The sequence below is a fragment of the Alosa pseudoharengus genome, unplaced genomic scaffold (assembly GCF_046254945.1).
Source record: "Alosa pseudoharengus isolate Yale_2024_CS ecotype anadromous, Long Island Sound unplaced genomic scaffold, YU_APseudo_1.1 YU_APseudo_1.1_scf_8, whole genome shotgun sequence".
In the NCBI taxonomy this organism is placed as follows: domain Eukaryota; kingdom Metazoa; phylum Chordata; class Actinopteri; order Clupeiformes; family Clupeidae; genus Alosa; species Alosa pseudoharengus.
The window spans coordinates 18,362,651-18,428,139 of record NW_027468870.1 but is presented as its reverse complement, the minus strand read 5'-3'; the positions used below and the strand labels follow the sequence as shown (position 1 = coordinate 18,428,139).

At 41.1% G+C, this 65,489-nt stretch overlaps 2 protein-coding genes across 2 annotated transcripts; both read left to right on the top strand.

The window, feature by feature from the left end:
• The first annotated feature begins 9,998 nt into the window (after positions 1–9,998).
• On the top strand, positions 9,999–21,933 carry grk1b (G protein-coupled receptor kinase 1 b). Its single transcript, XM_076273825.1, has 7 exons — positions 9,999–10,697; positions 12,270–12,397; positions 18,430–18,587; positions 19,733–19,816; positions 20,562–20,686; positions 20,857–21,058; positions 21,644–21,933. The coding sequence occupies exons 1-7, from the start codon at positions 9,999–10,001 to the stop codon at positions 21,931–21,933; spliced, it is 1,686 nt and encodes a 561-aa protein (XP_076129940.1).
• A 2,538-nt stretch (positions 21,934–24,471) lies between these two features.
• On the top strand, positions 24,472–35,691 carry arhgef15a (Rho guanine nucleotide exchange factor (GEF) 15). The gene is made up of 16 exons (XM_076274058.1): positions 24,472–24,559; positions 24,704–25,149; positions 30,568–31,296; positions 31,563–31,611; positions 31,757–31,829; positions 31,974–32,207; positions 32,543–32,703; positions 32,860–33,012; positions 33,203–33,332; positions 33,514–33,588; positions 33,813–33,905; positions 34,087–34,241; positions 34,381–34,545; positions 34,686–34,771; positions 35,081–35,185; positions 35,473–35,691. The coding sequence occupies exons 2-16, from the start codon at positions 24,789–24,791 to the stop codon at positions 35,622–35,624; spliced, it is 2,721 nt and encodes a 906-aa protein (XP_076130173.1). The 5' UTR covers positions 24,472–24,559; positions 24,704–24,788; the 3' UTR covers positions 35,625–35,691.
• Positions 35,692–65,489: the final 29,798 nt, after the last annotated feature.

The window sequence follows — 65,489 nt, the reverse complement described above, 5'->3', positions numbered from 1 at the left end:
CTCACGGTTATGGATAGAAATGTAGTGGAGTAAAGAGTACAATATTTGCCTCTCAAATGTACTTGAGTAAAGTCATGAGTACTCCCCAAAAATGATACTCGAGTAAAGTACAGATCCCTCAAAATTTTACTCAAGTACTGTACTCAAGTAAATGTACTCCGTTACTGTCCGGCTCTGTCTATATGTGCTCTCTTTCTTTATACCTTGCTGTCCTTGATTACTGCAGCTGCAGCATAACCATGTTGGATGACGAATTTGAAGAGGACAGGTGCCTGTGCAAAAGGTGAGGCATCTTACCCATGGGTGTATGTTTGTGTGTGTGTTTGTAGAGATTACTGTATATCCAATAGTTATATTACATAGCCTATTAATCTTTTATGAAAACTGGGTGCTTATCCTGAGGAAATAACCCCAACTTATAGAAGACACATTCTCCACCTGAATCAAGACCAGGCCTGTAAACAGGGTGTGTTTGTCAATGATAATCTCATACTGCACAGGAAGAAGTCTCAGAGTTGGGATGAAATAAGTATCTTGGAGACCCAGCATCCCAGCACGCAAGATACCTCCTCCACACAGCCCTGCCACTGGGACATAGGGAACAGGACTTGGTATCCATCCAACCCTTTCAATATACTTTATTCTATATTTAAATGAAGATTAGTATTGTTATTTTTATGCACAGCACAGGTGATTATATTGTGCAGTTGCAAAATTAATGTAAATATTCTTTAGCCTACTTGTTCTCTGCATTTTTTAGTGTTGCTGATGGTGTTAAAAAGGACTGCAGGAATAATGAGCGCTCTCCTGAACCGCAGCCTATGAGCCCTCAACCAGAGCCTCAGGCCGAGTAAGGAAGTGTTCATGCACATGCCACACACTGACTGAACAAGAAGTTTCTTGGTGTTTTAAGCCCCCAATGTTGTCTTCAATGCAGCGCTGCCTGGTAGGCGCTAGGGTTAGGCATGGATTAAGGTTAGATTTAAGGAGTTAGGGTTACGTTTAGGATTAGGTGCCTTTAAGTCGACAGTGGCAGCGCTGCCTGGAAGACGACGTCGGGGGCTTAAAACACCATCGACCGAACAAGAAGCCTACATATTGAAACACTACAGAGATACACACACTGACACACACACACACACACACACACACACACACACACACACACAGACACACAGGACATACTGGCTTTACACCTAAAACTGTCCTTCCTTCAGAGAGTCACTTGAGCACCCCCAGCCACTGGACCAGGTGCAAGTCATGGACACCTCACCTGCAGGCATGCATCTCTCACTGGAGGCTGTCTCAAAGGCAGAGGTGCTGGAGGAGGACAGCCCAGACAAAGTGATAGGTCATGACGGTAAGGACATGCTATGGCAGAATAGTTTAACCTCAAGATACCTTAGCTGTATGCTCCTAGACTAGACTGAAGCTAATGTTTAAAAGACATGATCGAATAGTTGGGTAATGAAAGAAGGCATCATATGCACAGGTACTGTGTTTTGGATGGAGTTTTGTTTGCTTTTTTTTTTTTTTTAATGTTTTTTTTGGTACTTAAATGCTCATGTTTTTATGTAAAAACCTGTATTTGCATGTACATGCACACACACACACACACACACATAAAAACACACATAGAGAGCACACGCTTTGAGGAGCTGAGGAAAGCATACATCAGGGAGAGCCGTCAGGTTCTGTTGGATAAGGCCTTTCAGGCGAGATGCAGCGATGAGGATGAAAATGACGAAGAGGCGGAAAATGGAACATTTCCTGACCTCAGTCTGGCCTCAGCTGCCGACTCTGCTGATGCTGCACACACTGATGGCAGTGAATGGAGTGGCCAGACAAGCGAACAAATCCAGACAGAAACAGGTAGACTACACATTCAAAATATCTATGAAACAGTGAAAAGGATGTGACATTTGGCCCATATATTGTACAGTGCCAAAGCTGTATACTCTGCCAAGATGAATTTGTCCTCATTGTCTGGTTTACTCCACACAGGGACTGAAAAGCAATGATCTCTCCAGATAACAGTTCATTCTATGATGCCTCAAAAGATATGTAAACTAAAAATGGAGGATTATTCTGTGACAACTTTTCAACTTTCTCCACTTTCAACTTCATCAGAAAAGCAACCTCTCAATAGACTTTGAGTAGATATAAACAATGATCACAATATCTCATTAGTGCAGTGTCATTATTTTTCATAGTAATTTAAATTTAAGTTTGAAGATCATTATTATGGTTTTTATCTTTTTTATCTATCAAGAAACATACAAAATAAGACCTTTAAAGGTTGTATCAGCGATAGCGGGGATACGTCACTTCTGTTGATGTTCAAACAAAACAAAGAGCTAGCTCGCTACTCCCTTCACCTCCCCTCTGTGCAAAAACTCTCCTAAACGCGCATCTCGTCAGTTATTGGTTGAAACACTTTATTTTACTTTTGAGGGGTTGCCAACCCTTGTTGGTAGCAATTGTTTTTGTGTACAGATCTCGGAGCCTAGGCTGCCTACAGAGATGCAATTTTTTGACAGCCTGCTAGTGGATCGTTAGGAAAGATTAGAGGAATGTGATCATTTGGGCCTTTTTGGGCCTGAAATCGCTGATACAACCTTTAATACTGAAGTAGTGTGAACTTGTAGAAACAAATTAGTATCACCTCTAGAGGGCCTCACAGATGCACCGTTAGCAGAGGGACCATTAGCAGAGGCGTAAATAATTCTCAGCTCTGAGCAGTAGCCATGCCAGCTGCATGGGTGAAAGCTTTGTGTGATAGTGTTAAAGAAATAAGTTAATTTGCAAAAACAGATAAGTAACAGATTTGAATGAATTTTCACAAATCTTTTTATTCGTTTTAATCTTTATATTTATTTATTTATTTATTTATTTATTTATTTATTTATTTATTTATTTATTCATCATATGCACAGGTACTGTGTTTTGGAGGGAGTTTTGTTTGTTTTATTTTTTATTGAATTTTTTGGGACTTAAATGCCCATGTTTTTATGTACAAAACTATATTTGCATGTGTATTTGCAACTGTATTTGCACACACACACATAGAGAGCACACGCTTTGAGGAGCTGAGGAAAGCATACATCAGGGAGACCCGTCAGGTTCTGTTGGATAAGGCCTTTCAGGCGAGATGCAGCGATGAGGATGAAAATGACGAAGAGGCGGAAAATGGAACATTTCCTGACCTCAGTCTGGCCTCAGCTGCCGACTCTGCTGATGCTGCACACACTGATGGCAGTGAATGGAGTGGTCATGGTTTATACCTTCTGAGGAAAACCATGGTAATGTTAAGTATATATACATAAGTATATATATTAAGTAAGATGTTCATATTTTTGTTACTCAGCCAATGTTCCCAGGTCTGGTGGAGCCACCACATTATTAGGCTTTTAAATCAATACAGCCATAACAATTTATGTTAGAATACTCAAGATGTTTACTTTAGCTCAATTTCCAATGATAATTACATCATTTATGGTTCATATTTGCCATCTACCCCTGTGAGATCACATGATCATATGATCATTTTTGTTTTTTGTGAGAAAACGAGAAATAAGGGCAGCCTACTGGTTAGCGCTTCAGACTTGTAACCGGAGGGTTGCCGGTTTGAACCCCGACCAGTAGGCATGGCTGAAGTGCCTTTGAGCAAGGCACCTAACCCCTCACTGCTCCCCGAGCGCCGCTGTTGTTGCAGGCAGCTCACTGCGCCGGGATTAGTGTGTGCTTCACCTCACTGTGTGTTCACTGTGTGCTGAGTGTGTTTCACTAATTCACGGATTGGGACAAATGCAGAGACCAAATTTCCCTCACGGGATCAAAAGAGTATATATACTTATACTTACTTAAATTCAATTATGAAAAGGTAGCTATAAAAATAGAAACAAGATTTTTGATCATTATAAGTGCCTATTTTCTCGGACTTAATCAGAACATGTGAAAGTGCTTGAAATGAAACAATTTTGTAACTTTGTGTGGATACAGCAGGTGCAGAAAGACAACATTCCCGAATACAGACACCTACAATCAGACACGCACACATACAGTACAGACACAGCCTCATTAGCGCAGTAGGTAACACATCAGTCGCGTAATTTGATCCTCACACGGAGCATCAGGGGGGAATTAGGACGATTCTAAGGGTCCAGCACTGACAGGGGGCCCAGAATTATTGTCTGTCATAGGGCCCAAATTTTCTAGCAGCACCCCTGTGGGGCATAGTGCTTAATTATCAACTATAGTGATAAACCATGGTTATCATGGTTACCCATGAAAGCAAAAAAACATGGTCAAACTATAGTCATGGTTACCCAAAAAAACACAAAACCAAAAAACCAAGGTTATTAAGCCATGGTTAATTTGTGTAAGGGCCAGTAAGTCACAGAATTGATTTTAAAGCACTACTGCTTGTTTATAAATCAGTAAATGGAGCAGGACCTAAATAACTACATGCTTCAGCAGTACACACCTTCTTGACCTCAGGTCTCAGGAAAACCTGTTAGTAAAACCTGCTGTTAAACTAAACATGGTGAAGGAGCTTTTAGCTGCTATATGCGGTTAATCTCTGGAACCAACTTTCGGATGACATCAAAAAGGCCCCAACTGTAGCCAGTTTAAATCTAGACTTAAGACCAAACTGTTCTCAGATGCCTTCTGCTAACTGCACTGAGTTACAAATTCTGAATCTGCCTTTAAATTATTCTACCTTGTGTCTTTTATTTTGTCTTTTTAATTATTCTTTATTTTTAAATTATTTCACCTTGTGCGTTTTATGTTTTCTTTTTTATTATTATATGATCTTTACCTTTTATACTATTCTTTGACTGTTGCCGTTCTATGCTTTTATTTGCTTTTGTTTATGTAAAGCACACTGAATGACCTCTGTGTATGAAATATGCTATATAAATAAACTTTACTTGTCTTGACTTGATTGTGATTTAATATCAATCAAACTGACACTGGATTGATTTTTTTTTATTTTTTTTTTTTATAAAAAACAATCAACCTCAGTTTGATTGGTATTACCTGGTATATAAAAGGCATGATTTCAAAATATTTGTATAAATGGAGTGATGAACTCTTCATCATGTCTATGAATACACCTCACACATTTTACATATTTTTACCAACTTCTGCTCCCTAAGAAATGAACTCAGGACTTTTTTACCAGTCGGTCTGTTTTACCAGTGGCATCCCATGCTATCTCTTTTGGACATTTGTGCAAAACAAGGGTAAAATGTTGTATTGTGCATGAAGAATGGCAGCTTTGACTGTTGTCCAGATGTGATGTATAAACTCTTTGTAAACCATCTAAATTGAACCAAATAAGGGCCTCTCTGTTTGGAGTACATTTGCTGTCCAAACATCTTAGCTGGAGATTGCGGTCACTGGAAAAAATTGCTGTGTGCCTGCAAAGTGCCTCGCACTACCAGCATGAGTGAGGGCATGGTGTGAGTGTGTGTGTGTTTGTTTGTTTGTTAGTGTCTGTTTGTGTACACACACATACAGAGAAAGAAACACTAAACACACACACAGAGACTCTGTGTGTGTTTGTTTAGTGTTTCTATCTCTCTCTCTCTCTCCGTATGTGTGTGTGTGAGAGAGAGAAAGAGTAAAAGAAATGTGAATCAATTTGGATTCAATTGACTTTTGTTGAAATCACTTTATAACATAAATTATGTGGTTCTTTAAATAAGCTGTGGGTCCACTTTAGGTCTGAATAATCAAGCTTGTGTGTCATCAATTTTAAATGACATCATGAAAGACAGGACATCACATTCCAGTCCAGTTAAAAAAAAACTCCACAAACTGATATCCAGGTCACTGTGTCCAGGGTGAAAGGGAACTTACTGGCATCATTATCAGCTTTATGTACAAAGACAAGCACTCACACATACACACTGACAAATACACACAAGCACACTTGTAGACACAAAAGGTTCTGGCCCCTTGCCAAGGGAGTTTCACATCACACTTATCTTGTTATAGTCTTAAGGAGCGAGCTGTGGTGAAGTCAATTACTGCAACTGTTAAACTTAGCCAAGGGTGCATGAAAGACACATTATCATGATCTATTGTTGCTCTTCTGAAATAGCGGCAAACATTAATACATGAATAAATGCAGTTTTGCATACTTTGTGCATTATTTTAACCACATAACTCACCCTATATGCTATTACTGATTGGCCAGCTGACATTATTGTAGCCTATATTATACTGAGGAAAAGACCACAAACCCACTTTGAAACATGGCAAAACTGTAATGGAAACTTCAGGTGATTATTAATGTTCATCTGATCATTAACAGTTTGTTTGTGCTGCCTTTAATTTAAATTCAGTTATGTTATAGAGAACAATTTTCTGGGACAGGCTTATCTTTTTGCACGGCAGAGACATATTGTGAGAAGAAAAAGGACCATCCACTGACCCTGAAGCCCAGAAACAAGAATTAAAACCAACGCAGGTTCACAGAATTAGACATGAGCACAAGTACTGCTTGTCTTCATTATATGGACGGAAAGCTACTTAGCGGTCATCACTGGATAACCACAAATACACAGGAAGTATGTGAAGTACAACTAAAGCAAACATGCAGAAGGCCTACTGGTATCATCAGCCATTACGAACAACGTGCAATTTTCTTCATTGTACATACATGTTATTAGTGTGTGGTGTACATTTACTCTGTATACACAACACTGTGGACCAATGTGTGCAGTTAAAGTACAAGAGATATGATTGGGCACAGTGTGCATCCCTGTGGAGGTGAAGAAGAAGCTCTAATGACAGCAGCTTTGATGCTACAGTGCTTAATACCTGCTTAATACCTAAGGCCTTTCAGTGCTTTCCTTCGGCTGCTCTCTCTCTCTCTCTCTCTCTGTGTGTGTGTGTGTGTGTGTAATGGCTACTGTAAAATCATTGCCCTCATTTTTGGTAGTTTAGGCCATGTGCACAAGATGGGTGTACTAGGCCTGCAGATCTGTGGACCGAACAAGGCCAAAACATGGACAAAACATTGTTCTGTATCAGCAGTAAATGGTAGCTTCTTCAGGCGTAAGTGTCACCTTTACCCTTAATGTGCATATGGACTGGGATATTGGCTGCTGTTGTACACTTTTTTGTTGAATTTGGATTATGCTATGATATACGCTTATCTTCTAATCAAAATAAAGAATTTAAACGTGTCTGTATGTGTGTCAGTTAACTGCGTTGTGCTCAGTTAACTTCTGCATAAAATGCACAGCCATTTATTTTTTCAACAACACACCAATGAAAACCATAAAAATGGTCTTTTGTTTTGTTTACTCTGAGTCTGGCCAAGGGAACAATCCCAGAAACAGATCCACAGTTGTCAGTCCTGCACCTGGCCTGTTCCCCACCCATGTTCCTCATTTCCTCTATTGCTACCTGCCACTTGTGATTAACTGAACACGCCCGAGGTCGCTAGTAAGGGCTATCATAATTACCAGGGTTACCAACTTGCATGCTTTTGATGTGAGAGACATGCTTTTATGACCTGCCTCATGCATTTAAAAAGATATTCCATTAATTTCAGTACATTTCAGTGCACCTAAATCTACCTGTTTGGATCAATCTGTGTCCATCTTGATTCTTGTAGCAGCTGTGTAATGACAGGGCTCAATCATGTGTCAATCAAGAAGTTTTCGCCATACAGATGGACCCCAGTAACAAAACCACGAGATGTACTTCATAACTGAAGTAAATGAAAGATGACAAAACATCTCCATGTGTTCCCCATGGCCGGATGTAGGTCAGATGGTGAGCTAGCGCATGTTTGGGTCATTATCTCAATCCCATCCGACTCTTCCTCTCTCTGATCTCATTAGCACCATGAAACTAATCCTGTTAGCGCAGTCATGGCTACCACACGTCCAGCGTCTCGGAAATACCAATACATATTCCATTTAATCCCCATCTGATCTCAATCTCTCATCCCTAGTCCCTGTAGGAGGAGTGTTCTAATTTCCGTCTTTGGCCTTCTTATCCTGCTATGTCTTGTACGTCGTGTCTGTTTGAGTGACATACAGACTTCATGCCATATATGTTCAAACTATAGTGTTGATTGATGCTTCTTAATGAGAAAAAGGGACTGAAAGGAAGAGAGTATGAGAGTTTGTGTGTGTATGATGGTGGTGGCAGGGGGGTCGATGCTGTGTAGATTTGGGGTATTTTGAGGTTTCCTATACTGTCTTATAGGCCCACTAATGAATGACTGAGACCTCAGCATACCACAGTTAATAGTTTCTGACAAGTTGGCTTCCTTGGTGATGTACAGACATAATCCCCACTAGCTAATGAACTATCAAGTGGGATTAGAGCAGCACCATAATCCATGGCTCGTCTTCCCACTTCGTCACCACCTTGCCGGACAGACTGGGAAAGAAGGGAAGATAGTGGCAGAGAGATGGAGAGAATAGGGGAGTGATGGACTGATGAAAAGGGTTTTCTTTTGAACTCAATAAAGCACAGGATCGTTTTGGATGGGATATTGAATACTTCTGGACTGTGGAGTGGATTAATTCAGTTGGGATTTGTGTTTTTGTGTTCGTCACATCTGTCTGAAGGTCCTCTTGAAGTCACTAAAAGGTATGGTATGGATGTGCTGTCATAACTTCAACTAACAATGCATGGTACATGCATCCATACAGTAACATTTCTTTAGCATTGCTTTGAGAAATGTGCAATGTTTATGTTGTTCAGTTGACAATTACTGTTCAGAAGTTTAGACAGCACCTTTAGAGATTCAGTTTTTTTAAAAGGGCTGTTATAAAAATGACATTCTCCTCTGAAATGAAGCCAGGAGACAGAAAAACCTTTAAGTGTATCAAAAGTACTAAAATTTGGTTGTCCTTCCTTTTCTTTTTGTCTTCTAGTATGGATAACATTCTCCTTTGCTTGGAGAAATTAATGCATTCTTTTTTTTCAAGCAAAGCAGGCTAATAATGATATCTATTCCACAGCAAAATGCTGTTTTGAATGGACTCATAATCCTGTCTCATGTCAATCCTACCTTGTGTTAATCAATAATGAACTTCAGACATTACAATGGTGTGTTCCTCTAGCATCTGGAAAGTTTTAATAATTGTTTGTTTATTGTGCATGTTTGTTTTCAAAAATGTATACATTCAGGTAAATGTGTTCTATCACATTGTTGAGGCAATAGAGTGAGACAAAACATGCTATTTTTGGTAAATATACTGAGTAGACATTTCTAAGCAGAAATTAACATACTAAGGACTGTACAGTATCTGTGAAACTTCGGTTTGCACTTTGCAGGCAGTCAGGGGATTATAGTTGAGCAGTTGGCATCGTTACCAGTGAGGATTAATTGGATCATGAGAAATCTAGATAACATCACTCAAGTGAAACCCAGCCAACTCAAGTGCTATTACTTGCACTCACTTGGAACCAGAGTCCAAGATTAGATCTTTATTTACACATAACAGTGGATTTAGTGGAGGCTACTGTTTCTGATCTGTTTTTACTGTAAATTACATTTACAGTACATGCCACACATTTCATTATTTGGTATTTAGTAGATGGTGCTATCCAGAGCTATTTATAGTGAGGTAACTACAGGGACAGTCCGTCATTTATAGGGAGGTAACTACAGGGACAGTCTGTCTGGAGCAACTCAGACTTAAGTCAGGCTCAGGAGCACAAAGCTGGCGGCCCCTGGGATCAAGTTCACAACCCACTGGTGTTTTATTTGGGTGCACAGATCTGTTTCTACCACACCACCTCCTCCACCATACTGTCCTACTGGGCAGTCACTGTAAAGCATCACCTGCACGAGTGACATTTTGGTGCAGTGCACAAAGTAGCCAATTACTGATACTTCCATCAATGCATAAGGACTATACAACTTGTATGTTCATCAGCCATGGCTTTATGGCTAAGCATGAGTGTCTTTTTTTTATTCTCCCTGTTGTCCTCTTTGTGATAGGTGAAACTCGGTCATGGATATCGGTGGTCTGGAGACGGTGGTGGCCAACTCGGCCTACGTATCAGCACGAGGCAGCGTGGATGGCGCGGCCGCTGCCACCATGCGCGACAAGAAGTACCGGGCCAAGCTCGAGCTGCCGCACATCAAGAAGTTTGAGCACATGAAGGCCACCGTCGACTCGACTTTCAACAGCATGTGTGTGACGCAGCCCATTGGCAAGCGCCTCTTCCAGCAGTACCTGGAGAGCGACCCCACGCACAAGAACGCCGCCGACCTCTGGAAGGACATCGAGGACTACAATGTGGCCCAGGAGAAGGACAGGCAACAGAAGGCCCAGAAGATCGTCAACAAGTACTACGAGTCGGCCTCCAAGACGTTCTGCAGCTTCCTCGACGAGAAGGCCGTGAGCCGCGTCAAGGAGGACCACAAGAACACGCGCGGCGACTTGTTCAAGGAGAGCGAACAGATCCTGCTCAAGCACCTGGAAGCCAAGGCCCACGCCGGCTTCAAGGACAGCATGTACTTCCTGCGCTTTATTCAGTTCAAGTGGCTGGAGGGCCAGTCAGTGGCAGAGGACTGGTTCAACGACTTCCGCGTGCTGGGCAAGGGCGGCTTTGGCGAGGTGTGCGCCTGCCAGATGAAGGCCACCGGGAAGATGTACGCCAACAAGAAGCTCAACAAAAAGAGGCTGAAGAAGCGCAAAGGGTATGAGGTGAGATCCTGCCCACGGGTCAAAGCCCCATTGTGCCAATTCATATATCGCCAGTCATTTGTCGCCTCTTTTTCAAATAGCATTCCACGTTGGCAGTGGTTATTCCGCCTGTGATCGTTGATCTACATTGACATTACATTGCCTCTTATCGCTAGTCACTAGCGGTCTGAGACATTACATTGCCTCTTATCGCTAGTCACTAGCGGTCTGAATGGGGCTTTAATCTCAACCCCTGTGTGGAACTGCCAGTTTGGCAACCTGAACTAACCCAGGCCTATGTTGGGTTCATATTCCAACTGAACTGACTCTTAGGGGTGCATGAGAACTTTTTTTTAAAGACTGCTCAACACCGCAGTATTCAAGGCTTGCCGATGGCATTATTGTCATGCTCACAAAATAATAAATATCAGTGATTGATTGTCATTGTTACCATTACTGCACAAAAGCATCAGCATAACAGATTTGTGCCTAACTGGGACTACATGAAGTGTTCACCCGTAAAGTCACTCAGACTGGGCCTTGAGCATCAGCAGACATGAGGAGAGGAGGGACAGCAGGGGTTGGTGGGTGGGAAGGAGGTGAGTGATGCGATTACTTTAGCCACCTAAGTGCAGAGAATTAGATCACACTAATTCTGTATTTGCTAAATGCAAAGAGGCTTGCAGGCCCAAACCCAGCTAAGCAGCTCAGGTGACTGAGATAGTAGAACAATGAGAAAGGGACAGAGAGAGAGAGAACAAATGATTGCACTTGGTTTCATAACAAAGGCACATGCAAATATGGACTGAGTTATTTGGGAAAGAGGGGTGCCTCACATAGTTGAAATATATTTTATTGATCAGAGGAACAGGTATGCATAATTAAACCTGTACTATTACATTGCACTCCATAGTGATGTCATAAAATCTATTTCACTGATCTATAAAATATGCACCTACTTTCCAAAGGTGTGAACACATGACTGGATGCAATGCCAGTTGGACTATGCAAGATTCCATATGTGAACTTGTTGCCTAACGGCAGTGTAAATGTTTATTTGTTGGTGCCTTTTTGATGTCTGAGTAATCCTGCAGGAGTCCCTATCAGTTTAGATCCCCAGACAAGAGATACCTTTGACTCCACATGGCTCATAGATCAGCAATAGGTCATTGTGCTAGCCAATCAGCACTAAACCTCTCTTGAGCTCTTGAGGAAATGTGACTGGCAAATAGCTCTAACATAAGCTTTACCTGGTTGATGATAGAATATGATAGAAGATACAATACAAGATGCCTGAAACCACACCACCACTGTGGCTAAAAAGGCAGATAATATTGCTGCAATTTACCTCAATCAAGTGTGGATGTGATTTTTGCCTTTGGCAGAATTCAGATGCACTACTGTTTTCACTTATAGACTGTGTTTAATAATAAATGTGTCTCAAGATACTTTACAGATCGAAACCACTATGAGCAAGAAGGCTACAACAAAAAACACAAGTGGCAACTCAAATATGCATTGAGTTGAGCATGGAGGTCTATTAAGAGTTTGCATTGACTTTGTGTGTGTGTGTATGTGTGTGTTGTATTTTAGGGGGCTATCGTTGAGAAGAGGATCCTAGCCAAGGTGCACAGTCGCTTCATTGTGACGCTGGCGTATGCCTTCCAGACCAAGAATGATCTGTGTCTGGTCATGACTATCATGAATGGAGGAGACCTCAGGTACAGATGGTTCTGTTGGAAACAACATACCCACAGATATAGTGTTGATGTGTGACACAGCAGATAAAAACAGAGAGAAAGAGAGAGATAGAGATAGAGAGAGTTAACGAGACTAAGTATTGATCTCCTCCTTGTGTTTGTGTGTGTGTGTGTGTGTGTGTGTGTGTGTGTGTGTGTGCGTGTGCGTGTGGAGGGGGGGGGGGGGAGTGTACACAGTGACGGCTCTTTCTTTAATCCTCCGTAATCTGGCCAGATTAGACCGACTTCAAGGCTAATATGATGGGGTATTTGGGGATAGAGCGGAGTAACTGCGTCAGCATCTGACCTCGAGAGATTGTCTGAAAAAGTTCAGAGGTGTCACTGATAGGCATATCTGCAGTGACCCTTGGCACACTTTAAAACCCATAACAACCACAGTCTTACACTCTTACTGCCCCCTACTGGCAATAATTTGTAGAAAAAGTTAGAAATTCTGTCATTCAGAAATGTTATGTCATTAACTTCACTACTCTGTATTATGTTATGAACCAAGACATTGTAAAATGTCTTTCTCAAATATTTTCAGCGTATTCAAAATAGTATGTCAAAATTATATTTTGAAATGGTTAATGTTAAGTAATGAATAGAGTAACTGTTGAATCTCAATATCTTTATTTCTGTATACTGTTATAGTGTGCGATTTAATGATTTACTGGTGTGAAAATGTATGATTTTGAAAATATGTTTCTTATCCTTCCCCTCTGCTCAATAATCTGTCTCACACATTGGGTGGGTTGCACCAACAAGGATTACGTTTTAACCTGGATTAAATTAAATTATATCCATTAATCCAGTTGCACCAAACTTTACACATAGTTTAAAGGTAAGCAGGTTTAAATTTAAACCATCCTTTTGATCTTGGTTTAAATGTTCACATAAACCTGTATTATTTAAATCCTGAGATAGTATTTTAATTCTGTTGCTCAACTCCTTTAATCTCAGATTTAAATTTCAGTTAGGGATTCATTTTAAACCTGCTGCTGATGTTTAAATTAATTTAAATTTGATGATGATTCACCAAGGATTCTGTAATAAGACTCGATTTAAAAATTATGTACGCAATTATACACAGCCTGATTATCTTTAAACTAGGTTTAATGGATAAACCTTGATTTAATTCAGGTTAAAACTTAATCCTTGTTGGTACAACCCACCGGTCAAGGTTTTAATCACAGGTTAAAGGTTAAACCATGCTTAAAATTAGGTCGTGCAACATATAGTCCATGAGCCACAGGCCCAAAAAGGGGCGTGTCACTACCACTTGGGGGGGGGGCAAATTCTCACTATATTTTTCTGAAAGCTACATATCTCTGGAGTATAAAATGGTATGATAGCAAGTTGGATCTTGTAGCTTTGTGGCTGTACAGGCCTTCAAAGTTGACCTCTGATTTGAAAAAAGGAAATTCCGCCTATTGGCTTTTGTTTGTTAAACCACTCATAAGAGCCCAGAAAATAATCCAAACCTCATTATTACTGATGCATATGTGGTGTTTGATGTTGGCATACATATTTTGAATCATTATGTGATTTTGCCCTTCATTTTGGTTGATAAAATTCAAGATTTATGTGTAATAACGAGCAAATCTACGTTTTCAGAGACACAACGTGTTGCAGCACTAATTGAAATGCCCACTACCTCATTAATCAATGTATTTATACCTTCCTACCTCCCAGCAGAGACTTGAAATACAAATGATTACATAGGTCTGCATTGCTATGCTATTTACTATTTGTAAATGTACTATTTGGAAACATCCCAAAATTCAGTAAATTAGTATTTTATTGAAACTACCCATAAGAGATATTCCAAGAGATCAAAACATCATGATTACCAATCACATATTACCTTTACATTCAAGGAATACCATATGAAAATTGTTCACCAGCTTAACATAAATATTATAATTTTATAATGTCCAGGGCACATGAAATACATACAGTAATTTCCTGTGTATTAGCCGTATTGTGTATAAGCTACCCGACAGTGTTTTATGCAAGTTAAAAGAAACAAAACCATATATCATATTAACTGCCCCCGTGTATTAACCTCATAGCTGAAGAAATTTTGCAAAATCAATGTATAAGCTGCAGCTAATAGTTGGGAAATTATGGTAATTGCATCACAGGTGCTAAAATGATCTACATTATACATTTCAGTTGTACTTTTGACTAGTAAGAATGTGGGAATGAGATGTAGATGAACTGGTTGGTGAAAATATTCATACTTTACACATTGTTATCATTATGTACAATTATTATTATTATTATTATTATTATTATTATCATACTTAAAATTGTCTTTCATCTGATGTTAAAATCATTTCCATTGAAAAGAAATAATAACTATTTTCCAAGACTTGATCTACAAGTACATACATTTACAACAGTTTTAAAAATTCTACACAGTTAGATCTGATGAGACAGAAACTGAAATTGGATCAATCCATTTTCAGAGGAACATGAGTTCATTTGCATATCTACAGCAGGCAAAGCAACACAAGAGGTTAGGGGTGATCTGATTCAGGCTCATACTACAGGCAAAGATCATGACATAGAGGCTGGAGTCAGATACACCTAAGCACAAATTCCATGATACATTGACAAAGCAAAAATTAAAGACATTTACGAGCATGAGTCAAAAAAGAAAACACAGGCACAGACCATCATGTTAAAGACTGGACATGAGAGAAGTCTTTTGTCACCCTTTTGGACCTTAACCATGGTCATTGGCGACACCTGAGGGGACCCCAAGGAAAACCTCTAAAGCAGCACTTGCAAAGCATTTGCAGAAACTTGCATCACTATCAGATAATCTTCCAGATGAATATAATACAGCAACAATCATTGATGGAATGTCTCTGGTCCAGAAGGTCAATAACAATGTCTCAACTTATGCAGACATTGCTGCTGCTATTCATAGCATGATCCGTAAAGAGGCAAAGCAGAGGCAGATAATTTGTTAGATTAAATTAGATTAGATTTAACTTTATTGTCATTGTGCAGAGAACAAGTACAGAGACAACGAAATGCAGTTTGTGACTAACCAGAAGTGCAAAAAAGGCAGCTGGTGCATAGACAGGACAAGAAATATAGTGCAGTGTAGACAGTAGTATACAGTTGTTTTGCAGAAGGTGGTTTAGAGTAGCATAAATTAAATATAAATATGTGCAGTGTATTAGCAGTTACCTTATAAGAGCAGAATAAATATGGCTATGTACTGTAATATGAACAATGTATGAACAACATGTACAGGTATGTGCAATGTAGTGGCGGTACCATTATAGTAGTAGTAAGAACATAGATATATGCAGTGTATTAACAGAATATATTACAGAAAAAAATGAATAAATATGGATATTTAGTATGAACCATATAGACAGATATGTACAGTATGTACAACTATGTGCAGTGTGGTAACAGTACCATTGTAGTGCAGAAACAGTAACATTACAATAGTATTAATAATAAGTGTATGTGCAGGATGAAAAGCAGTAGAATATGGCTATGTACAGTATAAGTGTAACTACAGTATGTACATTTGTAAATAAATAGATGGATGGGATAGATGGGTGGGATAGGGTAGTGCAGTTGTGTGTGGGGGGGGGGGTCTAGGGGATGTCCGCCTCCTTGTTGTCCCTGTCAAGGTTGCCATGGTCGTGGACACCTCAACAGGCACAGGCAAGGAGGCATCAGGCGGGGGCGGGGCAGGGGGTGATGGGGTCTTAGTTTATTGGATGTCACCGGGATGCAGAGCTAGAGTTCAGTAGGGTGAAAGAAGCTTCCTCTGAACTTGCTGGTTCGGATGCGGAGAGACCTGTAACGCCTCCTGGAGGGGAGTGGGGTGAACAGTCTGTGGTTGGGGTGAGAACAGTCTTTGATGATGCGCGCCTTACGCAAGCATCGCTTGCCCTGGATGGCCTCGATGGAGGGGAGTGAGGAACCGGTGATGTGTTTGGCAATTTTCACCACCCTCTGCAGTGCTTTCCAGTCGTGGGCAGAGCAGTTGCCATACCAAACTGTGACACAATTGGTGAGGATGCTCTCGATGTTGCAGCGGTAGACGTTCACCAGGGTCTGAGGAGACAGATGGACCTCAGAAAGAAGAGACACTGGTGAGCCTTTTTGATCAGGGTAGAGGTGTTGAGGGTCCAAGAGAGGTCCTCAGAGATGTGGACACCCAGAAACTTGAAGCTGGTGACATGCTCCACCTCAGTACTGTTGATGAGAATGGGGGTGTGTGTGCCAGCTTTAGACTTCCTGAAGTCCACAATGAGCTCTTTGGTCTTCTTGGTGTTGAGTGCCAGGTTGTTATCAGTGCACCACAATGTTAGGTGCTGGACCTCCTCCCTGTAGGCCGTCTCATCGTTATTGCTGATGAGCCCAATCACCGTAGTGTCATCTGCAAACTTGACAATGGTGTTAGAGTCATGTACAGGTGTACAGTCGTAGGTGAAGAGGGAGTAAAGGAGAGGGCTCAGCACACATCCTTGTGGTACACTGGTGTTCGATGGTTGAGGAGGTGCGATTATCTAACCTAACAGACTGAGGTCTGTTGGTTAGGAAGTCCAGAATCCATAAGTTTGGTTTTTCTTTTATCACAGACACATATATTGGTAGATGTTTTTTCTTTACCTTGACATGTTTCGACGTATACTTCCATCTTCATCAGAAGGTCACACGGTGGAGTAGTGTGACGCGTTTTTATCAGCTGATGTTGTTACGGAGGTGTGATCCACCTGTCAGTTTTTTGACAGGTGGACCACACCTCCTGCATGCCAGAGTCATTAAGCAGGAGAACAACCGATACCACCGCTGGATAAAGGAGGCGATTGAAATAAGAAAGCGGAGCCCGAAGACGATGAACAGAGATGAGGGATGATATATGCTCTCCCATACCTGGAGTGCCTTCCTGGGGGGCGGCTGACTGACAGCAGGAGGTGTGGTCCACCTGTCAAAAAACTGACAGGTGGATCACACCTCCATAACAACATCAGCTGATAAAAACGCGTCACACTACTCCACCGTGTGACCTTCTGATGAAGATGGAAGTATACGTTGAAACATGTCAAGGTAAAGAAAAAACATCTACCAATATATGTATATGTGATAAAAGAAAAAACAAACTTATTTATCTCAAGTGTAGACACAATGAATGCAATACAAGTAGTCCAGAATCCAGTTACAGAGGGAGGTATTGATGCCCAGTTCACTGAGTTTGGAGGGGATGATGGTGTTGAACGCTGAGCTGAAGTCAATGAACAGCATTCTTACATAGGTGTTGCTATTGTCAAGGTGGGACAGGGCAGAGTGAAGTGCCATAGAGATGGCATCCTCTGTGCTCCTGTTCTGACGATGATGAATTCAATGAATAGATTAAAGATCCTTTGTACTCGTTTCAGCTACAATTTAAAAAACATTTGTACTGCAGACCTATGTATGTCATCATTTAACATCAATTTCAACTCGCAATTGAAAGTAAGAAAGGTAGAATAGTAATGATTAATAAGGTCTGCATTCAGGTATTGCCATAACATGTTGCTCTGAAAACTCAAATTAGCTTTTTTTGCACATAAATCTTGAATTTTATCAACCAAAATGAAGAGCAAAATCACATAATGAGTCAAAATATGTATGCCAACATCAAACACCACATATGCATCAGTAATAATAAGATTATTTTCTGGGCTCTTATGAGTGTTTTAACAAAAAAAGCCAATAGGCGGAATTTCCTTTTTTTTCAAATCAGAGGTCAACTTTGAAGGCCTGTACAGCCACAAAGCTACAAGATCCAACTTGCTATCATACCATTTTATACTCCAGAGATATGTAGCTTTCAGAGAAATATAGTGAGAATTTGCTCCCCCAAGTGGTAGTGACGACCCCCTCTGGCTCATGGACTAATAGCTCAAATTAAATTTAGATCTACAAATCCTTCATTAGGCCTAAACTAAGTTTAATTTAATCCTTGTTGGTGCAACCCACCCATTGTGTAGGTTTCACATGTATAACGTGGATGAGAAGAACCCAGGCTTTAATGAGCAGAGGGCATGCTTCTACACGGCTCAGATCATCTGTGGACTTGAGCATCTCCACCAGCACAGGATCGTCTACAGAGATCTCAAGCCTGAGAATGTTTTACTGGACGATGCAGGTGAGTACAAGCGTGCACAGACACACACACACACTCACTCACTCTCACACACTCACACACACACACACACACACACACACACACACACAGAGAGAGAGGGAGAGAAAGAGAAGAAGAAGAATTACAAATATTAAATTATACAAATATTAATAGTAGCATGGTACAGCTTACAGACATGAATTAGACACAGAATTCAAACTATTTTACTTTATTATCTCCTGAATCTGGCCAGGTCACTTCAGAATGTTGAAAGACAAGGAATATTTCACAGACACTGCCTTAGTGGAAAAATATTTCCTGACAGGTGATTGGAGATTGGTTCATTCATCATGTTCTTCAGTGAACCAAGGTGTATAACTATATGTTTGTAAAGCTTTTACATTGTGGAACACTTGCATGCGAAAAACACTCTATTTAAAGACTCAAACCAGTCTGAAATAAGCCTGCGAATTCACTAACTCTTTGGAAATAAAAGAGTGTTCCTCAACAATGCAAGATTCTAAAACCCCATGTTAGTTTAGATGGGATCAGACATTCTTATTACAGTTTTGTCAGTATTTGCTGAAGGATAATGCATAAAAACATCCTATGTTTTTCACCAACTGGATTTTCATGGACTTGGTGTCTATCACCAATTGAAATATAAAAAAGTGAATTCGTTTTGGGTCAGACCTTACTTTGCCTGGACTATGACTCATGTTGACTGTAAGGCCATGATGCTGAGTTGAGGTGAAGACTGGTGAAAATTTCCTTTTTGAACTTGAATCCACACAGCAGAAGTTTACTGTATATGATTATCACCAACTTGGAAATGGTTACACAGCTCTTAGGAAGAGAGAGTCCGACATTCATTTTTTGCGCTGTGAGGCTTGTTTGCATTAGACAACAACCTGGATATCAGAGCCTGTCAGGCACACACAGTACTTTATTTAGCTTGTTTTACAAAAACTCAAAGGTAAACATTTCAACGCAGATAAGGAGGAAACGAGAGGGAAAGCATTTGTATCTCACTGACCACTTTATCTCTCTACTGCACAGAATACTTGCTTCTTGCTTCTTTTTAGAAAATCTATATGAATATGTCTGATTGAATTACATCACTCAATTAAACTGTAAGATTAAAAGGCCCTTGGACCTCTTTTCAGGGCATGTGCGTCTTTCAGACCTGGGTTTGGCTGTTGAACTCCCGCCAGGACAAGACAAGACTAAGGGATATGCAGGAACCCCAGGTCAGTGTAACCATCCCAACATCATATCTCCATGTATATGTCATGTAACTTAACTTAATGTAAACAGACATTTTACAGGGTCTGTGAGCCCATGGAAGTTTGAATCCGACTTAGCTGTTGTAAAATCAGTATACTATGGACTCGAGTGGCTTATTGCTTTTCTAAAACGGTTACTACATATACCTGACAAGATTTAATAAAATAAAGGCACAGCAACGAGAAACGAGAAATGTAACGATTTATTCATAGATAATTATTCTTCAGCCAAGAAATATATTTCCTCTATCAGAATTGTTGCCAAGCAATATCGAGACGCAGCAACTCTAACTTTTGTATCAATTTGTGGTGGTGCAGTAATATAGAACAAAATGCTGTCAAGGTGTAGGGTTATGCTGGATGGTGATTTTTGCAGCGATTCAGCCAATTATGATGAAGGATACCGGAACTATCCGTTTTAGAAAAAAAAATTGTAAAAGGGCCCACGAAAACAGGCATGAAGAACTGTATACTTACAGTTGTACTCTCCAAAGCCTACTACTTGGAAGTCTTATCTATGACTTTAAACCTGCACTCTGTCAGGGGAACTGTGGTGCAAGTTCTATAGTGGCCACAGGGACCCGGGTTCAAATCCGACCTGAGGTCATTTCCCATTCCCATCCCGTCGCTTCCAGTCATTCTCCATCTGAATAAAGCCAAAAGCCCAAACAAATACGTAAAACTGTGTGTGTTCGGTTGGGTTCCCCAGGCTTCATGGCCCCTGAGCTGCTGGAGCATAAAGAGTATGACTACACCGTGGACTACTTCACCCTGGGGGTCACCCTCTACGAGATGGTCGCCGCCAAAGGGCCTTTTCGCGTTCGAGGAGAACAGGTGCTGACAACCGAACGTAATGTTAGACTTTTTCAGCACAGCTCGATTATTTCAGATAGACTTATGCTCTCTCTACACACACATACACACACACCACTTAGGTACTAACAGGTAACTCTAACTACAGTATTCAGTGACTTTCTACTGTATACTGCTACTTCACGTTTTAGGTGGAAAATGATGAGGTGAAGCGGCGCATCCTGAAGGACCCGGTGTCCTACCCGGACAAGTTCAGCAAGGAGCTGAAGGACATCTGTGAGGGCCTGATGGAGAAGGACCCGGTCAAACGGCTCGGCTTCAAGGACAACGAATGTGCCGAGCTCAAGAGCCAAGCCTACTTTAAAGAACTCAACTGGGGACGACTGGAAGCAGGTTTGTAGCTTTTTGTTAAAAGACTATAGCTCCACCACCCCAACCTGTGTGCTAGTATACACACATTAGTCACTGCAAACTATTTGTATTGGTACTAGTGCAATAGGCATATCATGTGTAACTATCTATTTATTTAACTTATTTTATGTATATTTTTAGTCTTTTTTTTTAGCTTATCTGTGGGCATCTCAGGGTTGTTCCAAACAATGTCTCGTTGTATTCTGTGTACAATGACAATAAAGTATCTAATCTAATCTAATCTAATCTAAAATCTAATCTTGTGCTATTAGGTCTGTCACGTAAAACCAACTCACCAATGGAACTTTTTTCATTCGCACGCGTGGGGTGTGCCAACATTACAATACCTGCACAGATAGTTCAGTCATAATTATCTAATCACAAAACACAAAATAATTGTACATGTTTTGTTTACGATGTGGAAATGAGTATTGATAAATTCTTTCTAATCACTATAGGGTAGCTGGAAACCCCTTTAAAAAAGAGTGCGCACTGAATGTCACAGACATTCACACATATTGTTAACTTTTCACCTTCACTTTTTCACCTTCCCAATACATCTTGCAGGCATGTTACCACCTCCATTCGTCCCGGACCCTAAACAGGTCTATGCAAAGGACATCGATGACGTGGGCGCCTTCAGCACGGTCAAGGGCGTGGTCCTCGACAACAAGGACACCGAGTTCTATGACGACTTCTCCTCGGGCAACATCCCCATCCCCTGGCAGGAGGAGATGATAGAGACGGGCGTGTTCGGCGAGCTAAACCTCTGGGCCGAGAAAGGCAAGCTGCCCAACGACCTCGACCCCAACTTCGTCCCCCAGGAGTCCAAGGGCGGGGCCTGCGTGCTGCTGTGAGCCAATAGGAAAGGACCGAGTCAAGGGTACAAGAAAAGACAGGGGAAGAATTGACCAATTAAATGACTGAAGCAAAAATGGATTGAGATAAGTTGGACATTTTAGGAAACACTAGTAGGATAAAAAATTATGAATTGACCAAAAGAATTAGAGTGAGTGGACGTATGGATATGTGTGAATGTGAGGATGAAAAGACAGACAATGTAGGAGGAGGGTAGGGTAAAGCACATGCAAAGTCTTTGCAACAAATGAACTGAGTGAAAGAGAAAGAATATACTGATATGTGTACATAATTCCTTTAAATGAGAGACCCATCCAGTTTGACCAGAATACCTGGTCATTGCAGGTGACTGTACAGCAGTCTAACTTCAGTGAGGAGGATGTTGGTGCTTTAGATCCTCCATGGGTCACAGGTAGCTTGAAACACCCAAATAGTTGAATGTTGAATATGTTTTATACTTCATCTTCATGTACAGTTTGTATTATTCTGCTCTTTTTCCCATGTCTCAGACTGTTTGCAACAGCAACAACAAAACACATACATCTCAAAAACTCATACAAATCACTTTGATTCACTTTTCAGCAAGTTTTTCAGCACAGATTATGACGTTCATACTTTCAACTTTAGTCCAGCTAGACCCAATACTGCACCTCAAAGGTTGGTAAAGCCATCAGCTTGCTTTAATCTGGAGGTTAAACTATTTTTGGTTAACATTCCTTGGCAGAATATCTCTATGGAATAAGTAGAATGCAGAAATAAAATAAAATCTATTTTTGTAATAAAACATTATTTTAATTAAAATGATAGAATAACAGAAAATCCCGACATCTTGTTGAGGTAGCTCACCAACTACTGATGTGAATAAAAGCAAGCCGAAAGAGCAATCATTAATAGTTTTATTATATCATATTATTCATTATTTTATTATTTTAAAACAGCGTTTTTGTAGATGTTTGATATAATATAAAACTATACCTGAATGACAAAATAATCTATAATTATTTTGTGTAATCAATAAAACATGCATGCATCAGAAACTTGTGTTTTCCTCATTTCCTGATATTCATGTGGTTTAGCCCACTACTGTTGGCACACTGCGTCTTTTCATTTAATCCTAATAAGTTAGTGTTGCAAAATGAATGGAAAAAGGTGCAATGTGCATGAAGTGATATTATGTGCAAATCTGGAATAACCTGTACTGGAATCACTCAGAGAAAATACCCACAAATGTAAAAATGGAAATTGTCTGATGAACTGAGAGAGTTGATTTTCAGAAGTATTATTCAGTCACTCCCACTGCTCGGGATGGAATTGTGTCTGTGGCCACAGGCCTGTCTGCTGACTTCTCTCTTTTGGAGCTGTTTAGGCCACAGTCTCTACGGCTTCCTCTTTGATTGACTTTTGCATCCACTCACCTGAGACCACAGACTTAACAGCAGTTCCACTTTCCACATTTGGCTTTTGCTTTTCTGCACGGAAACGCAGTTGATTTGCACAAGACTGACAAAACAAATTACAGATAAAATGGCGACACAACCTATGTATTAGTACAAACAGCCTAAAACATATGTGTCTTTTTTTCACTGTGGCACGGAGAGCGGAAGCCAAATGTGTCTGAATGACAATATTCCTGTGACACATTAACCCACCACCCAACATTACCAACTGGACAAACAACTGGGTTCTCTGTCAAACTAATGTTATCTATGTTAGGACTCACCTTATCATCAAATACTGATATGTTTGAGGGATGGTAAATAGTTGTAGTTGGAGAGATTTTCAAAAGGGAGAAACTTGAATGGGTTCAGCTATACTGTTTGAGAAGCTTATTATCTTGTTCAGTTGATACCCTCCACACACAGTATAAGTCCTGATATCTGTCAGGCGGTAATGTCACAAAACATTTTGTATACACTGTTAGATTATGCTTTCTCATCAATGTGACATGTTGAAATGAACATTTAAAGACCTCCCCTGATCTATGCATGCAAATAAAGAGAAGTGAAACTCTGTGTGTTTGTGGAAATCAGCCTAATTCTATAGAAAGAACTTGGGGCTATGCTTTTTATATAAATCCACTTGTTTTTTACCTGTTACAATTTCACAGAGGTTACATAATCAGTGCAAGAAACATAACAACGTGCTATCAAGTGTTCAGTGCAGTTGCAACTGAAGTTATGAAAGAGATCTCCAGCATGCTAATGTAGGTGACGCTAATATTTTAGGATACTAACATGTTTGTATGTTGTTCATACAGCCTTGACCTTGTGTTCTAAGACACAAGTGTGCTTTGTTTGCAAATTTACCCACACACAAAAATATACACCCGAATTCAAATTCACTCCAAAATCACACACTCACTCTTGAATAAGTCTCTCTCTCTCTCTCTCTCTCTCTCTCTCTCACACACACACACACACACACACACACAAAACTGAAATTCACGACTTCCCTCTTTGCCAATGGAACATGAAGCAGCCATCACCCAAAAGGAGAAGTGCATCTAAAAGTGAGGCATGTGACGTTAGAGGACAGTACTAAGCTGACCCATTCCTCCACACACACGTATTCACCGCATTCACTGACCGATCCCTACTCACGCACATTCAGCTCAAACAACATGAGGTAAATATCTTTTATTTTCCATACACCTTATAAAATGTTATGTATCTCTTACATGTTAAAAGCTATGGAGTGTGCAAATGTTTCATGCACTTTAGAGCAACATGTATATTTCCCCCAAGTATTGTTGTGTACTATCTTATTTAGGCCAAACAGGCAAGTCGTATGAGAAACGTCCAGGACATTGGCAAAGAATTCCATACGACGACACAGAATCCCCTGCACACACGCCATGCAATCAAGGAGGCCTCCCCTGCCACGCAAGCCTGTTCTTCCCCCTAAACCGAACATCCAGCCCTCCCTGACAGGGGGCTCCCAGAGCAACAACAACACCAGGCAACTTCACCCCCATCTCACCCTGCGGAGGAATGAGGTCCAGTTGCAACCTTCAGAGAAAAGGAAGACCCCAGCGCATCCAAAGCCCCTCAGTACAGGCCTGTATGGCAGAGGCACCACAGAGGAGTTCCTCACACCACTGGCGTCTCCCAAGGAAACAGGTCTCACTGTGAAAGAGGGAGGAAGGAGAGATAAGCCGGGGTTACAATGGCCAAAGCCACTCTGTAAGTTGGCACCTCAGCATGGATGTCGATCAGGTAAAAAGCACTGTGTTTTGAGCTGTTGTCAGGGTTGTTGGAGGCTGAAGAATAGCTTTACTGTGAATCTGCAGCAGAGGAATATGTAAGGGTTGAGGATAACTTTCAAGCCACAAATGCAAATTGGAGTGATGTGTGGCAATAATGTACATTTAAACGTTCCGCATATAGTGCAGACATGAGCGCGCCGACACTTGCCATGCACATCAATTTAAATTCTTTAACTGACAAGCATCTGAGAAACTGGATTTTATTGAGCAGCACTGCCAAAAATACAACCGAATCATAATCGACACAACGGTGGTGGTGGCTGAGTTTGGTATATGGGGTTGTATTGAAAGTAATGGAATCTAATGTAATCAAACTACGCATGAGGAGACCACCACAATCATGTCAGCGCCTATGTGCGGAGGCCTTTAGTGTCACATAAACTACACCTGTGTTAGCCTACTAGGGGTGTGTTACAGACCGCCCAATCAAAACTCTTTTATGAAAACAGTAGAGGCGTGGAAAGAGAATGCATTCTATTAGGAGACTTTAACCAGAGACTTTCTAATGAGGAGACACAGCACTAACACTCCATATAAATACATGGGGTTCATTCGTACCGCCAATATGGCAGTTGTCTATATCCCGCCCCTTCTGCGCGCAAAAGTCGACATGTGAATACATCATACCAATCATGTGTTGTGTTGTGAATACATCGTGCCAATCATGTAGTATATTGTGAATACATCATGCCAATCATGTGTTGTGATCTCACTGCTGGAGTGAGGTTGGTGTCTTGAAGCCTTGCACACGCATAGTTCTGCCTGAAATAGATGCCCGATAAGTGCCCAAAGTGTGTTGCAATATGGCTGCCTAAAAGGACTTTGCTTTAACATGCCATCACAGACTTAATGGGAAGGATTTCTATAAGATTTTAGTCCGTGCAATTTTTTGCCCACTCATTCAGATGAGTATTTGTGTGTCAGGTACTGATGTTATGTTTTTTTTTTGTTTTTTTTTTTAACCCACCACCACCCCCCCTCATTGGGGGACTTAACTTTTTGTTTTGTATTGTTTTTTTTTTTTGTTTTTTTTTCTACAAGCACTATTCAATAACAATTCATAACAATTCAAAAATCAAAACAAAAGACATATTTAAAGAAGAAAAAAAAAAAAAAAAAAAAAAAGAAATTACCTTACATATTTCATTTAGTTTGCCCCCACACGCACATTTTAAATTATATATTAACCCCTACCAAATCGCCCCCCTCCCAAGGAAGAGAGTATATTTTATGAGTATACTTATATTCAAATACTCTCATATTTTCAATTTGTTTTTTTTTCCTGCCCAGTCCACCCTTCTCTTTCTTTTACTTTAACCCATCTATCTGCATATAATGTTTTACCCATCTCATGTGCCATTATACATTCTGTTTTACCCATCTCATGTGCCATTATACATTCTGTTTTACCCATCTCATGTGCCATTATACATTCTGTTTTACCCATCTCATGTGCCATTATACATTCTGTTTCACAGTAATATCTAATATAATTTTTAAATCTTCTTATGTTCAGTTTTTTTGCATCTGTCATTTTCTTGATAAACATTTTACCTAGCAGAAAAATGATATTTTGAAGTGATTGACTGCCACTTGTCAAGTCACCCAGAAGTGCTGTGGACAGATCTAGGTGTAAGTTTATATCACATTGCCGTAGCCAGCTTTGAGCTTCAAGCCAAAATAAAGCAGTTGGAGAACAATACCAAAATAAATGATCAGTTGTTTCCTCTTCTTCTAAACAAAAACGACAGTATGGATTTGTCTCTATACCCCAACTATGTAACATCTTTTTAATATTTAGATATTTATAAATTAGCTTATACTGGAAAAAACGTACTTTTATGTCTAATGAAGAGTCATACAAAATGTTAAAGATACATTTCCATGGAATTGGACAGTCTATCATTTTTTCCCAGCTATCAAAAATTTTGTATGGAATTTCCACCAGTTTATCTGTTTGTAAGTAAAATCTATATATATCTTTATTAATTTTTATTCCATCAAGCCATTTATACTGCTTTATGTTTGGTCTACATACTAAATTATTTTTACAGTTGGCCTTGATTTTTTTTCCAATCTAAAGGCACTGATGCAATTAATTGATTGTACTGTTGTATGGTACCTATATTTCCATATCTAAGTGTTATTTGTTTATATGACAGGATTTCACTCTTTTCATTAACTATATCTTTAATAAAAATAATTCCTTTTCTAAACATCCGCTTAAAAAAGATTACATTTCCTCCCATTTGAATATTTGAATTAAGCCATAAAATTTGTTGTAATATCTCTTCATTATTTTCTGGTGGGTAATACTGAAAATGTAGCCAGCTTCGTAATGCTTCCAGTAAGAAGGCAGAAATATTAATAATGCTTTCTATCTTAACAAAGTGTGTTGGGTGTATCTGTAAAAATGGGTATAGTTTTTTTCAAAATATTGGATGAATCCTTTCTAGCAGCTTACTTGAAAACCAGTCTGGATTCAGATAGAATTTTTGTATGAGAGACGCTTTTAATGATTTATTCATAGATTTCAAATTCAAGAGTTTTATACCACCTAACTCATAATCATTATAAAGGTATGCTCGCTTAATTTTATCTTTTTTGCCATTCCAAATAAACTTAAATATTTGTTGTTCATATTCTTTAAAGAAAGCTTCAGTTGGTGAAGGAAGTGCTAACATTAAATATGTAAATTGGGACACTATTAAAGAATTTATTAGTGTTACTTTACCATAAAGAGTCAGATTCTTTCCTTGCCAAGGTTGTAAAATGGCACAAATCTTATTTAGTTTAATTTTATAATTGATTGTAGATGTGTTCTGTGGTATATAGATACCAAGTACATTTATGGCTCCGTCTACCCATTCCACTGGTAGATCACAAGGAAGATTAAAGTTAGTACCCTTCAAAGGACCAAGTCTCAATATGACATTTGTCATAATTGGGCTTCAGTCCTGATAAAGTTATTTAAATCTATAATAAGGTTTTCCAAGGATATATTGTCTGGTTCAAGCATAAAGCTAGAATCATCAGCATACATAGAAACTTTAATGTTAATACCATTTAATTCCAAACCTCTTATCTTCACATTAGATCGTATTCTCATTGCCAAGATCTCAATTGCAATGATGAAAAGATAAGGGGATAGAGGGCAGCCTTGTTTGACTCCTCTTCCCAAGGGTATTGGTTTTGATAGATAACCATTATTTAAAACTTTACAAAGGGAATCTCTGTACATTGTTTTGACCCACTGTATTAAAGAGTCCCCAAAATTGAAAAACTTTAAGCATCTAATAATAAATCCCCAATCTATTTTATCAAAAGCTTTCTCGAAATCAGCAATGAATATTAAACCAGCTTTCCTTTTTTGATCATAGTTTTCAATTACCTCTAAAACTTGTCTAATGCTATTTGATATATTACGTCCTTGTATAAAACCTGTTTGGTCATTATGTATTATTAGTGGTAATACTTTTTTAAGTCTTGTAGTGATGCATTTTGCCAATATTTTTGAGTCATATCCCTGTAAAGTGATTGGTCTCCAATTTTTAAGTTGGGTAGGGTCTTTTTGTGAATCTGCAAGCATGCCTTTCTTGTAAGAGTAATTAAAACAATTAAGCAGTGATTTTCTTATATATTCATAAAAAACTTGATAGACTTCAATCAGGATCCCATCCAGACCTGGTGTTTTTCCTTTTTTAAATGATAATATTGCCTGCTGTAGTTCTTCTTCTGTGATGAGACCCTCACATGACTGTTTTCGGACATTCGTACTGATGTTATGTTAATATCCGTATTTATTCTGTGTCCTATATTATATTCTGCTAATGCACTGCATATATCTATATTATTCTTACAACTATTATAATATTACTGCTACTACATTGCACATATCTGTACATGTTTTTCATACATTGTTCATATTACATAGCCATATTTATTCTGCTCTTATAAGGTAACTGCTAATACACTGCACATATTTATATTTAATTTATATTACTTTAAACCACCCTCTGTAAATCAACTGTACATATACTACTGTCTACACTGCACTATATTTGTGCAGTGCACTTGACCTGTCTATGCATTACCTGCCTATACTTTGTATATCACATTGCACTTTTCTGCTTTTTTTGCACTTCTGGTTAGACGCAAACTGCATTTAGTTGTCTTTGTACTTGTACTCTGCACAATGACAATAAAGTTGAATCTAATCTAATCTACTGTTGGACAAGACTTAGACAGATCTCTATTCTAGTTCATCCCAAAGGTGTTTGATGGAATAAAAACCTGTTCTATGTGGGACAGTCAAGTTCTTCCATAATAATCTCACTCAACGTCTTAAAGGATAATTCTGGTATTTAGCACTTTGAGTTGCACAGTTTTGAAAACGAACGTTAAGGGTTGTTTTAAGGACATGTTTGTGCATGCCTATAGGCAGCCACTCTGAAGCAATAAAGGCGATTCAAAACGAGTCAGAAAAGTCGAAACAGGACCAATCGTCAAAATTTCGGTGTCCACCACTCTAGTTCATCCAAAACAAACCAGAAAAGGGACTCAAAGTGTTAAATACCGGAATTATCCTTTAATGAATCTGCTTTTGTGCACTTTCATACTGAAACCAAAAGGTGCTTCCCCAAACTGTTGCCAATATGTTGTAAGCTTAGAATTGTCCAAAAGTCTTAGTACCGGTATACTGAACCCTTAAATTTCCCTGAAAAAAATTCCCTTAAATTTCCCTTAAATCTTCCTGAAAACTCCCTGAAAAAACATTATTTTACCATTATCCCTCCACTTTTTCATCAATATGTACATGTTCATCTATTTATTTGTATATCATTAATATCTTACATCTTTTAAAATTCCTATCTTTTTCTTTTCTTTATGCTGTTACCACAACCCCATAGAATTTCTAACACTTCATTGCTGCTCTTGCCTTTTAACAACAGGGACAACATTGGAAATAAGTCTCTGACTTTATCATTTGACATGGCTTTTAGTTCTTTTATTATCTCAAGTATGGTGCTTATGTCTAATAAAATGACAGATGTATAGAAAAACTATATGGATGTGCCCACAGCAGCATAGTGTGAATGAGATAATGTTAATGATAACATAGCGGATGCCACAAAAACAATGAAAGTACAATCACAGACAGTACACTGATAGTAAATAGTACTCACTCATATTTTGACCTATTCATGTTTGCCCTATGTCTCTATTTCAAGCTAAAGTAACAGGTTACAAGGCTTCAGCTGTAGCACAGTCACAGACCCTTTCTCTCTCTCTCTCTCTCTCTTTCTCTTTCCCCTTTTCCATCTCTCTCTCTCTCTCTCTCTCTCTTCCATCTCTCCCTCTGTTTCAGCACCAGATGGGAGTGAAAAGGCAGACAGTGGGGGAGTGGAGAGTGAGCAGCCCCTGCCAACCCCCTGCAGGCCCACCGAGCACAAGCCCAACCAACCGTGCCACTGCATGTGCCACCAGCACCGGCCTGGCATGAAGCTGGTCTGGGTCCCGGCGCTGGATGGAGCTGGCACCCCCGGGCCTGGCATCCCCGCAGGGAAGAACACCGAACAGAACACGGAAGCCACGTGGGAAAGGGCAGATGAAAAGGAGAAGTCGGCCAGAGGGGAAGTAAAAGAGGCTTGTGCCCATACAGAGGAGCCAGACTTACGAGAGTATGAGTGTATGATCACCGCCGAGACACCAGTTCCTGTACCGGCACAGCTCTCAGTGCCGTCTCCCCCCATGAGGCGGCCCCAGCGGGCAGAGACACCTCCGCAGCCTCCCCCGCGTCCACTGCCCAACACTAGCCCCAGACTGGACACTAAATTCAAGACAAACTCTCCAACTCCCCCACGCAGGGCTGAGTCCCCTTCCCCAGGCTCCAAAGCCAATCTCTCCGTGGAGAGTCGCCCCCTGCCCCCCATCCCCGTTCCCCAGAGCTACAAAGAACGCACCCGACCCGTTCTGTCCTACATGCTGTCCCCGCGGGGTTGTCCTCCACCAATCAGAAAGCAGTCCGTCAAGAGCAAAGATGACACATATGAAACCTACAACTATCCTCTCTGTCAGACATCACCAGAGACAGCAGGTGATGGATATTTCAGCTTTGTTCATTATCTTTATTAACAATATTATGGACTGGTATGCTCAAAGTGACCATTAGTGAGCATTTGTGGAACAGCTATACCTGACTTTCTGAAATACCCTTTTTCAGGTGCTTCTACTGTATGTCAATACAAGTCTGTCACACTATCTGCTACAATCAGCCGGGTTTAATTACCATCAATGTGTTTATCACTGAGTGATATTTAGGACATTTAAGATCAAATTAACCTTTGCTGAACTCTCTTTCAGATGTGAACTTGAATAATTTCTATGAGTGGATATCTGTGGAGGAAGAAGAGTAAGTTTGTGCATTATGCTTACACACACACAGAGAGAGAGAGAGAGAGAGAGAGAGAGAGAGAGAGAGAGAGGGGAGAGAGAAAGGTATAGTTATCCAATCACAATAGACACCATTACATTTTTATATGTCTTTCTGTATATAGTATTCCTGTGTACATTGAGATTCAAGCAGATTCTACCCCTGGCCAGCAACCCTTAAAAGAAGGGCACAAACCCGTAAGTTTGACCTATTCCTCCAGATACAGTACATACAGTCATTGGCCACTCTGTGATACTGACTAAAATCACACGATGCATTGAGTTGACCACAAGTATGCCTAAAACTGACCATCACTCTCTTTTACTTAACTTCCCCCATAGAAGCACCGCAGAACTCTCATGGCTACCGCCAAGTGCATGGACCCGTCGATCAAACAGGTGAATGGCCCAGGCAATGCCCAGGTGCGCAGGGCCGTCTCACTGGGTCTCCCGGGCTCCACCATGCAGTGTCCGAGGAAGGCCGCGCTGATGGTCGCGCTGTGGCAGGAGCGGCCTGCAGTGAAGGCCAGCGGCGTGCTGGACTCGCTCAGCCACAGGGAGCGCCAGCTGCAGGAGGTGAGTGGGGGGAACTCAGTAGCAGAGGAGAAACGGAGCGTGTTTTTAAAGGGGCTGTGTGTACATATGTGGAATTTGTTTGTTTAACGCTAAGTATGTTAGCAATGGTAAGCATGGGTTGGAGCCCTCTGGTTGGTGGGCCAGCAGACAGGCAGACCAGCAGACCAATCAGAGGGCCAACAAAGGGTCAATTCTGTAGGATTCAAGTCACCTTGAACACACTAATACATTTGTGATGTCATAGGAGGCGGTGGTAGCGTAGTTGCTAGAGTTGACTTGAGCACTTGACACTGATTACAACGCTGATGTCTGTTGGCCCTTGAACATCCTGCTAGAGCATGTTTGAGGTGTTGACCTCTGAGGAGTCCTACCTGAGTTCCTTGAAGGTTTTGAGGGACCACTTCTTGGGGTCACGAGAGCTGAACGAAACCCTTGTGATCCAAGACAAGAAGAGGCTTTTCTCAAACATCCTCCAAGTATATGAAGCCAGCGAGAGGTGAGAAAACATAGAATACAGAAAAAAATCATAATTCAAAATATATATGTAAGATAGTAATGATAAATAAAAAAACAAGCCTTAGTTCATGTTTATGGAGCATTGAAGGACTCTGGTAGCATGATGTCGACCAACAAACTGTGGGCCATCTCCCAGATTCTTGACAGATTTGCAGGACAGAGTGGATGAGAGTGTGATTATCTCAGACGTGTGTGACATCATCCACCATCACGCCCAGAACTACTTCTCTGTGTACACTGACTATGTCCGTGACCAAGTCTACCAAGAGAAAACATACAGTTCCCTCATGTAAGCACAATGTCCTGGTATACAATCTAATCAAATGCTAGCAACTTAAAGTATGATCTAACTCGAACCACTGCCTTGTATGTAATAATCATAAGTATACAATAGTATGCTAAACTCCCAATAGTCACACAGCTCAGAAAAATTTAGATCTGTGTTAGCGCTCAGCTCATCTTATAATTTATTTCAACAGGCAGACGAACAAGTCCTTTGCCATGGTGATGCGGAGGCTGGAGGAGTCTCCACTGTGCAAACGACTTCCATTCACCTCCTTCCTGCTTCTGCCCTTCCAAAGGATAACTCGACTGAAAATACTCATCCAGGTAGTTAAAAGTTGTGTGCTGACTCTCTAAATATGCAACCGTAGTGTGTGTGTGAGTGTGTGTGTGTGTGTGTGTGTGTGTGTGTGTGTGTGTGTGTGTGTGTGTGTGAAAGTAGTGCCTGAATCAAACACAGACGCTGAACGTTTTGACTTTCTTGATGTCTTTTGACTCATTTCTTTAGAATATTTTGAAAAAAACAGAAGAAGGGTCAAAAGAAGAGCAAGCGTCTTCCCAAGCCCTTGCTATCGTGTCTGAAGTAAGTCAACAGCCATTTTTGATTAGTCTAACTGGTGTTTAGTGTGCTCACATCCCAAAGCAAGATGTTTGCTTGGCAAGGTGATTCCATCATCCAATATTGTGCTCCGTCAGTATTTCCCACACAAATACCATAAGACCATAGCCATTGTAGTCTAATACCCACAATTACAATAGTCTTCTGCATCTTTGTAAACATTTGATGAGCATATACCCTTCTTTCAGATCATAAAGGATACAAACAATCAGGTTGGTAAGATGAAGCAGATGGAGGAGCTAATTAGCATTGCTAACAAGCTGGAATTTCAAAAACTCAAGGTCAGTACATTATGTCTCAGGAATCAGAGCTGGAATGTTGTTAGTGTGGGGGCCCATATGTTTTCCTAAACAAATAACCATAAAGTTATTTGTTGATAGACAGCTGAAGCTGAGAGTAATTAGAGTATTTTGACTTTATACATGAACCATGTTTTCTGATCCATCTGTTGACAAACCACAGGCCGTCCCAATAGTGTCTAAGACACGGTACCTGGAGAAACAGGGCGAGCTCCTGGAACTGTCTAAAGCTGGTTCCCTTTTCAACATCCGCCTCAGATTCCTGCCTGTCTATGTCTTCCTCTTCAACGATCTTTTCATCCTCACCAGTAAAAAAAGGTCAGCTGAACACAAAATGCCATTTAATCAGTGATTATTTTACACAAAAGTATTTTAAAAAAATTCACTGAACAGTGTGTGACTTGTTTTTTTTTTTCCGTAAACACGATGATGCCGGGGCTTGCTACTGTATCCCCAGCTCGGACAGGTATGTAGTCATTGACCACGCTCACCGGTCCCTGGTCCAGGCCCAGGCGGTTGGGGAAGATGAGCTCCGGGCGAGGTTCGAGCACTGCTTCTCCTTGACCCTCCTGGAGAACCACCTGGGTCAACATTGTGAGAGGCTCCTGAGGGCCAATACAGAGTATGTCAACACATACATACAGTACACATGGTTATTCTTTTGACATCTCATCTCATCACATATGTGTAAATATATGAATATACCTTTTGGTCAAATAGACTGAAAGATCTGTCCTGTACACTCATGTCTTGTGTGTGTAGGTCTGATATGCACCGCTGGATAGCAGCACTGCCCTCTCTGACCACACCTCAGAAGAATAACAAGGAGGTGATATATGAAGACTGGGGTGAGTAGCAACCTGCAGCATCTCCAGTGGGGATACGGGGACCAGGGGACCAAAGGTGGGATTCATGTTTAGCATGCGTTCAAAGCAGACAAAATGGTGTTATTTGCACTCCTAAAAATCTGCAGTTTTATAGTTTATAGTTTTATAGTTATAATGTGCTGGTGTAGAATATTATGTGGGGCATTTATTTCTGTTTCATTGCACAACAAATGCAAAACCTGTCAGTTTATTTAATGGTTCTCTTATGTGTACCAATATGATAGTGTGTGTGTGTGTGTGTGTCTGTCTGTCTGTCTGTGTGTGTCTCAGACTGTCCACAAGTTCAGTGTGTGGAACAGTACGCAGCCCAGCAGGCAGACGAGCTCTCATTGGAGCCCACCGACATAATCAATGTGCTGCGCAAGACCAACGAAGGTGCCCATACCTCCCACCCACCTGCCTCAGCTGCATGTTGTTATTGGCATCAAATAACCATTTGACACAAAGTCATTATTGTCTGACATAATCTATTACCTACATCTGTTTTCTTCTGTTGACAACTGGAGGAGAAAGTTGTTTTGATGAGTAATCCACTAATTGGTGATAACTTGGAGCCACCTCCATACAGATGAGCACGAATCATGCTGCTACTCTAGCCTCTCTTCATCTTTATGTATCTCAACATCGGCCTCTTTCCTATTTCTGCTCCTGTTCATCATTAGGGTGGTATGAGGGGATGCGTCTCTCTGACGGACAGAAGGGCTGGTTCCCTCCCACGCATGTGCTGGAGATTACCAATGAGCACCAGAGAAGACGCAACCTCCTCGAACAGTTCCGTCTTAACAAATTAGCTGCAAATGCACCTAAGAGTTAACGAAAACAATTGATTGGACATATTCTCCTTGTCTAGATGTTTTATTAAATTACCATGTTGTTGTACAGTACATCAGAATGTGTTATTTCCAAACAAACTATGTTGTACAGTTTCTGTGTGTTGCCTTTGATAACTGAGACACAGATGAATCACAGTCTCCACAACTCAAACATACAGTTCATATCATAATCTAGTTGACATCATTAACATTATTTGTGTACATTATTTGTATTACTCAAATATGTAAATAAAGGCATTCAAAAATACATAGAATAGAATGTCAGGTTTATGATGCAAAAAAAAACCAAAATGATAAGTTGTATTTGGGCAAAGTTTTACTGCGCTCCCATGTGATCGTTGCCATGGGAGCAAGCCCTTCTTGTGGGAATGCATGGATCTGACCTCAGCGCCATGGCAGCTGTTGCAGGTAACAGGAATTTCACCTCAGACAACAGAAACTTCAAAATGCAAACAGAAGAACGGACACACGCGCACACACACACACATACACACACACACACACACAAGAACAAGCACACAAACAAACACACTTGTTAAAGGCTTGTTAAAGTAGTGGCAAAAATCAGGCATAGATTAACACAGAGAGAAAAGGGGCATCACATACCAACTGCACTGTCATCCACCACTTTCAATAATGTCCTTTTGCTTTTTTTGTCCTTTAAGAACAGAAGAAACATGAGAGTGAGTGAGTCAGTGAGTAATACAGGAAAACAAGTTTAAGTGAAGAGTATGCTCAATGTGCATATCAGTTAGTACAAATCCAGTGTGACCATATGGCTGTAGTCTCACCCATGAGGAAGGGCCATTTCCAGTGCCCAGCCATGCGGTGTGAGCGAGGCCTCCTGGAGCGGGCGGCTGCAGGAGTAGTGTTGCTCTGAGACTGGAAGATGCTCAGGGTGTGTGTGCCTTTGGCAGGATGAACACATTCAACAGGGACCCTAGTTTGGCAAAACACACCAGAATGGCCATCACCGTCAGGTGATTCACTCAGGAAACGACAATATAATCGTCCTCGATGGAAAAAGGCAGGAGGTCAAGGTAGGATATGAAGAAAACCTCATAAGGACTTAGGTGAAAGGCAACTGTTTCATTAAGAGAATCTGACTCTACTTGAACTACGCTACGTAATTATGGGACGGAGAGTGTTATTGACAAACGTCACATGATCAGTTCAGCTGCGTCTCTCACCTGAAGTTGAGGTGGTGGCTGCCAGGAGGCTTCAGATGAGGCTGATATGGCGGCGTGTATCTCACTTCATTGTAGTAGATCCGCCGGCCATCTTTCAGCTACCATTACATGTGGGATGTGGGTGTGCACAATTTGTGAATTAATTACTTGCATGACTTATTTATACAGAATTATATTAGAAATAGTGCACCACTTGCTTGGGATACCTGCCTTTTAGTTTTAGGAAGAGCCTGCTTGAAACACTTAATTAAGATCCAAACACAATAACCGTCTTGATTATATATCCATGAAACCTTTTTCTCTGCACCTCATTTAGTCTTTGACTACCTTTGCCACTTTTATCATTTATACTGTGCAAATATAATATCTATATTTCTCTGTTTCCTTATCTATACATATTCTATACAGATAATTGACCTTAAATACAAATTAAATTCAACCTGCCACATGCCATCATGGTGACTATGTACTCACAGTTTTGATGGTGCCACAGGTTTCTATGCTGAAGCTAAATAAAGCTCGGCTCTCGTTAGTCTCCAGGGGTCGGCAGGTTGGGTTCAGAAGTGAGGTCCATTTAGGGTCAATGGATGGGAACACATCTGATGTGTCAATCAAAACCACTACCCTTCCATCTGGCAAACAAACTGCAGTACAAAAGGGACATTACGGACATCAGCACCTGCTAAGTCATATCTTAATCCTTTAGTAATTCAATAAAGTACATTAAGAGTGTTTTTAATGAGAAAGTGGTCATCATATCTCACAATATATTTTAACTTGTAAACATATTTTACAGTGTAATCAATATGCCAGGACAATACGTTTTAAAAGGCACCATTCATTTATTTTTACCCAGCAACTCCTGCACAGGGAAAACACAGTGTTGTCTGTAAGTGATGTCCTCTCCTGTGTCAGGGTGCACTAGAGTCAGCTCCGCACTGACCAGCAAACCCTCCATCCCAAGACCCTGATAAGAAGAGAGACAGATAGATGATAGGAGGTAGAGAGACAGATAGATGATAGGAGGTAGAGAGATAAGATAGGAGGTAGAGAGATAGGCAGTGAGATCGAGATAGATGGAGAAATAGAGAGGAAAGAGAGAGAGAGCACAGACATGCTTTTGAAGGTGATGTCTTGCAAAGAGGTATTTCTACAGTATGTGTATGTGACTGCTGCTTCTTCAAGCGTACCTCATAGGTCATCCCTTGACTATACAGGGGCACATCCACACTGAGCTGATCTTTCTCTGCCACTAAGCTGAAGCCTGCTAGCTGCACTAGCTCCCAGTCCAGCCTCTGTCCCCCCATATACATTTCCCAGTCTGTGTCCATGTTCCCATAATGCAACAGCAACTCCACTCCCCGCTGTGTGCATTGTCCTTCTATGTTGGGCAACACTGTGGAATGTCAGTTAGTGGAACATCAGACAAGAGGATTGAGAAACCACTGAAAAAAATGTCACTGAAAAGAACAGAGTAAAGCTTTACAAAAATGAGCACATCAACAAAGACTCAAAAAGTGCACAGAGCGCAATCACTGTATCCATTACTATACACACCCACATCCTGCAGGTCAGTCTCCACTGCTGCAGGATGGTGATACAGGTCAGCCTCAGGTGACACCAGCAGGGAGAAGATCACCGAGAGCGAATACCTCCTGCCCCCATCGCCCAAATACTGACAAGAGAGCACCACCAACACAAACAAAAAGATTAGAAAGTGGGTAGCTCCATTGCGATATCTGATCACTGTGATGCTTGCAAATAGTTTTTAAACAAGAGTGATGGCCTCTGAGCTATGGAATGAACAATAGGTTGCGCTGAAGTACTTGTGCACACAGTGTTTAATGTTTAACCCTGACCTGCTGGGAGACGAGAGAGTGGGAGAAGGGGACCTGCAGTAAGTAGGCGTGAGTTCCATTCGGGAAAGGTATTTGAGAGAGCTGGAGTCCCAGGCTACCTGCTTCAGACACGGACACGGTCTGTCCCGCTACAGTGACATTGACCAGGGACACGTCGGGTGGGAATGCACCCAGAGCCACGGAGAACACACCCTCAGAGACGATGGTACCTGGGAGAGACAAGACCTGACGTGACCGGCAGCGAAAATACTAAAAACATTATCTTTGACACATGGAACATGGGTGTCAAAGAGTACCTGAGCAGTGCAAAAGTCAGAGAAGAAGTCAGGGAGAGGATGAGAACAATGAATGAGTTCTGCACATTACAGCAATTCATTGAAATGTGTTTACTTTTGCCATGAGGACAGGTCAACATAGATGGTTTCACTGGGGTCTGGGACAAGAGGATAATACAAAACTGACTGTAAATAAGCAGTCACATCAAGGTGCTCCCACATCAAGGTGTCAACATACTAATTATTAGCGGTTATATAACACTCCATAAAATAGCTTGTCTGTTGTACATCTTCCCATTGTCTGTTTACAAGATCTGAAACCTCACTGTTGATGACTCTGGGTGTCCGAGGCAGGCGTAGGATGAACACTGGCCTAAAGGTGCGCTGCTGTGTCAGGGACCCCTGGGCGTTCTTCCACTTGTGCAGGTAGAACAGGTCCAGGAAGTAGGACTGGAAGTATTCATTGTTGCTCACATGGCTCTGGTGAAGAGAAAGGAGATGGAGAGGGAGAGGGAGAGAGTTACAGTTAGGGAGTCTAGGAATAAGTGGAAGCCAGACACCCAAAACATCAAGATCACAAAAATAAACATCAACATATGGACAGCTATGGCTATACTTACACCAGCCATTTCATAAACTGTCCTGACAGAATTATTAGATTAGATCTTGGAGTTTGTCCAGTTTCCTCTTGCACTTCCCCATTTCTGTACCTTCAACAATCCTCCTTCGGCACCAAACGGGACCCTTATCTCCACTGTTCCATTCACTTCCTGGATCTGATAGCCCCACTGCTGGGCCAGGCAGCTGCTGAGGTACTGGCCCTCCACACCAACCCGCACCTCTCTGTCTGTGACTGGGAGCTGCACCAAAGGAGACAGGACCGAGGGGAAAGACCACATAACGTGTGTCCCCTCCAGTGAGGCCTTGCCTAAAACATGCAATCAAAGCATGAAGTCAGTGCAACAAAACATTTATGAAAGTGAAATATCAGAATTACATTATATTTGAATTAAATTATGTATAAATAATGATAATAGAATAACATCTGAAAGGGTCATTCAAATGAGCAGTGCATCAAAGCCAAACTTATTTGAGCTAAATTATTATGTAGGTACAGGAAGAAAGTAGCACAAACGTGTGGTGCAAGCCACTGAAGTATCCACTCTGAGTAGTGTCCATTGGTGCCTGTACAGCACAGTAGCACTAACCAGCTCCATCTCAATCCCATTCACCTGAGAAAAACAGAGAATGTATCAGTTAGATGAACACAGACACCTACGGACAAATCTGGACACCATGATGGGGAAAGTCAGGATGATTCCAAGGGCCCTTCACTAACAGAAGGCCCTCATTCAGGGGCGTCGAACTGGGGGTAAAAGTGGGACTGATTACCAGGGTCCCAAGGGGAGAGAGGGCCCTTGAAAAGTCTGGAATATATGCATGGGGGGGGGGGGGACTTGGGGGCCCATTAGGACTGTCTATGCATAGGGCCAGGATCTTGTGCTATGGCCCTGCCCTCATCTAATTATCTATAAATCTATCTATAAATTACAGGAACATCTGTCTGTCTGTATCAATGTGCATGTTAACCGCATATCTGTCAAACCATTCACCTGACCTCAAACTTGGCAGCTGTCTGGCTACCGGCATGAGTAAGTGCAGTGCCAAGTTTGACGTTGTTTGGAAAAAGAAGCACACATTGGCTTTTGCCACTCTACTGTAGCCACTCCCCCTCTCGCACAGCACTGTAGGCTACCAGAAAGGATAGAAGCTTTCGCAGAACTGAATCAGTGTAGACTACACAGGTGAAAAGTTAAGCGAGTGCAAGATGTCTGGATGATTATCATGCATGTCCTCAACAATAAAGACCCCCATTATGCGCTTTGCTTGCAAAAAACAATTCCGCAGATTTTGCAACAACACGGCAACAAACACAGGTAGGCTATGCAGTGGCTATTCAAAACAATGTAAAAAATGATGTGAAGTAAACTGACACTTCGAATAGGCCTACTTTGGGCTCTCTTTAGACTTTGAATAAACAAACGACTATTCCGACTGCAATGTCCCAAATTGAAACGAGTGATGATGGTCCTGAATTTAAGGATGTTTCAGAATGCCACACATGCAAAGTATAACCAGCTACAGACAACGAGAGGCAGATGATGATGCATCATTCCACAAAATGGTGTCTTCTCTATTCTCTATCATCAAGTTATCCAATAGGTTAAACAGTCTTAACTCAAAGCTTTAGGCTTATGCCATTTTTATCAGCTACAGACAACAAGTGACAGAGCGTGATGTCAATAGGCTAATAGAGACTGTTTTTGAGCTTTTAAAGCAGGCCTACCTGCAGGCATGTAATTGGGCTACAGTGTTTCTACAGGAATAGCATGTTTGAATGGACACTGCACTAGTAAATATAATGACATAATATTGACATATAAAGGATATTATATCCCGTGCAAGAGAGTTCAAAGATACAGCATGCACATCCAAAAACGATGAATACTGGGTGCGGGACAGAAAAGCACATGCATGGAAAAGAACGATGAGTCCGCACACCAGAATCTGCTCCTTAGCGTTTTTTTAATGGTAGATCACCACGTGTAACGTTGGGCTCAACATTTTGAGCAACAACACCCCTGAGCATCTGCACTGAGACGCAATGCAGCACACCAGCCTGTGAGCTCCTCGCCTGTATGGGGTAGGACAGTCTGGCGCCGTAGGGGCACCGCAGGAGCACGCGTGACCCCGTGCTGTTGATGTGAAGTCCCAGCAGGTGGGCCATGCCCACGGGCACAGTCTCCTCCCTCATGGCCTTGGTCTCTCCGCTCTCCTGACTGACCACGGGCACATGGAACACAACCCTCCACTCACTTAGACCCTCCTCAGCGCCCTGGAGAAAGAAACTGTGTGGGTCAGAATAAGCAACAGCTCGAACAAGGCATAAAAGTAGCTATGAATGATATTTAGCTATGAATGATATGGGAATTAATATTTGCTATAATGAATGATGATGGTAATGGATGATACTCTAGTTTTGACAAGGTAGCATTAATAGCACAAACCACTGGAGCAGGGTTCATCCATTCTGTGCCCTCTTGATCAGGGGGAATGGGTTTACGCACAGACACCTAGGACATGAATTGGAGATATGTGGTAAAGAACACCTCAATTCTTTCACACAAACTCGCGTCACAGACATACGTCACACTTGGAGGTGCAAACAATCGGAGTTTTGGTTGATTTGACCATCAGTTAACTTCGAAACAGGTATTTTACTTTGGATAGACAATAGCAATACATCATAGGAGTGATTAACTTCAAAAAATCTAGACGGGAGTAACTCAACATTTGACACCTCCACCTGTTTAGTGTTCTAAAGACGTCAAACAGTGTGCTATATTATAACCCTTGAGTCAGCTCCTTACTATGTGATCTCAATGGCGATGCAGCGGTTGTTTGCACCAAAGCATGGCATACCTGGTTATCTCACAAAAACGCCCACAAATACCTGTATGTTTGTGTGAAAGAATTACTGCCCATATAGCCAAAATGCCCAAATGAAAGCATTTCATTGCAACTGCAGTGAAAAAAGCATTCAACATAATGTCATGTCAAATACTATTACTAAGCACAGGATGCAATCACAATATATCATGTAGTTAACGGATTTCAAAAGTCGTTTTCAGTTAATTTCACAATGAGCTGGATAGTGTTGGCCAAACTCATGGGTGTGGTAGTCTGGATATGTTTAGGATCCTGGAATAGTGACTGACTAATACATCCCTAGTTATTGAAATTCATCATCTTCTATAAATAGATGGTAAAAATCAGTATGTAATCGCAACCACAATTCTGGTCATCACTGCAGAGAGAATTCTTTTAAAAATCCCGTCTGTGACCACATCCTCATTGCACCACTGTTGAGACAACCATCCTTTTGCAAACACTTGTCCCCGCCTCACCTCCATGTAGTTTTCCTCACAGACAATCTCTCTGGGGCTCCAGGGCTCTTTCAGAGGGCAGGTGAGCAAGAGTGGATAAGAGGTCTCCTCACCATTCACATCCTGATTTACAAACCACACCAGCAGGTGGAATTCAGAGTCCGCCTGCAATCGCACAACATGGCAACATGGTATCGCATGTCATTTACCTCTAAGGAAGCTCAGGATGAACATATCTGAGTAAAGCCTAATTTATCAAATCTGAAGGCATAACACAGGGTTCATCACCAAAAATGGGCAAACACACATAATTATGTTTGTGACCGATTCTGTTTAAGTCTTATGATACCTCATCGTTGATCTCAATGATGGTCCTACCTGGTTTTCAACATGGCAGGCCAGGTAAGATGCTCGTAAAACCAAGTCTCCGGACAAATCCAGCGTCATGGTATAACCACACTCAGCAGCCCATGAACCAGTTACAGCATGGGTACCATGCCCATCTAAGAGCACAAACTGGTTGAGTGAACATGTGTGTATATGTGTGTACATGCACATGGTTATGGTTATGGATTTAGCAGACGCCTTTGTCCAAAGCACATCAAAGGCTCTCTATTGCCACTGAAAAATTTTCTGGTAAATCACAAACCTTCAACATCAAACCGAAACTTGTACCCAAGAAAGCTTGATTTGACTGCCAACCAGAAGTGACGGTCCTCGCATTCTGTCCTAAACATGCCTTGCATGGATAAAGATATAAGATAAAAGAAAAATAATGTCAACCTGTTTTGGACACAATGTCTCATTTGTCATATTGAAACAGCTAAAACTCTGGGCATTTAATTGTGTCAAATTACAGATTTTCTATCAACTTACCAATGGGTATGCTCTTAGAGTCAAAAATTGGTAATATACAAAGCCAAATAACGCTAGAAGAGAAATGACATAAAGCTTAGGCGTATAAGAAAACAATATCATTTCGCACTTTAGTGACAGAGGACCTTGTAGGACACTGTACAACTGATAATGCAGGTAGAAAATATTTCGCTGGCCATGAAGCTCACCAAAGCATTTTTGTGTAATCCATATTTTTTTTTTTAAGTTTTTCAAAGTAATAACTGTTAGCGTAATTACAAACGCGAGGTTCGTTCTACGTCGCCTATCTTTACTACCTACGTCTCTTCAATCAACAGGTAAACAATGTACACCTGAAAACTGGACAGAATCAATTTTGTGCCACGTGACGTGACTACACTCGACGCGTTATCCTTAGGACAGAATGCAAATTATTTATGCCACAGTCTGGCAGATGCAAAGTTCTACGTGACAAAAATCTTAGGCGTTTTTAGGAAAAAGGTGGAAGCTAAAATCGCGTTTATAACGATTATAACGACTTGAAGCCAAGCAGATTTACACATCAGCTGCAGTGCTTCTTAGAGCCACCCATGGCAAGACTCGGTAGCCTACATTGTTTTTCTTACGTTTTGGTAGGCTACAACTAAAGCATGCACTCATCTCCAGATGCTTAATTGTACGCTAGAGTGTGGCTACCCGACCCGAGCCCGACGGTACCGTTCGGACAAATATTTAGAAATTGTAGTCGGGTTCGGTTCGGGTTTGGACACATGGGGGCGATATGCATTGGAAGCTTTACATTTAAAATTCCTTATTATGTTGGGTAACCAAGGTCTGCTTTACATGATGCAAACGTTTGTTTTTTTAGAATAAAGTAAAATGTAAAAAAGACCTAGGCCTAATAACTTTCTTCCTGTGTGAAAGATTTGTTTATCGTGACAACGCATCACGACTACATAAACAAATGGTTATGCACATTTCGCACATATGCACATAAGCACAGTCTTGGGCGACGTTAAAAAAAAGTTGTTAGCCTATCAGGAGATTTTAAGATTATTTGCGTTGCATACTGTGGTGACATAGGCTACCGGTAGGCTATAAGGTCGTCTCGTTCAACTGGATGAGTTGATGCTCATGCTGCATATGGCTCAGTGACAGAGGCACTGTAGTTTCAAAGACTGTTGCAGTTCATTTCAAGACTTTTCGTCAATGGTAAGACAATAATTCTATTTCAATAGCCTATGCTTGCTTGGGCCTCTTGTGTTAATGTGCGCTGTGTGTGACCTGCGTGCGTGCACGCTCGTCTGATTCTGTAGACAATTTGTTGTGTGTTCCGTTTAATGGGCTAAAAAGACAGGCTATCCACAAACGTGAACGTTTAATCACTAGCATCTGTATAACTGAGGCATCATCTGCGTCGGGCTCGGTGGGGTTCGACATAAAAATTAAAATGCCTGTCGGGTTCGGGTCGGGTTTGGACGCAACTCTGTCGGACGCGGGCCGGGTTCGGACAGAAATTTGCGGCCCGATCCGCACTCTGTTGTACGCATTGGGTGGAACCCTCATAAGTGCTATTTCTGAGAGCCTTCCTTAAAATATTAGAAGTAAGCAGTCTAGATATTACTTTCCATTTACTCTGACAGATAGCCTCGACAGTTTGAAAATATCCACAAAAAACGATACCTCAAAAGAATGGATCCACATTCAGAAAATAATATATAGCTGAATAGCAATATTGCCAAACCTGTAGGTGGCAGTGTAACGAGAAGCTCAAGCCCACGTTAGCCAATCAGAATCCCGAAAATAGCAACAACAGCAACAAATCACTTCCTCTTTTAAACTGTATTTGCAATAGACCTCTGAAGTTCGCCTACAAAAAAGATCCAAAACGGCCATCTTTGCCCATATAAGGAGATCCGGTTGTTAATTGAAGCTAACTACCTATGGCAAATTGCATTGCAGGTTAGCTCTGGAGTAGCAAACATCTAAGTGTGCCGCCTTCACTTACCGGAGATCACAGTATCCACTCGAAGGCAGAGGACAAAAGTGTGTTCAGGAAAACGTCTGCATTTCAGACTTTTTCATCCCCACGAGACTTTAACAGACCGATTATTCAAAATCCCCATGTTATTTTCCCATAGGAAAAATCGCCAGATACCGGATGTCAAAGATGGCAGCTTTTTTGTAGGCGAACTTCAGAGGTCTATAGCAAACAGACAAAAAGAGTTTAGGCTACACCAGGGGTCTCAAACACCCGGCCCGCAGCCAAATCCGGCCCGCGTCCGGCCCAATTCCGGCCCGCGACGTATGTCAAAATTATAATGTAATCCGGCCCTTGAGACTTTTTAATTGCGACAAACAACGATACTGATTAAAATAGACGATAGTTCCAAGTACCGTGACAAATCTCATTTGTACTCTGCTCCACTATGTGCTAGACATCCAGAGCTTCATTCAAACCCAAAATCGCTGCGCAAAGTTTTCAGGAAATACTTGTATTACACGCGAGAAACACAAAGACGTGCATTTGTAATGACGCGGAAGCGATGCAGGCCATAGTGTTGCATAAATTGAAGCAGAAATTAAGCAGAAATAGGCCTACACCAAATGTTGAAAAACGTTTACGTGTGATGAAGTCTTAGGTAGGCTATGTTATTCTTCTATTCTAAATCTGAAGGAGAATATCCTTTTGGAGATTATGATCGATCGTCTATTGAATGGAGGTGCGTCTGCGTGTATACGACGGTGTCCACTAAGCATACCATGCTTATTTCGACCCTCTGCCCAACATAGCTTGGAGGTTGCAGTGGTAATTGTGATGATGGTGTCCGTAATTGACGTGGTACAGACAGCAGGGCTAGTAGAAATAGGGCTCTAAACTACAGTCACCCGCAATATGATGCAAACTTCTGGGTATTCAGATTACCCGCGATAGGAACTGATTTGACCAGAATACTTTATTGTAGGCCTTGTGGTTTAAAAAACATATACATCTTAGGTGTTGGTATACATCTTAGGTGTTTTCCTGTTAATTTGTTATGTGGGTAATATGAAAAAAGGAAAGTAAACCTGGTCAAATATGTTCATCCAGTATTTACTGAAAGGTGCATAATTTGAGGTGCTTGCCATCCAGTAGCAAATTAGATGGGTAAATTTACCCCCTTCATAAACTTTTGTTTTACTCAAAGATTTTTACATTTACAGTAGGACTTTATCTTTGACCATGGCCCTTCAACTGGTGATATAAAAATCCAATGGTGTTGCTTTCTTAATTAACCCTGACACCTATAGTTTGCCAGGTTTAAAAAAGTTATGAGAGGAAAATATTTTTATTTGGTGTGAAACACACACATACCTGTTTTTATGCTTTTCATTTGTTTTATAATTTGTATTAATATTTATTTTATCATTATTTTATTTATAAGCTAAGGTTGCTAGCACAGGTGTCTAAAACTAGATAAAAACACTTGCACTTTCTGTTTGCAGTTTTGTGTGGTATTTCAAAAAAAGAACATTGCATTTTCAGAAATAGCCGGCCCTCCAATCAGATGACGTTGGCAGAATTGGCCCCCAGCTCATTTGAGTTTGAGACCCCTGGGCTACACCAACATAAATGTGACTGCTACTCATGATCACCATAGCTAAATGAAAATGCAGGCTAAACCAGACCCAGCGGCAGACACAAATTCACGGACAGGCATTACACCTTAACAGGGGGGGCACGGGAACTTAAATTGATCACGGTAGTTTAAGCTTACTCTTGACAAAACATTCTAATATGAAAATGTAGATTTTCACCTGTTGCGCCATGGGCTCGACGTTTGATAGCGAAAACCCTCCCAATGTGGACTGGACATAATACTAAATTTGAATAAGCTTTTGACGAGTGATGATGCGCTTTTGACTGTCATAATAGGGCCAAAGGGTTCCTATGCGGAACAGGGAAAAGACCCTGCCCTGATAGCTGAAAGAGTTACAGGAACTGCGGCCATAGGAACTTAATAATCCCCAAATTTGATGCGTGGTGGGAAAGCGCCTTATATTGTATTTACGGGCAGCCGTGCCCTAGCCTGGAAATATCCAGACTCTTGTACGAACATTTCATTTGTACAGAGTCTGGCCACTTTCCATTGCTAAGTGTTAACTTCCTTGAAGGCGAGAGCCATTCTGGATCTGCCATAACCAATCGCTAACGTTTGGTCGTGACATATGTCTGGCTCAAACTAGCACACGACCTCAACGTCATCGTTCTCAGCTACTCCCTCTGTTCGCTGATTGGACCTGCAGATTTTTGCAGGAGAAAACCCACGAATATACCGCAGACCCATGGTGCATTCAGTGCACTTCGGAATGACAAGGACCGCCCCCATGGCTACTTTGTTTTTACCGACAGCAAGTGTTTATGTGCTTTGCCGTCGGAATGTGTGACAAACACGGATGCCACAAGAAAGGTTAAAACATACACTCACTAATCCTAAACAAACAACTGTATTTGCTTAAAATATAGTGTAAGACACTCGTGAAAGAAAGATATGCAGCTTTCAAGTGACAAAAACGGCAAATTCCCAAGTTCACATTAAAACTGTTGGACATGAAAGGCCACATGGACTACAAACGAACTACGTGACGACAAAAGTGGTGACGAGCCCCTAACTGGGCAACTCTGTTAGCAAAATCTAGCCCCAGTTTCCGACCTCTGACTCACACATTACGTAACGTGAATGACACGGAATGATGACGTTTTCACTCGGAGAAAGGTTTTTCTGAAGCTCATGAAAGCTAGGCCAGACGACATACTGAAGGGAAATTAAAATTGAGTGGAAGTACGTAGGAGGGCGGAGTCAGGCTAGCCGTGGCCTACTGGTTAGGGCTTTGGGCTTGAAACCGAAGAGTTGCCGGTTCGATCCCCGACCAGTAGGAAAAATGTGGGCGGGGGAAGTGGTTGAGCACTGCTCTCCCATGCCCACGGCTGAATTGCCCTTGAGCAGGGCACCTACTGTAACTCCTCACTGCTCCCCGAGCGCTGCTGTAGCAAGGCAGCTCACTGCTCCAGGTTAGTGTGTGCTTCACCTCACTGTGTGTTCACTGTGTGCTCTGTGTGTTCACTAATTCACGGATGGGATAAATGCAGAGACCAAAATTCCTTAAAGTTGCATTTGGCAAGTCTGACAGATTGAGGGGACTTTTTGAATGTTTACAACTCTCATGCCCCTCCCCCACAGTTTTATATATGTCATGTTATATTGGTATTATTAATATTCCAAAGATTCTTGAGATTTGGGACAAAAAATGTAAAGATTAAAAGGTTTTGTAGTAAAAATATGCACAGTATTAATTTGAAAAACTACTCAAAATCTTAATCAGGAGAAGGGTAGTAAAACACAGAATGATTTCATGTTACCTCATAAATTGTTTTTACTCTAAACTAGTGCAGTGCCCGTTTAAACATGCTATTCCTGTAGTCCAAGCCTGCAGTAGGCCTGCTTTAAAAATAGGATGATAGGGAAAAACATAATTCCAGCTAAGCATTCAATAATGAAAAGGCCTACAGAAAATATAATAATAAATGTGAAGTGAGCAGAACTTAAGCATGGCTGGCTGCATGTGACATTTTTTACAAATCAAAATGACATAATCCTAACAGCTGTTTTAAGTCAAGGCTATATGCTTACTTAGCCTATTGAATAACTTGATAGAGAAAACAAACCATTTTGAGGAATGATGCATCATATGGAATTTGCAACGGTGTGACTCAAAAACAGTCTCTGGTGGCCTATAAGTGACATCACACTCTGTCTGCCACTCGTTGCTTGTCGCTGGTTATGCTTTGCATGTGTGGCATTCTGAGACGTTCTTTGATTCGGGACCATTATCGCTCGTTTCAATTTAGGACCTTGCAGTTGGAATTGTCGTGTGCTTATTCAAAGTCTAAAGACAGTCCAAAGTAGCCTGGGCTATTCATATAGGCCTAAGTGACATCACACTCTGCCTGCCACTCGTTGCTTGTTATGCTTTGCATGTGTGGCATTCTGAGACGTTCTTGAATTCGAGACCATTATCGCTCGTTTCAATTTAGGACCTTGCAGTTGGAATTGTCGTTTGCTTTTTCAAAGTCTAAAGACAGTCCAAAGTAGCCTGGGCTATTCGAAGTGTCTGCTTATTGCACATCATTTTTGCGTCATTTTGAAGAGCCACTGCATAGCCTACCTGTGTGTGTTGGCGTGTTCCGTGTTGCAAAATCCGTGGAGTTATCTTGCACTCGCTTACGTTTTTACCCGTGTAAACTACACTGATCCAGTTCTGCCAAAGCCCTGCTTCTATCCTCACTGGTAGCTTACAGTACAGTGCTGTGTGGGAGGGGGAGTGGCTAGCAGCGAAAGCCAAAGTGCTTCTTTTACCGATATATTTAACGATATCTTTTGCATTTGTTATTCAAACAACATCAAATTTGGCACTGTACTTACTCATGCCCGTAGCAAGACACCTGCCAAGTCAGTCTGACAAACGATCTGCGAGATATGCGTGCCACAGACACACAGACATCCAGACACACAGACACACAGACGCTTCTTGCTTTATAGATAGATGATACAGAATGTAATCAGTGCCTGGAAACCCCATGTCCGGAAGCAGATCTCCTCACTGTATCTTTGTGTGTGTTTGCATGTGTTCATGAGTGCGTGTGAAATGTACACATATATTAATTTATTATATGGTCCCCATGAACGTAACTCCACGAAACTTGGCATGCATTCAGAGGGTGTCATAATGATCCTATTTCCGAATTCCGTGCGGTTCTGAACCTGTCAGCCAAAGATACCTGGGTCATTCCACGTCAATTCAACCAGGGCCCAGGCACTTAGGTCTCAAAAAATTATGAAAAAATTACCAGGTACCTATGTTACCCAGGAGACACACTGTAAAATTATTTTGATGTAAGATCAATACTTTCCAAAATACAGCCAGTTTTACGGGGGGAGGGGGGTGTCGATTTTGTTCGGCCTCTTTTTTTTGTCAAAGTTCACAAGCCCATAGCACAAGAACTAAACCATGTAGGAGGCTCAAATTTTGCTTGCTGGTACATAAATATGAATAGTATATAGCAAAATCGTCATGTTTGGTCTGGATGATCCTGCATGGTCATAGCTGTCCCTCAAAGTTGACAAAAATTGTATTGGAGTTTTTGGCTGGACTTTGTTTAGGCCTTCAGAAGACATATACATATACTCAACATGGGCTCTTGAATTATGTTCATTATTGAGATAAGTTGGAACACTCTCGCAATGAACAGAAAATAAATTCCTTCAGGGTCTGAACAGCAGACCTCACAAGTCTAAAAAAACATTTTGGTTCACATTTTCAGAGCACCCAAACACTTTGTGGGAATATACAAAGATTTTTTTATATTTTTTTCTTTTTCTCCATCATCCCTTCTTTTTGACTTGTCTTATGCAAATCTTTCTTTTTTGTTTTCCACCCTGAACATGGGCAAAATGCACCATTGAGAGCAATATGTTTTGTATAGAGTTACCACAGGTTACTTATACAACCACAGGTGGCACTGTGACGGATCAAAATGAAAAACAATAATTCTGTGTCATCCTTGTGGGGCTACATGCCCACCAAGTTACGTGCACCCCGGTCTTTCAGTGTCCTGGGAATCGTTGACACAAAATTCTCCATCCCCCACTCTTGAAACTAATGTTTCTAGCCCACCTGCATGAGACACAGGAAATGCACAACTCTATCCCACCCATAACATTCTATTTATTTATTCACAAATGTACATACTGTAAAATACTTATACATATCCTACTGCTCTTCATACTATTCTTACTGCTGCTTTTATTCTGTTATTCTGTTCTGCTACTTTGAGAGCAGAGAAAACAAATTCCTTGTTTGTTTAGGCAAACCTGGCCGATAAAGCTGATTCTGATTCGGAAACCCTATTTAGCAAGCAGAAATGTCACATCCCGGTGTTTAGGATGCATCGTAGACAGATTATCTTTCATGTCTATCTTCTATTAGCAAACCATTGTGTTAGCGAACGTTAGCATTGTGGCTAACTAACTTAGCTCCAGTCAGAAAACAATGAGATGATAGTGGAAAGAGATAATTACAGTGCTGTTATCAATTTACATGGTATAACCGCATTTATGTTTCACAAATACACCAACAATCAAACTAGCCTCCATCATTCAACCAATGCTAACAGTAGGCTAACATTATTTTACCTTTGGATATAACATTAAGCTGGTGTAAGATTAACGTAGGCCTATAGTAAAAGCCAAGCATGTCCGATAAACATTTTCAGGTTTATTTCGGCTTCAATAAGAAATGGGAATTACATTTTATGTGAAAATCATCTACCCTTATTAGACATTCTCTGCCATAAGGTCTTGTGTTTTCCTATAGGAAGTAAGTGTGTAACAAGCATAGACAGTAAAATATATGGGGCTGTATTTTGCACACTGGTGCATGGCGTAAAACTCGTTTTCCAAAGTTTAATTCGGTATTTTGCACATTTATTTTTTAAACAATGCGCCCAGGGGTGTGGCGATTAACAACCTAGGGAGGGGCCTGGCGCATTGTCTAAAAATCGCTATTGTACACCTGGTCAGAAGTCTATGGCGAGTTGTTTATATTTTATTTTAAGAGCGCATTGTCAACAGTCATATTGGCAGGTGCACGCACCATTCTTCTATCATTCATGAACGCACACCAGCGCACGTCCATGCAAAATATTACAAATTGTGAAATACTGTACATCTCATGATGAGTAGTTATTTACCATCATTTGCAAATTGGTAATGACAGTTAAAAGTGATTAGGGGAGAGGCGAGAGACACGTATGGAGCACAGCTGAAGACGCACTGTCACGAGATATAAGCAACTCCTCTGCAGGATAAATGTTGTTTTATTCAGTCATTTGAGCAATATTAGGGTAAGTGTTGCTTTTTCCAGCCTATGTTTTGGATGGTAACCCATTGTCAGTCAATAGTGAAAGTAACTGCATATAACTGTCTATATGCTACTAAATTTGAATAAACTTTTGACGAGTGACGATGCACTTTAGAATGTCATGATTGGGCCCATGGACAGAGTTATCACGTACACGTCAGTCGAGACGGGTGAAGCAAAGTCCTATTGGTCGATGAGGTTTTCTGCGCAGGCTATCATTGATTCCACAAATTGGACCGGTAAGTAACACTAAAGAAGGGATTGGTTCTGAGTCATATGCTGACTATCATTACACTTTTGCTGATTCTGTTGAAGTGAGTTGTGTCTGAGAACAAAATAACAATTCACAAAGACATCCTTATCGGAAGTTTATGATACAGGGAGTGTTTTTCTCCAGTTTAGGTGATAGTAATATACAGTGTATTTTTGTCCAAAGTCATAAAGCCCCACATTCTTAAGATATAAGATACATCCACTGATGACACCAGCAGGCAATAATCAGGCATAACATAATGTCTGACATGCTGTGAAATCTGTTGCCAAACAATAAAGCTTTATAAAATATCTTATAATATAAGAGGTGTTATGGCATATTTTAAATTGGATTTTTTTTTTTTTCTTTTATTGCAAAAATTCTGCCTTGGGGAGCGTGAACGAAACCCACAAAAAGCCATAATCCTAATGGGCTAATTTAATTATGAATGTAGTTAGATCTTTTTGGTTTGTCAACATGTAGAACCCAACAACCGGCTTGATCCCCAAACTCTTGTTGTCAATGAAAGTAGGCCTACAATTCAGGCATTTTCAATGACCACTTTCAACATAGGTCACGTGCAAACACACTACAACAGTGTGGGTCGGGACCCAAAAGTGGGTCGCAGAACCGTTCTGGGTGCGTCGCGGAATTAGTGGTTAAGAAAAAAAATTGTCCATTTAAAATGCTACCCTATCAGACCTAATATTGGACCTTTATTAGATGAAAGGCGACACAGGATTTGAGGTTTTTGTGTCTTACATAAGCATGTTCCAAACAAGTGCAGGCACTTTGCTCGTCTTTTTTGCACATAGCTCACAATATCAGTTGGCTTAAAAAGTAAAATTTGGGTCTCAATGGGAAATTAAGGCTCCCAAGGCCAGACCAGTTAAGAAACACTGCACTACAATATAAGACAGGTGTTTCGCCAGTGTTTGTTTTGGCACCTAGCCATTTTTAAACAACTTGAGGGTTTTTAATGTTTAAACTGTTCTTGGAAAGATTTTATATAGTTGTGAGAACAAAGGCCAAAGTCTTTGTGTCACTCCATTCTCCTTTATGGGTCCCTGCTTGTTATCCATGGCTGCCCAGAGAAGAGGAGATGGAGGAAGAGCGGCCGACAGCAGGCCAATGTCCCCTAGGCGATGTCTTGTTCTCATCAGGAATGAGGCAAGGGGGCAAATGGAGCTCTATTATGGAAAACATCCGGCCATGCAGCTTCAGCCTTCGGTCTGTGTGGCATTACCCTGCAGATGAATGTGTGCCGACTACCCCTGGCTGTAGCTCAATGGAATGGAGGAATTGTCAGGCAACTCACACACAGAGGCCCCAAGATGACGTGAAAACATGGGGGTTTACACAGAAGTTGTCCAGAAGTGGAGCCCATTTTTTCACACAAATGTATACAGTTTCTTTAGTTTTTCCAAACTTGGAAAATAAAATAACTTTTTTGCTCTTGTTCAGATTTAACATTTTTGACAGCAATGACCATTATCAACAGTGACAATGCATTTGTTTACAATCCCTGTCTTATCTTAAAGCTATGACGCAATTCACAGATTGATGAAGTCAGAGTAGTTAAACAGATATCTGTGGACATGAGGTACTAAAGACAATATTAACACTGTGTTTTATTCCGTTCCATGTAAGTGGAGGCTTGATAACAGCAGAAAAAGAACTAGTGTTAATCTATGGGAAACACTGCATGAGGATGAAACCTGAAGCTTTGAAACCAAGTTGCATTATTAAAGAACCTAAAAACGTTTTTTATTATTGAAGCTCTGCACACACTCGGGGGCATTTTTAAAGTCCATTTGCACAATATCTCCCTTGGGAGTTGAAAGATCTCAATCAAACTAGAAGTAGAACTAATCACTAGAAAAGGCTAGCTTTGGTTCTCCAACATGTGAGGTCAAAGGTTAAATTCAAATTGTATTGGTCACATACAATATCATACATAGTAAAGCATGCTGTGAAATGCTTAGTGCAATGCTCCGTCTTGAAAGATAAGGCTTAAACATTTTTAAAAAAAAATACAATAGTTAAATTTAACAGTGAACAATTTAATAAAAAATGTTTTGATATCTCAAAATTGGCTTAACCTATGTTCACCTTGCACAGTTATTCATGGCAAAGTCTCAATGGACTGACTAGGTATTATAGGTCATGGTGTCAAAGGTCAGGATAACATGGGGTCCTAAATGTAATACAGTGTCTTACAGTGATATCTCCCAAATGGCTCAACAGATCTTCATCAAACAATGCATAGTTCACTGCTACAAAGACTGGATGCACTGGTTGTGGACTCAAGGTTGTGAGGTCAAAGGTCACTTGTGGTTAGAGAGTTTGTTTTCATTACTATAAGGTTGAATATAACTCATTATTCCACTGCTTGGTTGAATTTTCCATTGTCCTACGTAATTTAGAACGACCATTAACCGTATGTCAGGGGTCGGCAAATAGTGGCCCGCGGGCCAATTTTGGCCCGCCATCTATTCTATCTGGCCCGCGAGATGACGTTAATTTGCTGTTGAATGAATTTTTTTTTTAACCCCATGTTTTTAAAAAGAAAAAAAGGCCTACAGCAATCCCATCAATTTCAAAACATTTATTGAGGTATAGATGATAGTCCTACTAAAGTGACAAAACAGGTGGAACATCCTTGCAGTTATCCATGACGCACAGGTCGGAACGGTATTGGCACGCGAGTGCGCGTAATCTTGTGCAAAAAAACAACAACAGTGTCCTGTCTCCCTCTTCCAGTGGGCAAGGTCAAAAATAGCCTATGTTACGTTAAATTAATAGGCTTGGCATTAAGAAATGCAGGCAGGCTCAACACATACCTCTGCTTCCATTCTTCTTTGTAGGTCCTGCATTCTGAATCAATTTTTCTTTTCAAGGCTTTTGACAACGACATTTTGCATCGATAACTAGCATATAGCAATGTTCAGCTAATCATTTACACGTCATCCAAAAGAATAATATTTGTAGCCTACACATTAGTTACGGCAAGTTGCTAGGCAAGTCGCCTGTTTCATGAGAGACGACAGGAGATGCAGCAGGCGGCATAAAAACAGCGCACATAAGCAAATAAACGTTTTTAATGGAATTAAATTAAATGCATTTTAAAAGTTAGATGATGTTTATTTTAATATAATATAATAATTAATAATTTAAATAGTAGGCCTATAACCCCCCCCCCCCCCCCCCCCATTACAAAAGCTATGGCCCGCGATGCCATTGTCTGAAAAAAAATTGGCCCGGGTCCAAACGTAATTGCCGACCCCTGCCGTATGTTATCTGCACACCTATGAAGTAGATCCATTTTTTGGCCGTATCACACTTGTATATTAATTCGCCAAACTCGTTGTGAAGTTTAAATGAACTGTCACGTTGCATCCGAGCTGTAAAATGCTGACGTTTAGAACATTGCAACATTGTAGCATATGACGGAGGTGGCTTTTAGCTAGATGGATGACAGCAGGCTAAGTAAAATAGCGATGTTTCAAAGCTAAAGTTCATCAGAATCTTGGGATACGTCCGCTTGACGACGGGAGAGATAGAACTAACGACTGGCCTTTGGCTGTAGCAACCATCCATTTAGAACTAGTAACGGCAGTTTGTCCTGTGAGTTGAGAAATTAGTTGATATGTGTCGGAAGAAATTAAGATAAGAAGATAATGGACTCCACGGTGGTCTGTTCACAGAAGTTAATGCACTACGAGGTTTAAACGGCCCTCCGCTTCACGTCCTCGACCGTGCATTAACTTCTGTGAACAGACCACCGTGTCGTCCATTATCCCTTACATATTAGGGTGTTTTCAAGACAATCTTAATCCTTCAGTCTGGTCAAATCTTGGGATGAACGGATAACATGAAATGCTTTATCCAGATTATCTGGGTTGAATGCATCAGTTCCTATGTCTCTCGTTGTTCACAACTGACTTAATTGCTTTTCTTGGAAATCACAGAAGACAAAAACAATTCAACTCGGGTTAAAAGAATGGAACAGGAAAAAATCAACTGTTTGACGTAAACCATAAAAGGAAGGTGTATCCAGGGCCGTTTCAAGGAATTTGGGGGCCCCAAGCAAAATGGACATGGAGCCCCCCCCGCAAAGCCTACAGGAACAACAGCACAGCATAGCCATACAGTTTAAGTTCACCCACACTATATAAATAAAAAATGTTGACAGTGCAAATACTGCTGTTGCATATACTGTGCATTAGTTTTGAACATTTGAACATTTGCAAAAACACCACCGTACCATAAAATCCAATGTCAGCTTCTTTCTCATGAATGGAGGATGAAGTTGATGGTGTACCTGGGAAAATAATTGAAAAAAAAATCAAAAATTTCCTGTGAAGTACGTTTGACCATTTCACTGTTAGCATATTGGAAAAGGTCATTAACAGCTCAGCTCAGTGAGAGAAATTCACTCTACCTTCATCAGCGGAGGCAGTGGCGCCTTAAAGAGACACCAGGCAACGTTTTCGTGTTAATTAATCATCTTCGTAAGTCTGTATGGTTAAATGACTCATTACGGGGCGAATGAAGGCTCCCTTGCCCGCCCCTACTGCCTGTAGGAAGAATATCCCACTTGCAAGTTCGGTGTATCCTACCCGCCGACCGAAGCAGGATCAGTTTACAGCACAGAGGCAGGCTAACAAAACGCTAGCGATTGTTGCAAACGTGTGTATAATGGCAGAGCCGGCGAAGAAGCAGCGAAAACCCTTGACAGAAGACGCAAAGAAAAAGAAAAGAGCTTCAGACCGAGCGAGGGGGAGTTTCGTAGAGAAAAAGCATCAGGCTTGCCTGGTGTCCCTTTAATACCACCTGAGGCTCCTGGGCTATATGTTTTTAAGCCCCCCCCCCCCCCCCCGGCCCGCGATCTGACCCGCCTATTTACATAACGTGCGCTTTTGGTTAATATAGCCAAAACATGCAGTGTAGCCTATCATTATTGAGCCTATGTAAAACCTTTACATAAACAGGAACAGAAAGGCCTCCTTAATCACGTCAGCCTACCCCTGACATCGCTTATCAAAAAGGCTAGCCTACTGCACGAAAACAAGCATTGAACTCTTACAACACTGGCTGGCTAAGTTAAAAGATGCGTTAGGCTACACATATGGACATTTCAAGCTTTTCAAAAGTGCATGTGTTTGTCGTGTCGGGGTGTTCCCCAGGAGGTTTTTTGAAATTCTGTCCACTTAACACACGCAGCTTGGGAGGGACATAAATACTTTTAGCCTACAGAACAAGCATCTGGCTCATGTGACGTGAACATTGGCTACCTTATGCATTATCACTACTACCCTACATGGAGACATATCTCACGTCAACAATGGAGAAAACATAACATAGGCTATTATTTGTGAGAATGGGTTAGCACAAACTTAGCTTTTGGTGAAGGGAGATGCTGATCACTAATTTATTTCTTTGCGCAACAGCCCATGTTCTGCGTTCACTCCAGTGAGACAAGTGAAATACATGTTTTTAAATCCCTTTCATTGCCAGGCTATTTGCTACGATATTTACCTGCTATGCCTTCTGTTTTCATGGACAGTTACAGGAATCCACGTCATTCGTTTATCGTTGCTTAAATCCTACCCACGTATATAATGAGTTATATTCAACCTTACGGACACGGCTAGCCTGGCGAGCCAGACCCACATTAAAATGTAGGGTCTGGGCACTCACCGTTCGCAGTGCTAAGTCCGAGGGGCGGGATAATCAGTTGTCTTTCAAATTCCCTCTGCACGCAATAGGACATCGGCAGCGCTATGAGTCCCATGCGTTTCCCACCAGCGGAGCTAGTTGGCTAGTTCAAACGTTTGCCAACATAATAAAAGCTTAACTCGTGTCACACTGTTCACCAGCAGCAACATCCATCTTATTATGACCGCCGCGCAGTGAAGCGGCTGTCATATAGGTTTAGTCAGATTTTTTTTTTTTTTTTTTTTTCCGCATGTCCAAATTTCCGTCAAGGATTCCCGGGACACTGAAAGACCGGGGTAGACGAAACTTGGTGGGCATGTAACCCCATATGGATAGCATGGAACCATCGTTTTTTATCTGTAGCCCCCCCGCTGGACTGCACCCCCTGAAAGGAGGGTAGGGCAGACACAGTTTTCTGTGAATATCTCGAGAACCGTAGGGTTTAGGAGGACCTTTTTTTTTTTGTATGTTGATCTCAAAGGGCCATGTCAACCCATTCCATAACCACTCATTTCATGTATAGCAACACCTAGTTAAACACAAAAAAGTAAAAATGAGGTGTTGTAATCGCAGGTATCTGTGACCTAACATAGTCAAAACTGCACGAAATTGAAAGTGTAGGATCATTATGACACCCTCTGAATGCACACCAAGTTTCGTGGAATTCCGTTCATGGGGGGCCACACAATAAATGAATTTATGTTACTATACACCAACTGGCCTGTAGGTGGCCGGAGACAGTTTTCTGTGAATATCTCGAGAACCGTAGGGCCTAGGAGGTCCACCTTTTTTTTGTATGTTGGTCTTAAGGGGGCATGTCAACCCATCCCATTACCACTTATTTCATGTATAGCGCCACCTAGTTAAAAATTAAAAAGCAAAAAATTAGCACAATATCTCTGGCTGACATGGTCAAAACTGCACGAAATTGAAAGTGTAGGATCATTATGACACCCTCCGAATGCATGCCAAGTTTTGTGAACTTTCGTTCATGGGGGGCCTTACAATAAAATAATTTATGTGTACATTTAGTGACCGTACACCAACAGGGATTCCCGGGACACTGAAAGACCGGGGTACACGAAACTTGGTGGGCATGTAACCCCACATGGATAGCATGGAACCATCGTTTTTCGTTTTGATCTGTAGCCCCCCCCGCTGTACTGGACCCCCAGAAAGGAGGGTAGGGCAGACACAGTTTTCTGTGAATATCTTGAGAACCGTAGGGCCTAGGATGACCAATTTTTTCCGTATGTTTGCATCCAGGGGTCATGTTAACCCATTCCATGTGCACACATGTGCATAAACAGATACACACGCACACACATACATTCACAGTAATCATACGTATGACACATACTCACACAGTAGACATATGTACGCATGCATGCACATGCACAAACACACATACGCAGGCAAACACACAAGCACGCACACACACACACACACACACACACACACCCACACACATAAACATAAACGTGTACACACACACATGCACACAATTCAAGAATTTCTCAGAATTATGAACAGGCAAGATGGGGGTGGGGTTGTATAAAATGAATTTTACATGTGAAATCTATGAACTAATCATGTTTTGGTACTTGTTGTCTAGCAGATACCAGTGAGAATTGAGTGTGGATAATGCAATTTAGTGAGTCAGTTAGAATCATATAGGCCTTTCAGCGTGATTTATTTTTGTGGAAAAAAATGTGCTGGACTAGGTGGCGGTCATATTTTGTACCGCTATGCGGTACATCTAGTTTGTTTTCAAGTAGCAGGGAATTCAAGCCAAACCGTTGCAACTCTGCCATCAATCATTATGTTAAGCCCACCTAACGACTCTATACACGATTTCAATGGCCTGATTAAGTTTCGATTTCTGGAGCTCACAAGCCAACGGAGAGTTGCTAGACTAGCCCTGGCAGCAAATTAATTTTGCTGCCAGGGCTACACGCTATTGGTGTGTCTAGATTTCTAGACTAGGACACGGCCGTTTAATATTATTGATTATCATTATTATTATTAGGAGGCCCCTAATTGGTCGAGGCCCCTGGGCTGAAGCCCAGGTAAGCCCCTGCATTAAGGCGCCAGTGAGTGGAGGTATCCTTAGGAAGAGCCTGGGGTGCGAAATTTAAGCAAAGCACCTTGAGGGAGAAAGAAAAGATATGTTAGCATTTCCATATTTTGATATTTAGAAGGTATGCAGCTGCTTTCACAACTACCAATGCTTACTGTAAAAACATCCCAAGCTAATGTTATACATTGACCTAGGCCTACTTGTAGCTTAACATAGCATTTAAGCATTCTGCTGTTTGAGAATTAGACAGACGCACCTGGTGCTTTAAAGACAGTAAACAGCTGGCATGCATGAATACTGCTAGACATGAATGTTCCAGTCTGCTTTGATGCACGGAATTTATCGTGTGGTTTTCCTAACCCCCATTTGTTAAATAGATTATCACGGTCAAATAGTTAGTATAGGGCAGTTCCAGCGTTATGGATGTGACAATTGAACTCATATTGGTAAACAAAATGCCTTAGAGTAGGGGCAAAATTAGTATCAGAGAATTAATTTGCATAACTTTTAATGTAACCTCTGTCCTCTGAATACTGAGAAATCCTCAAATTTCATATAATCATTTTCATCCTAAGAATACAAGGCATTTTATCAGCGTTATGGATGTGACATGAAATAGACACACTTTTGTGAGAGATTACAGGTTTTCTACAAACTGTGAATTTTGAAGGAAACTGCCGAAACTATGATATATGTAGCATGAAGGAGACTTGAATGAACACAAAAAGTGTGTTTTTGAAACTATGCGTCATTTTCGTAATGCATTATGTAGGAAAAACTGGCGTTATGGATGTGACGGTTTCACGTTATGGATGTGACGTGTCTGAACTAGTCCTCGACAAACTACATAAAACACATAATTAAGTAGTGAATTTTGATATGAAACAATTGAAATAGTAATCATGAAAAACTAGCGATGAAATTATTGCTTCCTCAGTGCCCACTAAGATCCACAGGAAGAATCAGGACAACAAGTAATTTTAAATATAAAAAAGAAATTAATTTTTTTCATCAATTTTGGTCAGTGATTCCCGGGTTACTGAAACACCAGGGAACATGAAACTTGGTGGCCACTCCCCCAACGCGCTAGGTTAAATGACTAGCCCTACCTGAAATGTAAGGAGTTGTGCTCTTAAAGGCAAGCTGAGCATACACATTGCTCTACCATTCCCTTGTCAATCTGGAATTTGTCAAAGGATACAATTTGTTTGAACCTTGAGTCCATTTATCCACTTTTTAAATATGTATAATATTACCATGTGAAAAATGTTGTTTCTGTATGGTTGCACACCATATTTATGATGTAGAAAGAGTGTAATTCTCCATCAAATTCAATCAGATCAGTTACAAACAATAAAATATAGACCTAAATGAAGATTTTAACAACAGTTCTATTTGCGTATGCACAACTTTTTTTTTTCATGGTAAGGATGACCTTTGCATGGAATTGCCCTATAGCAGAGAAGCTATGCCACTTTCATCAAAACCTATTACAAAGCTATAGCAATGTTATGTCATTAAATACGATAAACAGTGATTCTGGTACAGATCTGCGTCTTCCTTATCCCGTTAATACACATATTACAGTATGTAACCATATTCTGTCCGTTCGAAAAAAAAGTTGCGCTAACTGTTCTAGTTTGTTACAAGCATCATGGGCTGTCAGGCAGTAACATAAACATTTTTGCTAGGCTAGCCTTCCTGCTGCGACATTACACCATTTGTACAAGACAAGTCGAGCTATTTTATCCAGTGTAATTTATCACTTACCACTATCTTGTTTTTTCTTGTCATCCTCTTACTTTCTCTTCTTTCTTTTCTGGCTTCCGGACGCATAACTCCACTTTATTATGACTGCCAAGGTTTTTATATTTTCGCGGCAGCAGAGATCACGAACCTGGCTGGCAGGCTGCTGTCAGCGACTACTGAGAGGGGCCCCCTTGAGGGGGATCCCGGTATTGCCGGTAACAGTGTTGTTGCACTTTACTGCATTGACTATCAAAGGGGCGCTCACAGTTTGTCGCTGCATTTTATTCTTAACCAGTCGTTGTCTTGGGGCCCCTAGCCAGCTCGGGGCCCCAAGCAATTACTTGGTTTGCTTGCCTGGGTGTATCTGAGATGACTACATGTTCTGTGATATGAAGAGGTCAAAATTGCTGCTATTGGTGCATGCTCCCATGATGGCAAGAAAATGGTCATCATTTCAGGGAGGAATTTCACACCAAATGTATGCAAACAAATTATTTTTGTAAAGAAATGTCAAATGTTAGGCAGTGGTGTGTTTAAAATATGATTCACGTTATTCTTATCTAGACTTTCAATCTGGTTAAATTGCTTCTCACAATGAACAGGGCATATCTCACGCTTTTTTTCTTCAGTAATTTTGTGGCGATTCCCAGGACACTGAAAGACCGGGCAGCACGAAACTTGGTGGGCATGCCGTCCCACAAGGATTACATGGAACCATTGATACTCCACATTCCATAAAAGATGGGGGCAGTATACCTCCAGAAAGTGAGTTGGTCTACCCTAGAGTAACAACCGAGAATCGTGTATTGCAGTTTGGCTGGCGGTTATGTTGCCCGCATACCACCTCCCATGGCCGAAACTGGTATTATGACACCTGTCGGGCTGTGGCTAGTAATTTAGCATGCTAATTCTGGTTGATATCTCTGCAGCACTATACCTTGGCATTTTTTTAATGACATCATCGCCCTTATTTCTTCTCATTCGTTTGATGCGTGTAGCTAATTTTTTGGATATTTTTACCTCAATTCTAACACATGGCACCTTTTAATATATGTGTACATTAAGTGACTGTACACCAATCGGCTTGTAGATGGCCAGACACAGTTTTCTGTGAATATCTCGAGAACCGTAGGGCTTAGGACGACCAAATTATTTTGGTATGTTGGTCTCCAGGGGCCATGTCAATTCATCCCATATCCACTGATTTGTGGTGTAGCGCCATCTAGTTAAAAATGAAAAGGCAAAAACGATGCGTTGTAATTGCAGGTATCTTTGGCTGACAGGTTCAAAACTGCATGAGTATAAGTATATATACTCTTTTGATCCTGTGAGGGAAATTTGGTCTCTGCATTTATCCCAATCTGTGAATTAGTGAAACACCCTCAGCATACAGTGATCACACAGTGAGGTGAAGCACACACTAATCCCGGCGCAGTGAGCTGCCTGCAACAACAGCGGCGCTCGGGGAGCAGTGAGGGGTTAGGTGCCTTGCTCAAGGACACTTCAGCCGTGCCTACTGGTCGGGGCTCGAACCAGCAACACTCCAGTTACAAGTCCGAAGCGCTAACCAGTAGGCCACGGCTGCCCCCATGATATTTGAAGTGTAGGATCATTATGACACCCTCTGAATGCATGCAAAGTTTCGCACAAATGCACGCACACACACACACACACATACAGACACAGGCACACACACACACAGTACACATGCACACACACGCACACACAGGCACGCACACACACATAAACACACACACGCACACACACACTTATATAAACACACTCACACACACATGCACACACACACACACACATAATCATAAACACACCCACACGTGCACACACACACACCTACACACGCACACCCCATTACCCCCACATACACACTCACAAGCGAACACACAGAGAAGCACACATACAGTTCACAAAAACAAACACACACTATGCACACACTCAAATACACAAAAGTTGCATGAGTATAGGGCTAGAGTAGGACATGGAGACAAATTAGCAAGCATTATTTGCAGGATTGAGAGGCGGTCATATTTTGTACCGCTTTGTAAATCGAGTTCGATTCAGCACAGCCAGCTTCAGTGTGCAAAGATTTGAGCATCTTTTGTCTGCCTTTGAATGCCTAACTAGAGTAAATATGACCATTTCTGACCATCTAATAATCACCTTTACAGATTTCCAGCCTTTGTATGTACTGTATGTATTTTTTCCATCCAACCCACACAATTGCCAGCTCACCTGGCTACGTATAAAGTGAAACTCCTTAGTTTCAGTAGGGTAAATCTCTTAAAGTCTATTCCTAGAAAGGAAGGCTTACACAGTGCATTTATGCATTTTCATTGTGATCTGATTTTGAATAATGTTCTTTTGTCTGAGATTCAACACTGCTATTTCAAGATAGATTATTACTCTTTGCCTATTCTAGTTTTGCAACAATGCTGAGATTAACACACTTTACAGTTTTTCTCGATTGCTTTGACCTGCTTAAGGAAACTGGGATCCACTTGGTCTTCATGAACACTTTCTTTGCACAGCAGAAGTCATCTCTTGCGAATGTGTTCACACGTTTTTATTGGGTTCACACATTTCTCATACCCTTTTGCAAAACAGTTACTGTATGCAAGATGTCATTCAACATCAAACACCAAACTCTATTTGTTTTCCTGTACTAAACAAAAGGAAAACATATTTTCACAGATGGTATAGATTCCTTGCATAAGTTAGAATCTCTGATACACCTGTGTGAAACTCCCTTCCACAATTCTTCAATCAGCAATCATTCATTATCCATAAGAGATGCCATGTCTGTTCTGTGTTGCTATTTGCAAGTATGGATCTAATGCACATTTAGAATATATTGCCTATTTGGTGAAGAAAACAGTACAAAAGGTGTTTATTGTAGGTCTATTTCGATGAAAGTTGTAGTTCAATGAAATTTGTCTTG

Coding starts and splice junctions, on each gene's coding strand:
- grk1b (XM_076273825.1), top strand. CDS start 9,999: ATGGATATCGGTGGTCTGGAGACGGTGGTGGCCAACTCGGCCTACGTA. Junction 12,398..18,429: donor ATGAATGGAGGAGACCTCAG/GTACAGATGGTT, acceptor CCCATTGTGTAG/GTTTCACATGTATAACGTGG. Junction 19,817..20,561: donor GGGATATGCAGGAACCCCAG/GTCAGTGTAACC, acceptor TGGGTTCCCCAG/GCTTCATGGCCCCTGAGCTG.
- arhgef15a (XM_076274058.1), top strand. CDS start 24,789: ATGCAATCAAGGAGGCCTCCCCTGCCACGCAAGCCTGTTCTTCCCCCT. Junction 33,333..33,513: donor GACTGAAAATACTCATCCAG/GTAGTTAAAAGT, acceptor TCATTTCTTTAG/AATATTTTGAAAAAAACAGA. Junction 34,772..35,080: donor GGTGATATATGAAGACTGGG/GTGAGTAGCAAC, acceptor TGTGTGTCTCAG/ACTGTCCACAAGTTCAGTGT.